This window comes from Zea mays, chromosome 10, assembly GCF_902167145.1.
Source record: "Zea mays cultivar B73 chromosome 10, Zm-B73-REFERENCE-NAM-5.0, whole genome shotgun sequence".
Classification (NCBI taxonomy): domain Eukaryota; kingdom Viridiplantae; phylum Streptophyta; class Magnoliopsida; order Poales; family Poaceae; genus Zea; species Zea mays.
The window spans coordinates 101,481,655-101,553,743 of NC_050105.1; the positions used below are offsets into that span (position 1 = coordinate 101,481,655).

Consider the following 72,089-nt stretch of genomic DNA (forward strand, 5'->3'; position numbering starts at 1 on the left):
AACCTCGGTAAAACAAATCCGTGTGTCAAACTCTTTATTTTGCTTGTGATTTGTTTTGCACCCTCTCTCGCGGACTTGATTATATTTCTAACGCTAACCCAGCTTGTATTTGTGATTAACTTTGTAAATTTCAGTTTCGCCCTATTCACCCCCCCCCCTCTAGGCGACTTTCAATTGGTATCAGAACCCGGTGCTTCATTAGAGCCTAACCGCTCGAAGTGATGTCGGGAGATCACGCCAAGAAGGAGATGGAGACCGGCGACAAGCCCGCTACAAGCCACAGGAAAGTCTCATCGGAAGAGTCCCGCAAAAAGGGGAAGGGGAAGGAGAAGAAAGCCTCTTCCCACAAGTCGCATCGGAGTGGCGACAAGATAAAGAAGATGAGAAAGGTGGTCTACTACGAGACCGACACTTCATCACCTTCCACCTCTGGCTCCGACGCGCCCTCCGTAACTTCTAAGCACCATGAGCGCAAGAAGTTTAGTAAGATCCCCTTACGCTATCCACGCACTCTTAGACATACACCTTTACTTTCCGTCCCATTAGGTAAACCACCAACATTTGATGGTGAAGATTATGCTAGGTGGAGTGATTTAATGCAATTTCATCTAACCTCACTCCATAAAAGTATATGGGATGTCGTTGAGTTTGGTGTACAGGTACCATCCGTAGGGGATGAGGATTATGATGAGGACAAGGCGGCTCAAATCGAGCACTTCAAGTCCCAAGCGACAACTATACTCCTCGCCTCTCTAAGTCGAGAGGAGTATAACAAGGTGCAAGGACTTAAGAGCGCCAAGGAAGTTTGGGACGTCCTCAAGACCGTGCACGAGGGAGATGAGCTAACCAAGATCACCAAGCGAGAGACGATCGAGGGGGAGCTCGGTCGCTTCCGGCTTCGCAAAGGAGAAGAGCCACAAGACATGTACAACCGGCTCAAAACCTTGGTGAACCAAGTGCGCAACATCGGGAGCAAAAAGTGGGATGACCACGAGATGGTTAAGGTTATTCTTAGATCTCTTATTTTCCTTAACCCTACTCAAGTTCAATTAATTCATGGTAATCCTAGATATACACTAATGACTCCCGAGGAAGTAATCGGGAATTTTGTGAGCTTTGAATATATGATCAAGGGCTCAAAGAAAATCAATGAGCTAGATGATCCCTCCACATCCGAGGCACAACCGGTTGCATTCAAGGCAATGGAGGAGAAGAAGGAGGAGTCTACATCGAGTAGACAACCAATCAACACCTCAAAGCTCGACAATGAGGAAATGGCGCTCGTCATCAAGAGCTTCCGCCAAATCCTCAAGCAAAGGAGGGGGAAAGACTACAAGCCTCGCTCCAAGAAGGTTTGCTACAAATGTGGTAAGCCTGGTCACTTTATAGCTAAATGTCCATTATCAAGTGACAGTGATAGGGGCGACGACAAGAAGGGGAGAAGAAAGGAGAAGAAAAGGTACTACAAGAAGAAGGGCGGCGATGTCCATGTTTGTCGCGAGTGGGACTCCGACGAAAGCTCTAGCGACTCCTCCTCCGAAGAGGACGCCGCCAACATCGCCGTCACCAAGGGACTTCTCTTCCCCAACGTCGGCCACAAGTGCCTCATGGCAAAGGACGGCAAAAAGAAGAAGGTTAAATCCAAATCCTCCACTAGATATGAGTCCTCTAGCGATGATAATGCTAGTGATGAGGAAGATAATTTGCGTACTCTTTTTGCCAACTTAAACATGCAACAAAAAGAAAAATTAAATGAATTAATTAGTGCTATCCATGAGAAGGATGATCTCTTGGACTCCCAAGAGGACTTCCTTATTAAAGAAAACAAGAAGCATGTTAAAGTTAAAAATGCTTACGCTCTAGAAGTAGAAAAATGTGAAAAACTGTCTAGTGAGCTAAGCACTTGTCATGAGACTATAGACAACCTTAGAAATGAGAATGCTAATTTGTTAGCAAAGGTTGATTCAAATGTTTGTGATGTTTCTATTCCCAATCTTAGAAATGATAATGATAATTTGCTTACTAAGATTGAAGAATTAAACATTACTCTTGCTAGCCTTAGGATTGAGAATGAAAAATTGCTTGCTAAGGCTAAAGAATTAGATGTTTGCAATGCTTCCATTTCCGACCTTAGAAGTAAAAATGATATATTACATGCTAAAGTTGTAGAATTAAAATCTTGCAAACCCTCTACATCTACCGTTGAACACACTACTATTTGCACTAGATGTAGAGGTGTTAACATTGATGCTATTCATGATCACATGGCTTTAATTAAACAACAAAATGGTCATATAGCAAAATTAGATGCTAAAATTGCCGAGCATGAACTTGAAAATGAAAATTTTAAATTTGCTCGTAGTATGCTTTATAGTGGGAGACACCCTGGCATTAAGGATGGCATTGGCTTCCAAAAGGGGGACAATGTCAAACTTAATTCCCCTCCTAAGAAATTGTCCAATTTTGTTAAGGGCAAGGCTCCCATGCCTCAGGATAACGAGGGTTACATTTTGTACCCTGCCGTTTATCCCGAGAGCAAAATTAGGAGAATTCACTCTAGGAAGTCTCACTCTGGGCCTAACCATGCTTTTATTTATAAGGGTGAAACATCTAGTTCTAGGCAACCAACCCGTGCTAAGGTTCCTAAGAAGAAAACTCCTAGTGCATCAAATGATCATGACATTTCATTTAAAACCTTTGATGCATCTTATGTTTTAACTAACAAATCCGGCAAAGTAGTTGCCAAGTATGTTGGGGGCAAGCACAAGGGGTCAAAGACTTGTGTTTGGGTACCCAAAGTTCTTGTGTCTAATGCCAAAGGACCCAAAACCATTTGGGTACCTAAAGTCAAGAACTAAACTTGTTTTGTAGGTTTATGCATCCGGGGGCTCAAGTTGGATCATCGACAGCGGGTGCACAAACCACATGACAGGGGAGAAGAAAATGTTCTCCTCCTATGAGAAAAACCAGGATCCCCAACGAGCTATCACATTCGGGGATGGAAACTAAGGTTTGGTCAAAGGATTGGTTAAAATTGCTATATCTCCTGACCATTCAATTTCCAATGTTTTTCTTGTAGATTCCCTAGATTATAATTTGCTTTCTGTATCTCAATTATGTCAAATGGGCTACAACTGTCTTTTTACTGATGTAGGTGTCACTGTCTTTAGAAGAAGTGATGATTCAGTAGCATTTAAGGGAGTGTTAGAGGGTCAGCTATACTTGGTAGATTTTGATAGAGCTGAACTCGACACTTGCTTAATTGCTAAGACTAACATGGGTTGGCTATGGCACCGCCGACTAGCCCATGTTGGGATGAAGAATCTTCATAAGCTTCTAAAGGGAGAGCACATTTTAGGATTAACAAATGTTCATTTTGAGAAAGACAGGATTTGTAGCGCATGCCAAGCAGCGAAGCAAGTTGGTGCTTATCATCCACACAAGAACATCATGACGACTGACAGGCCACTGGAACTCCTACACATGGATCTATTCGGCTCGATAGCTTACATAAGCATCGGCGGGAGTAAGTACTGTCTAGTTATTGTGGATGATTATTCTCGCTTCACTTGGGTGTTCTTTTTGCAGGAAAAATCTCATACCCAAGAGACTTTAAAGGGATTCTTGAGACGGGATCAAAATGAGTTCGGCTTAAGGATCAAAAAGATTAGAAGCGACAACAGGACGAAGTTCAAGAACTCTCAAATTGAAGGCTTCCTTGAGGAGGAGGGCATCAAGCATGAGTTCTCTTCTCCCTACACGCCACAACAAAATGGTGTACTGGAGAGGAAGAATAGAACTCTACTGAACATGTCAAGAACCATGCTTGATGAGTACAAGACTTCGGATCAGTTTTGGGCCGAGGCGGTCAACACCGCCTGCTACGCCATCAACCGGTTATATCTACACCGAATCCTCAAGAAGACATCATGCGAACTCCTAACCGGTAAAAAGCCCAACATTTCATATTTTAGAGTCTTTGGTAGCAAATGCTTCATTCTTGTTAAAAGAGGTAGAAAATCTAAATTTGCTCCTAAGACTGTAGAAGGTTTTTACTAGGATATGATTCAAATACAAGGGCATATAGAGTCTTTAACAAGTCCTCCGGACAAGTTGAAGTTTCTTGTGACGTTGTGTTTGATGAGACTAACGGCTCTCAAGTAGAGCAAGTTGATCTTGATGAGATAGGTGATGAAGAGGCTCCGTGCATCGCGCTAAGGAACATGTCCATTGGGGATGTGTGTCCTAAGGAATCCGAAGAGCCTCCAAATGCACAAGATCAACCATCCTCCTCCACGCAAGCATCTCCACCAACTCAAAATGGGGATGAGGCTCAAGTTGATGAAGGAGAAGATCAAACAGATGAGCCACCTCAAGATGACGGCAATGATCAAGGGGGAGATGCAAATGATCAAGACAAGGAGGATGAAGAGCAAAGACTGCCACACCCAAGAGTCCACCAAGCAATCCAACGAGATCACCCCGTCGACACCATCCTCGGCGATATTCATAAGGGGGTAACCACTAGATCTCGTGTTGCACATTTTTGTGAGCATTACTCTTTTGTTTCCTCTATTGAGCCACACAAGATAGAGGAAGCACTACAAGATTCGGATTGGGTGGTGGCAATGCAAGAGGAGCTCAACAACTTCACTAGAAATAAGGTATGACATTTAGTTCCACGTCCTAACCAAAATGTTGTAGGAACCAAGTGGGTCTTCCGCAACAAGCAAGATGAGCATGGTGTGGTGACAAGGAACAAAGATCGACTTGTGGCCAAGGGATACTTCCAAGTCGAAGGTTTGGATTTCGGTGAAACCTATGCACCCGTAGCTAGGCTTGAGTCAATTCGTATATTATTGGCCTATGCTACTTACCATGGCTTCAAGCTTTATCAAATGGACGTGAAGAGTGCCTTGCTCAATGGACCAATCAAGGAAGAGGTCTATGTTGAGCAACCTCCTGGCTTTGAAGATAGTGAGTACCCTAACCATGTGTATAAACTCTCTAAGGCGCTTTATGGGCTCAAGCAAGCCCCAAGAGCATGGTATGAATGCCTTAGAGATTTCCTTATCACTAATGGATTCAAAGTCGGAAAGGCCGATCCTACACTCTTCACTAAAACACTTGAAAATGATTTGTTCGTATGCCAAATTTATGTTGATGATATTATATTTGGGTCTACTAACGAATCTACATGTGAAGAGTTTAGTAGGATCATGACACAAAAGTTCGAGATGTCTATGATGGGGGAGTTGAAGTATTTCTTAGGATTTCAAGTGAAGCAACTCCAAGAGGGCACCTTCATTAGCCAAACAAAGTATACTTAAGACATTTTAACCAAGTTTGGGATGAAGGATGCCAAACCCATCAAGACACCCATGGGAACCAATGGCCATCTCAACCTCGACACGGAAGGTAAGTCCGTGGATCAAAAGGTATACCGGTCGATGATAGGCTCTTTACTTTATTTATGTGCTTCTCGACTGGATATTATGCTTTCCGTATGCATGTGTGCAAGATTTCAAGCCGACCCTAAGGAAGCTCACCTTACGGCCATAAAACAAATCTTGAGATATTTAGTTTATACTCCTAAGTTTGGGCTTTGGTATCCTAGGGGATCCACATTTGATTTGATTGGTTATTCGGATGCCGATTGGGCGGGGTGTAAAATTAATAGAAAGAGCACATCGGGGACTTGCCAGTTCTTGGGAAGATCCTTGGTGTCTTGGGCTTCAAAGAAGCAAAATTCGGTTGCTCTTTCTACCACCGAAGCCGAGTACATTGCCGCAGGCCATTGTTGCGCGCAACTACTTTGGATGAGGCAAACCCTTAGGGACTATGGTTACAAATTAACCAAAGTTCCTCTTCTATGTGATAATGAGAGTGCAATCCGCATGGCGGATAATCCCGTTGAGCATAGCCGCACTAAACACATAGCCATTCGGTATCATTTTCTAAGGGATCACCAACAAAAGGGAGATATCGAGATTTCATATATTAATACTAAAGATCAATTAGCCGATATCTTTACCAAGCCACTAGATGAACAAACTTTTAACAAACTTAGGCATGAGCTAAATATTCTTGATTCTAGGAATTTCTTTTGATGTCTTGCATACATAGCTCATAAATATACCTTTGATCATATCTCTTTCATGTGCTATGACTAATGTGTTTTCAGGTAAATTTCAAACCAAGTCATAGGTATATTTAAAGGGAATTTGAGTCTTCGGCGAAGACAAAGGCTTCCACTACGTAACTCATCCTTCGCCGACACTCCGAGCATCTCTCCGTCTTTGGTATAATCTTCACTCATGTTTTATTTGCCAAAGGGGAGAAAGTAGTTAGGAAAGGGCTCTAATGATTCCGTTTTTGGCGATTTATGCCAAAGGGGGAGAGAGCATGAGCCCAAAGCAAAAGGACCGCACCACCACCAATTTTAAAAAGTATTTCTCAATTGGTTTAAAAAGAATCTCTCAATTGGTATGATTTTCAATTTAGTATCTCATTGTGTTCAAAAGGGGGAGTAAGTAGTATTTTCAAAATTGATATCTTAAAACCCTCTTGAACACTAAGAGGAGAATCTCATTGAGAGGAAGTTTTGTTTAGTCAAAGGAAAAGCATTTGAAACAGGGGGAGAAAATTTCAAATCTTGAAAATGCTTCACGAAATCTTATTTATTTACCTTTGACTATTTGCAAAAGAACTTTGAAAAGAATTTACAAAAGAATTTGCAAAAACAAAACATGTGGTGCAAGCGTGGTCCAAAATGTTAAAAATGAAGAAACAATCCATGCGCATCTTATAAGTATTTATATTGGCTCAATTCTAAGTAACCTTTGCACTTACATTATGCGAGCTAGTTCAATTATGCACTTCTATATTTGCTTTGGTTTGTGTTGGCATCAATCACCAAAAAGGGGGAGATTGAAAGGGAATTAGGGTTACACCTATTCTCTAATTGATTTTGGTGGTTGAATTGCACAACACAAATAATTGGACTAACTAGTTTTGCTCTAGTCTATAAGTTATACAGGTGCCAAAGGTTCACACTTAGCCAATAAAAAGACCAAGAAAAGGGTTCAATCAAAGAGAGCAAGGGATAGCCGAAGGCACCCTGGTCTGGCGCACCGGACTGTCTGGTGTGCCACCGGACAGTGTCCGGTGCACCAGGGACTCCAAGCCAAACTTCGCACCTTCGGGAATTTTCAGAGGCGCTTCGCTATAATTCACCGGACAGTGTCCGGTGCTCCAGGGGAGAGTGACTCTGAACTCGCCAGCTTCGGATTTCCGCTCCGCTATAATTCACCGGACATGTCCGGTGCACACCGGACTGTCCGGTGAGCCAGCGGAGCAACGGCTACTTCGCGCCAACGGTCGACTGCAACGCATTTAATGCGCGCCAGCGTGCGTAGAGGAGCAGAGCACGCGCGGGTGGCACACCGGACAGTCTACAGGACTTGTCCGGTGCACCACCGGACAGCCAGGCGGTCCCACACGTCAGAGCTCCAACGGTTGGAACCCAACGCCCTAGTGACGTGGCTGGCGCACCGGACAGTGTCCGGTGGCGCACCGGACTGTCCGGTGCGCCATGCGACAGCAGCCTCCACCAAACGGCTAGTTTGGTGGTTGGGGCTATAAATACCCCCAACCACCCCACATTCAAGTCATCCAAGTTTTCAACCTTCCAACCACTTACAAGAGCTAGGCATTCAATACAAGACACACCCAAGTGATCAAATCCTCTCCCAATTCCACAAAAGCTTTAGTGTTAAGTGAGAGTGATTTGTTGTGTTCCTTTGAGCTCTTGCGCTTGGATCGCTTTCTTCTTTCTCATTCTTTCTTGTGATCAATACTCAATTGTAACCAAGGCAAGAGACACCAATTGTGTGGTGGTCCTTGCGGGGAAGTTTTGTTCCCGGTTGATTTGAGAAGAGAAAGCTCACTCGGTCTGAGGGACCGTTTGAGAGAGGGAAGGGGTTGAAAAAGACCCGACCTTTGTGGCCTCCTCAACGGGGAGTAGGTTTGCGAGAACCGAACCTCGGTAAAACAAATCCGTGTGTCAAACTCTTTATTTTGCTTGCGATTTGTTTTGCACTCTCTCTCGTGGACTTGATTATATTTCTAACGCTAACCCGGCTTGTAGTTGTGATTAACTTTGTAAATTTCAGTTTCGCCCTATTCACCCCCCTCTAGGCGACTTTCAAGCTCCAACACGATACACGGGCTAACAGCCCAAAAGACGGTGTCGCAGCACTAAAATAGAATCTGATCGTTGAATTGTTTCGATGCTTCCTGTTGACTCCAGATGAATTTTAAGGTGGTTCTAGTTGGGTTAGAAATATTATCTCCTTAACTTTCCATTCATATAAAGCCCAGTCTAATCGGAGTTCATATGCATTATGGGCATCCATTTTAGTGCATACTGGTCCTGGCTCTGAGGTGGAGAGGAAGTTGAGTCAGACTTGGCTTTCTCTTGTTGTGAACGTCCTAGCTTCTCCTCCTTGATATATTGCCATTTCCCAAGTCCTTGATGGTCCTCTCCAAGGTCATCATCAAAACATCAATGGCATAAAGCGTAAGATCTAAAATACAATTGACTAGGTAAGAACAAACCTAGAGATTTTGATGTCGTGCACGTGCTCGTGTCGTCTGTCCATGCATTATTTGTATGGGACTGATGTTCTCATCATCTTACCACGTGAGTCGTACATGAAATGTACAGTAGTAGATCTTCGACCGGGCGATCGAGGGTGGCTCGGTTGGGTGGTTTGAGGACCAGCGGGGTTGTTAGGAATTTCTTGAGTGCTTCAAATGCTTCTTGAGACTCGGTGGTCCACTGAAATTTGTCCACCTTCTTGAGCAGTATGTAAAACGGCATGCCTCTCTCACCGAGTCGTGAGTTGAAGTAACTCAGTGCCACCATGTAACCGGTAAGCTTCAAGACCTTCTTTTGTGACCGTGATGGCTCCATTCTCAGAATGGCTTCGATTTTCTCCAGGTTGGCTTTGACCGCCCAGTGGCTAACGATGAAACTAAGTAGCTTACCGGCTGTTAGGGGCCTTCGTCTTCTGAATGTCCTAAAAAACACGAGTAACCATTTGTTATCAGCATATTACTAAGCATTGCTGGAGCTTCGGAATCAGAATAGCTTCGGCGCAGAACGATGGAAGTGCAACGAAGTCAGCTTCGTCACAACAACACAAGAAAACAATACAAGGAGAAGGTGTTATCCAAGTTGCTAGGGGCAAAAGACAATGTTGTCCCTATGATATTTGTAAACTTCGTGTGTAATCTATGAGGGCATAAATGTAATATAGTACAAAGATGTATGACTCCCTATAAATAGATAAACAGTGTCCTACATAAGGTACCTTTTTGGTGGATTGGGTAATTGATGTGTAATTCTCTCTCTACGACGCCTTCATTGTTATTCCTTCTACAGTGCCGAAGGTACAATTGTAAAATTGATTTATGGAAAGAAGAGTATATTGAGGAGATATCTTTGCTTGAATATTATATTCAAAACTCTTTTATGTTCGTTACATGTTCAAATATCATCATATGGTGGCAACACGGTTGTCATGGCAAAATCCTTCGTCATGGCAGTTAGAAGTGTTGCTCCAACCTGGTATCCTTCTCTCAGTCCAGGAACAATCACATCATGGCAAAAGTTGAAGGATATGTTGGTCACTAGCTGTTGGGGACCTTCGGTGTCCGAAGGTCCTCAAAAACAGGACTTAACAGTATTTCTGCAGTACAATGTGTGAACAGGTATCCTCGGACTAAAGTCGGCATTGCAGTAGACCGGAATAATACGAAGGTTGATACAGAGCCGAAGGTGCGAGCAGGAAAGCTTCGGCGTGACAGCAAAGAGTGGAACCGACTTAAAGATGAAAAGGCTATTCAGACCTCGATAGACTACTATAGAGTTATTATCAAATGTAAAGGGCATGAATGTAATTTTGTAAGGGCTGTGTCCCGTGCCTATAAATAGGTGAACAGTATCCCCGTACTGTTCACGCTGACTTGGCATTCACTTTTTGCGTCACGCTTGTATTGTCATCTCCTCCCGATTGAAGGTACACTTGTAATTCAATAATATTTCTGTTTATGCCTGATAATAATATATAATCATTCATATTGTCTTTTATATCCTTTACATTTTCTCCTTCGTCATTGTTCAATGAGTTCATGAAGGTATGTCCTTCATAACCTTCGTCCGTAAACCATTATATCCTAAGGGAAATAATGCTTCGGAGGACGAAGGACTATAACGATTAACATTTTCTATGTTGCCTTGTTCTTAACTCTTAGCACTTGAGAACAAGTCCCCAACATTGGCGCCCACCTCCGGTGAACTCACTTCCATTTCTTGAGCTTTTCAACACCTTCGGCAAGCATCACCTTCGTCATGCCACCGAAGAAGGCTTCAGCAACAGGGGCTGGCACGCTGCAGCCGCTGGACCCCAATCAAGACGTCCTTTCTCTTAGAGAGGCACGAAGCCAGAAGAGGAAGGCTGCCAGTCCAACACCTCCGGAGGATGATCTGGATCAGGAAATTCAAAATCTGGAAATCCTTCAGTAGCAGGTTCAACGCAAGAAGGAGAAGATGGCCCGTCTAGCTGATCTTCAGAGACAAATAGATGAAGCTTCTGAAGAGGTTCGTCATCTTGTTCAAGATGATCAAAACCGAAGGCCTCCACGCAGAGAGCTTCACCAGGAAGACTTCCGTAATGAGGATGACTGGTATGACGATTTCCATCAAGGAAACTTTGCTTTTGATGATGCTTCTCCTCTCTCAACAGAATTGCAGGCTACACCTTGGCCACAGACTTACAAGCCACCCCAGCTTCCCATATATGACGGTCACTCAGACCCTAAGCAATTCCTAATGAGCTATGAAGCAACTATATCTTCGTACGGTGGCAATACGGCAGTCATGGCAAAATCCTTTGTCATGGCCGTCAGAAGCGTTGCTCAGACTTGGTACTCTTCTCTTCGGCCAGGGACAATCACTTCTTGGCAGAAATTGAAGGATATGCTGATAACTAGCTTTCAAGGGTTTCAGACGAAGCCGGTTACTGCTCAGGCTCTCTTCCAGTGTACCCAGGACCATGAAGAGTACCTTCAGGCGTATGTCCGAAGGTTTCTGCGATTGAGGGCACAGGCGCCAACAGTGCCCAATGAGATTGTCATTGAGGCTATGATCAAGGGGCTTCGGCCAGGGCCGTCAGCACAGTATTTTGCCAGGAAGCCACCACAAACGCTGGAAAAGCTGCTCCAGAAGATGGACGAATACATTCGAGCTGACAATGATTTTCGTCAAAGAAGGGAGGAGGCTTTCAGGTTTTCTGAAATGACCAGGGGCTTCGGAGGAAGGTTTTACCCGAGGCATGTCAGGTCAATTCACAATTCTACTCAAAATGATGATAAAGGGAGTCAGCAGCAAAGGCCACAATACTCCTCACAGGCTTCAGGGCAACAACAAAGCTCTTTCCGACCACCAGCTCCAAGAGGCAGAGGCGCCAAGGGCTTCGGAGGAAGATTTGGCGATCAACCGAGAAGAATCTTTTGCTTATTCTGCGGTGAGAACAAAGGCCATACTACCAGGATGTGCTAGGTTACTATTCAGAAGCAAAAGGAAATAGCTGAAGCAGCAGCACAACAAGCCCAGCCGAAGCAGGTCATGCATATAGCTTCGTATCATTCGCCCTACATCCCAGAATATGTGGGCAACCATCCTGCAGTTTCTGTTGCTTCGGCGAGTCAGCCTCAAGCTTCCTAGCAACAGCCTCCGCCTCCACCTCCGTTACAACAAGGCCAGCAGCCAGAAGGGAGCCAATATGCTCCGCATCAAAGGGACTTCAGAGAACAGTCTGAAGCTCGCACGGTCAACAGCACTGTGCCAGAATCAAAGCACATCTATTGACAAATATCCTACCTTAATAGTAATCTTTTTCATTCAGTTTTATTTTTTGTGTAATAAAGGACATTGTTTAGATTTCATGAAAATAGTTCCCACAAGGAAAATATATTTTCTTCACAGGCTTCAGTTGTTGAAGTTTAAGGATTTGTCATAACAAAGAGGACCTTCGAATTATCGAAAAAATTCTTCGAAGCAACGAAAAGTCGTTCCAAGGAACGCAGAGTAAGTTTGACGAAGTCACAAAAAGTCGTTCCGAAGGGAGCGCAGTGTAAGTTTTCTGCTCCAAAGTCGTTCCAAAAGGAATGCAGAGCATACAGCGAAAAGTCAACGCTGATACCGCCTAAGTAAAAGGCGAAGAAGCTCCAAAGTCGTTCCTAAGGGAATGCAGAGCTTACAGCGAAAAGTCAACGCTGATTCCGCTGAAGTAAAAGGCGAAGAAGCTCCTAAGGGAGGCTTATAGCGAAAAGTCAACGCTGATTCACAAAAAGATTGTGTTTTATCGCGCAGATATGCGTGTACCTTCGGAATATCACCTTACATAGCATAACATCATCACATCATTTTTGCATAACATAAGCATCATACATCATACTGCATGTGGCATAAGAAAGAGATATGATATCAATCTTCGGGAAAACGCTTTGAAAAAGGGGCAAATCATGCCAAGTCACAAGGAGAAACAATATTGATCTCTGAAGTATAACCTTGAAGAATGTTTCTACGGAGCTTCAACACTTTTCAGGATACTTCGGATATTGTTGTGATAAATGGTAATTCTTCTTCACGAAGCATGAAAAGAAGGGAAGGTGTTTTTTCGCCAAAGACTCAAAAACGGTACGTATGTAAAGTTTCATGCATCGTAAAAGAATTGAACCATAAAGAAAAATAAAACAAATATATTACATACAGGATTACAAGATATTACACATGTTACATTTAAAATGTTTTTACAATAGCATTTAGTCTTCCCTAAGCACTACCTCTGCAGCTTCGTTCAACAGTCGATCGACAACTTCATCCATAATTGCTTCAGCCATCTTTTTAATCTCATCGTCACCCCTAGGCCGTGCACCCGGAGATACTTCAGTAGGAGCTGAGGAAGGACAGGACACGGCTACATCGCTATTACAAATCGCAAACAAATCTTAAAGCCTAAGATTACAATACGATAAAAATTATTATTTAATACCTAATTGACCTTCGGCCTCTGCGCTCTTTTCAGCAGCCTCAGCTACCTCTCTAGCATCGTGAATGCCCTTTTCACTTCTTCGAACAATTTCTCCGGCCATTTCTCGGCCACCATTATCCCAGATATCGGTAAAAAAATTTCCACCAATTATACTAGCTTCGGCCGAAGGATCTCTTGCATCTTCAAAAGACAAAGCAGCTTCGGATTGTGCTAAAATTTTTACATGTTCGCAGCCTTTCTTCTCCAAGATGGTGGCAATCCCTCTGGCACCAGAGAAGGCGCATATATCTCCTCGGCTATTTAAAATTTCTTCGAAGGCATCAGCTTCGTGGTCGATCCATTCAATGACACCTTCGGGATTGCCTCTCGAAAAGTTTTCCTCACTTGAGAATGCGCCGACCTTGGCAAAGCTAGCCTTTAGTTTCTTAACACAATCTATAGATTTGTCATAGCATCTCTTTTTGGACGAGCGAAGCTTTTCAACAGTCACTTCTAGGTGATCTGCCCATTGATCGCTGAGTTCACGCTTTGTTTCTTCAAGTATGCGTTCTTCCTTAGCTCTGGCCAGTTGTTTCCGAAGATCTTCAATTTCGCGCTTCTGAGATTCAGCTTGAACTTTAAAAACAGCTTCGTCTTCCTTTATTTTATTTATTAATGAGTGTAATATTTTATCTTTTTCGAGGCCTTCGTTCCTCAGTTCATTTACTTCGGAACGAAGGTTGCTCAGGGCTATAGTACACCCTTCATCTTCAGCATCTTTCTGTGCTCTGAGGGCATTGCTAAGTATCAGGCCCTGCAAAGAGAAATATGTGTGTGTCAATAGGTTTAAACGAACGAAAAATACAAGGATTTCATTGGTTGTACCTTTAAGCTATTGTAAGCCAGGTTGTCGGCCAGATCGTTCTTCGACAGCACCGAGAGCCCGTCTTCTAAAGTTGGGAATCCGAAGCTCTTGCTCATCTCCCGGCAGACAGAAATCTCCTTGCTGTCGGGAAGACAATACAAGAAATCTTCTTCTCCACTGCCATTGAATATTAACGCCCCCTTTGGATATTTCAGTTTTTGGGCATAGTGCTGGGCCTCTTGTTCTTCTTTTTCTGATAATTTTTTCCCCGAAGCATGACGAAAAATATAATCACGAATTTTGGGGGATGCTTCGGGGGCAATAACACCGGTTTCTTCAACAAAAGTTGACTTTGTTATTTTTTCTGCCTCACTTTCCAAGGGTTTTATCTTTGCGGGCTCTGAGGGCCCAGCTTCGGCTTCAATCTCTTGCTCTGGAGCTGTAGAACCAGAAATTTCAGTTGCTGTTTCAGGAATGACAGGAGCCTTCTTCGGAGGTGTGCTTGAAGATTTGATCGTTTCCAGTACATCTAGCACATTGGCCATCCTCTTTCTTTTCGGAGTCATTGCTGGCACTTTTTGATTCTTTACTGTCTCAACGTTTGCTGCAGGACTCAAAACTCCTGATGTTTTGGAGCCCTCAGTTGCTTCTTTTACCTCTTCCATTTTTTCTGTGGACGGCGCTTCGGCTTTCTCTTTTGTTTCTGATAGCAAAATGTTTGATTGTTCCAATTCTATCTTTGTTGGCACTTCGGCCGTTTCCGCGACTTTTGGCAACAAGGCTGGCTCGGTTGGTTTTTCAGCTTCGGTGGCCGAAGAAGTTTCTCCGGTAAACTCGGGCACCGAAGCTGGTTCAATATAGCGCGGCCGATGCGTAAGAACCTTTATCTTCTTTCTTTTCGGTTCTGGCTCGCTAGGAGCAGTTGCAGTTTCTTCTATTGCAGAGGTTGTGTTTTTTCTCTTCTGCCTTCGGATGGGATAGCAGTAGTCAGGGTAGACAAACCCAATTGCATCAAATACCCAATTCAGCCTCTTCTTTTTTCGGCCTCCGAAGGCTGCTGACATTGCAGTGTCTTCGGCCTTCGAATAGGTCCCAAGCAGCTCATCACTTAAATTATCAATGCTTTTTAACCACTCATCATCCGGCTCAATAAATTTATCTCCAAACTTAAAAGTGTACTTAAATCTGATAAGTCCACCTTCGTCGGCCTCTTTTATGGTTTCTTGTGGCATTTCCCATTTCTCCGCAAGCGGCCACACCCTGAAGGCGATATGCTCTTGTACTAAGTCCCTTGTTCCTATAAAAGAGCAGACAACGCCGAAGGCTCTCTGGCATTCTTCGGCAGCTTCATTCATTTCAACCTTCGGCCTGCGAAGGCCGAAGCTTTGCCAAATAGGACGCATAATTATACCTTTGATGTCTTCTCGTGCTTTCAGATCATTTTTTACATAGAACCATTCTGTCATCCAGCCGCTGGGCCATCTCTTCCGAAAAGTTGGCACGGGGCAGCTTGACCCAGACCGAGAAACAAAATTGTAGCAGCCAAAGTTATTGTGATATTGTTCCTTACCCCAAGGTATTGTCTCGTATGATAATTCGTGCATATTGCAAAAACTTTTTGCATCAGGCTTCAGACCTTGGCTTCGCACGGCCCACACGAAGATGTTCAGCCTTATGATTGCCTCGGGGGTAAGTTGGTGAAGGTAGACTTCGAAAATTTTCAGCACCTCCACGACGAAGCTGCTCAAGGGAAATCGCAGCCCAGCCTTCAAAAAGCTTCGGAACACTACGACTTCATTCTCTTCAGGATGTGGACAAGTCTTCTCCCCTTCGTCGGCCCTCACAACGGACAAATCCCGGAAATACCTTCCTCTCATGTTAACAAGATGATTCTCTTTGATAGTTGATTTACCATAAACTGAATGGCTTGGTCGCCAGGGATGATCTTCGGAGTCTTCGCCACCGCTGTCCACATCATAACTTTCACTGTCACCAGTATCTTCAGACAGACCTTCCAGAATCTCCTTGGTGATTTTTTCTGTGTTGGTCTTCGACATCGCTATAAGAAACCCTAAGTTCTTCTCTTCATCAAGACTCAGCTTCATCTCAGCAGCAGCCTTCTTAGCAGCTTCAGACATCTTCGGAAACACTAAAAAACTGTTTTCAAAGCCGAAGCTTCAAAACTAAAAGCTTAGCAAATCACAGTGCACAAGAGCTAAAAATTGAGTGAGCGGGAGTGGTTGGCCAGAAAGCGTGCTAAATGAGTTTGCGGTATGGCCGTATTTATACGCTCGGTGCGTTGAAAGCTGAAAGACCCCACTTGTCATTGAATGTTGCTATTCTAGCAAAGGGAAGGTGTTTTTTCGGACCTTCGGCGTAAAGCCTTCGTCCATATCGCAATATAAATTTATTATTTCGAACAAATTAATATTGCGAGGGGCTACTGTTGGGGACCTTCGGCGTCCGAAGGTCCTCAAAAATAGGACTTAACAGTATTTCTGCAGTACAATGTGTGAACAGGTATCCTCGGACTAAAGTCGGCATTGCAGTAGACCGGAATAATACGAAGGTTGATACAGAGCCGAAGGTGCGAGCAGGAAAGCTTCGGCGTGACAGCAAAGAGTGGAACCGACTTAAAGATGAAAAGGCTATTCAGACCTCGATAGACTACTATAGAGTTATTATCAAATGTAAAGGGCATGAATGTAATTTTGTAAGGGCTGTGTCCCGTGCCTATAAATAGGTGAACAGTATCCCCGTACTGTTCACGCTGACTTGGCATTCACTTTTTGCGTCACGCTTGTATTGTCATCTCCTCCCGATTGAAGGTACACTTGTAATTCAATAATATTTCTGTTTATGCCTGATAATAATATATAATCATTCATATTGTCTTTTATATCCTTTACATTTTCTCCTTCGTCATTGTTCAATGAGTTCATGAAGGTATGTCCTTCATAACCTTCGTCCGTAAACCATTATATCCTAAGGGAAATAATGCTTCGGAGGACGAAGGACTATACGATTAACATTTTCTATGTTGCCTTGTTCTTAACTCTTAGCACTTGAGAACAAGTCCCCAACACTAGCTTTCAGGAATTTCGGACGAAGTTAGTGACCGCTCAAGCTTTATTCTAGTGCACACAGGATCATGAGGAGTATCTGCAGGCATACGTTTGAAGGTTCTTGGGCCTTAGAGCTCAGGTGCCAATAGTGCCAAATGATATCGTTATTGAGGCCATGATCAAGGGACTTTGCCCAGGCCCAATGGCACAATATTTTGCCAGAAAGCCCCCCCCCCCAAACCCTAGAGAAGCTTCTCCAAAATATGCACAAATACATCAGCCAACAATGATTTCCAACAAATAAGGGAGGAAGCCCACAGATATTCTTAGATGACCAGGGGCTTCGGAGGAAGGCTTCATCCAAGGCATGTAAGGACAATACACAATCCCAGTCAAAGTGAGGACACGAACAATCATAATCAAGGGCACCGGCATAGTTCCCAGTCAACAGGGGCCCAACAAAGCTCCTTTAGACCGTCGGCCCCAAGAGCCAGAGGAGGACGTAGCTTCGGAAGGAGATTCAACTCTCAACCAAGAAGACTGTTTTGCTTATTCTGCGGAGAAGACAAGGGGCACACAACAAGAACTTGCCAAGTTACGATACAAAAACAGAAGGAGATAGCTGAGACTGAAGCACGTCAAAACCAACTGAAGCAAGTTCTACATACTGCTTCGTGTTACTACTCATACATCCCAGAGTATGTGGGTAACCAACAGTCATTCTCACAACCTACAGTTTCGGTGGCTTCGGCAAGTCATTTTCCAGCTGCGTGGGCCTTACCACAATCACCTGCACTGGCTCCAACTTCATCCCATAATCAGCAATCTCAGGGGCAGTGCCAAGTTCAATAGCAGCATGATGAGTTTGAAGCTCAAACAGTTAACAGTACTGTTCCAGATTCTAGGCATATTTACTGAAGTAATAGAGGGGCTGGACCAAGAACTTGATACACATCTTTTTGTAAGTTTTGTTTCTTTTGCATTATAATCTTGTCTCAGAAACAATTTGGGAAGGTGCAACCTTTGACACATTGTAATAAACCTGTGGTTACACCATCGAGTGTAACAACAAAGGTGAAGAAGCTCCAAAGTCATTCCTAAGGGGATGCAGAGCTAAAAATACCACCTAAGTAAAGGTGAAGACGCTCCAAAGTCGTTCCTAAGGGGATGCAGAGCTAAAATACCACATAAGTAAAGGTGAAGAAGCTCCAAAGTCATTCCTAAGGGGATGCAGAGCTAAGCTCCAAAGTCGTTCCTATGAGGATGCAGAGCTAAAACACCACCTAGTAAAGGTGAAGAGACTCCAAAGTCATTCCTAAAGGGATGCAGAGTCTTATTATGAAATGTTTTCTATCATCATTTTTTCTCAAACGTCTTTTGCATCATATCATTGCATCATCCTGCATCATAGCATCATGCATCATTTAGCATCATCCATAAAGGGAGAAGAAGGGAAATTGCTCCTTCACCCGCAAATGCGGTTGATCTACGAAGCTAAATATGTGTTTGCTGAGAAATTATGGAATAAAGCAAGGCAAAGGGATATTGTATCTCTAACTGTTGTCCTCAAACAAGACGGAGAAGGGGCCAATGCTGTTACTTCGGCAACAGTATTCACAAGACATTCGGTAAAAAAGGGATTTTCTTTATGAAGCATGAAAAGAAGGGAAGATGTTTTTCGCCTTCGGCTCAAAAACGGTACGTACGATAATTTCACGCTACACAAAGAAATATATTACATGATGAATCACACACAATTTAAAATTGTTTTTTTGCATAAAAGCAACACACAAATTAGTCATCTTCCTTCAGAACTTTTTCTTCAGCTTCGTTTAGAAGTCTATCAACAACTTCATCTATTGATGCGTTTACTATCTTGAATTCATTAAGGATCCCCTTTAGAGCTGGATCAGCGTCAGGATCATATGGTTCCAGTGGGAAGAAAGTTTCGCTGCATAAAAATGTAGTTTTGTTAGACACGAAACTAAATCACTTACGGAGCTAAAATGTGACAAGCATACCTATACGCCTTTCACGCTCTGCAGTTTCTTCAGCTTTTCTTGCTTCCTCTGAAGCTAGATGGGATTCTTCTTCACTTTGTTTGATAGCTTCATTTGTTATTTCCCTTCCGCCGTTCATCCACACTTCAGAGTAAAATTTCCCGCAAAGGGCGGTAGCTTTAGCTGAAGGTTCTCTAATATCATTCGCTGAAACTGAGAATTCTGGCTGGATTACAGCCTTCGCATGTTCACAACCAGCTTTTCGAGCAATGACATGGCCCCTCGAGCACCTACGCAGGCACAAAAGTCCCCTCTGCCAGTTAAGACTTCTTCAAAAGCTTCAATCTCACCTTCAATCAATTTAAACACACCTTCTTGATCTCCACGGATAAAATTCTACTTAGTTGAGAATGCGCCAACTTTAGCAAAAGCGTTTTCAATTTGTCAGAACATTGCATAGCAACAGAGAAGCATTCTTCCTTTGCTTGTCGAAGCTCTTCAACATTTTTTTGCACTCTCGATCGTTCTGTGTCAGATATTTCATGCTTCGCCTATTCAACATTAAAGTTCTCAGTGACTTCGTCAAGCTTCTTCTCCAGCCTTGTCACTTTAGATTTGTGCAGTTCTACTTGACCAGATAAAGCATATTCTAAGTCGGCTATGCGTCTTGCATCAACTTCTTTTTCCTTTTCAAGCTTCAAATTTTTTTGATCTGCCTCAGAGAAACATTTTTGATTCGTTCTCGCAAGAACGAAATGGATGGTGCTTCAGGTAGCTTGACTCGTCTTTAGCTTCTCGATTAAAGAAAGAAGAATCTTGTCTTTCTCAAGGGCCTCGTTTCAAAGAGTTATAACTTCTGAGCGCAGATTTTTGAAGGCTATTTGAGTGCTTTCATCTTCGCGTTCCTTCTGCGCTTTCAAAGCTTTGCTCAAAATAAGTCCCAAATGGAGACAAAAAGAAAACAAGTAAATGCTTTATCTAAAATAATTATCAAAGGCCAGAAGAGAAAAGTAAACACAAAACTTTAAGCTATTGTATGCCAAGCAATCTGCTAGATGGCCTTTTGGCATTAAGGATAGCCAAAGCTCAAGCTTCAGGTAACCCATGTTGTCCATCATTTCTCGGCACACATCAATCTCTTTGTTATCAGGAAGGCAGTATAGGAAATCATCTTCGTTGTTGCCTCCATAAACTAAGGACCCTCGAGGATACCTCAGATCTCTGGCATAATGTTGAACTTCGACAATTTGTTCCTTCGTTAGTTGCTTTCCCGAAGCATGGCGGATAATGAAGTCAAGATTTCCAAGGAATGGCATTGAAGAATGGCATTGTCACTTTCTCTAGGAGGCTCTTGGATTTTCCTTTGATTGAGTGGGCTCTGAAGGTCCAGCCTTGTCTAAATCAGGAGAAGTATCTACAATACTGGCCATCGGTTCATCGGCCTTGTCCTTGGAAACCTTCGGCGGTGCAGGTGTCGCCATCTTCGAAGGCCTCAAAACAGATTCAAGCACATTGGCCATTCTCTTTCCTTTCCTAGGAGTTCTTGCTGGAGCGATTGCTATCTGTGATAGCGCTTGCGCCTTCAATAGTTCTTGAACCTTCGATTGTTCTTGTCCATGGCTCTTTTCTGAAGCTAATCCCAAATGAATGAGGGATGGGGCACTCAGTGCAGTTGCCTCGATTCCTTTCATCTCCTGCTTAAAAATTCCAAAAGTAATATTACACCAGAAGTATTTTGAGGCAAATCAAAGAAAAAGAAAAAGTATTACCTCCGAAGCCAGGAGGGCCCCTTCAACTGCTTCGACAACTTCTGTCTTTGAAGTCCCTACAATAGGCAATTTTGCCGCCTTCCTTTGTAACCCCCTCTTTCGAGCAGGGAGGAGTAATCAAGGTAAATGAATCCAATAGCATCAAAAAACATGTTCAATCTTCGTCTTCCTCAGGCACCGAAGGCAACATTCATGGCTTCGTCCCCAGCCTTCGTATAGGTCCCTAACAGTTCATCACTTGTTGCTTCGATGGCGTCAAGCCACTCATCGTTTGGCTCACCAAATTGATTCCTGTATCGATAAGTATACTTCAGATGAACCAGACTGTTTTTTTCCGGCATTTGCATCAGCTTCAGCATCCTTCGGCATTTCCCATTCGGCAGCCAGGGGCCATACCTTGAAGGCTATGTGCTCCTGCACCAAGTCCCTAGTGCTGATGTAGTTGCACACAACATTAAACGCTGCCAGACAGCCTTGAGATATTTCTGTATTCCTGATAGCAGGCCTCCTCAATCCGAAGCAGGATCGGATATGCCACTGGATTACATCCTTAATATCGCTTCTTTGACTCAGGACATTCTTCACATAAAACCACTGCTTCATCCATGAACCCGACCACTTTTCCAAAAGGTTGGCACGTGATGCCCAACATCTGACTGGTACATGAAGGTATGACATCCAAAGTTATTATGATATTGTTTTTTTCCAGTGGCCTTCGTCTGGTAGGACAACTCATGAATATTGCAAAAGCAATCAGCATCTGGTTCCATTCCTTGGCTCCTTATTTCCCAAATGAAGATCCCAACCTTAATCAATGTGTTAGGAGTAAGCTGATGAAGAAAGATTTCAAACTTTTTTAAGACTTCAACCAACATCATGTGTAATGGGAACCGTAGCCCAATTTTTCATGAAGCTTCGAAAAACCACTACCTCATCTTTCCCAGGAAGAGGAACAATATTCTCACCACTGATTCTCACTATAGATACATCATGAAAATATCTACCCTTCATAGCCTCAACATGCCCTTTCTTCATGGTTGATTTTCTGAAGACCACGTGACTCGGCCTCCATGGCCGATCTTTGGCATCATCATTACCACTATCAATATCAAAATCCTCGTTGTCTCCAAAATCTTCAGACAGCCCAACTAAAATCTCATCGATTATTTTTTCAACAGTAGTCCTCTCCATAGCTTTGTAAAACCCAACCAGTGCGGGGTCCTCACTCCTCTTGTCTTCAGGCATCTCAGCTTTGGTTAAAGCAAAAGCCCGAAGCTCAAAAATAGTCGCGGTTATAGTAGCAGCTAGCTAAACAACAAAGCCAACAGAAACTTAATAACACGAAAATTTATTTTATCACAACCCTCATATGTGCAAAACACTACTGCATAGTGGTCCCCACAATTCAGAAGATTTTGCTATTCTAGCAAAGGGAAGGTGTTTTTTTGACCTTCGGCTAAAGGCCTTCGTTCGTTTTGCAGTCTGAGTTTGTTACAAAGAAACAAACTAATACTGCGAGGGGCTACTGTTGGGGGCCTTTGTCTTCCGAAGGTCCTCAAAAACACGACTAACCATTTATTTGTTATCAGCATATTACTAAGCGTTGCAGGAGCTTCGGAATCATAATAGCTTCAACACAAAACAATGGAAGTGCAACGAAGTCAGCTTCGTCACAATAACAGAGGAAAACAATACAAGGAGAAGGTGTTATCCAAGTTGGTAGGGCAAAAGACAAAGTTATCCCTGTGATATTTGTAAGCTTTGTGTGTAATCTATGAGGTCATGAATGTAATATCGTACGAAGCTGTACGACTCCCTGTAAATAGATGAACAATGCCCTGCATAAGGTACCTTTTTGGTGGATTGGGTAATTGTTGTGTAATTCTCTCTCTACAACGCCTTCATTGTTATTCCCTCTACAGTGCCAAAGGTACAATTGTAAAGTTGATCTATGGAAAGAAGAGTATATTGAGGAGATATCTTTACTGGAATATTATATTCAAAACTCTTTTATGTTCGTTACATGTTCAACTATGTATATGACGTTTGACCTTCGTCTTCGAAGGAGTTATGTTGAAGGATAACTTCTTCAAGACGAAGGTTATTTACTCTTTTAACACTGTGTTGACTTGTTTTTTGATTGTGTATAGTGATCGAAAACAAGTGACCAACACCGGCCGGTACCCCGAACACACATTTGTCCGGATTAAGCTTCCAACGGTAGCGTCTCAGGCTATTGAAGACTTGCTGGAGGTCGTCAATGAAGTTTTCTAGGTTTGTGGTCTTGATCACCACATCATCGACGTAGGCCTCCACCTGCTTGCCCCAGTGGTCGGCTAAACATGTTTGGATGGCCCGCTGGTAGGTTGCTCTAGCGTTTTTTGAGGCCGAATGGAATAGAGATATAGCAGAAGGCCCTAAAGGGCGTAATGAACACTGTTTTCTCCTAGTCCTCCTCCGCTAGATTGATCTGGTGATATCCCGAGTAACAATCTAGAAAGGAGAACACGGAGCAACCCGCGGTGGAGTCGACTACTTGATCTATCCTAGGGAGCCCAAAGGGGTCCTTAGGAGTGTTTGTTGAGATCGATATAGTCGACACACATACGCCAATCAAATTTATTCTTTTTGAGTATAAGAACGGGGTTCACAAGCCACTTGGGATGCGTTACTTCTCTAATAAAACCTGCTGCTAATAGACGAGATAACTCGGCCCGTATGGCCTCTCTTTTGTCGGGCATAAAATGATGTAGTTTTTGCCGGATCGGTGATCATCGCACTCAAATCACCATCGATCACCAAGCATAACAAGCACTAGACTTTCACTTGACCAAGACAAGCCTAATGTGGGTGGTGGATGCACACAAGTTTCTCTCTATGCACTAATGAGGTTGTCAATCACAAGACCGATCATGTCTCTAATCTCCTGACAATGCAAAGGGTCTTTGATTCTTTCAAGATGTTGTTTCAGCTATTAGAAGGGGCAAGACACCTCGAAAACCTAGTATGTGGAGGCAGGCTATAAATAGACACAAGGGATCAAACTAGCCATTGACCTCACACCTCACTCAGTAATTTCTGGTGCACCGGACTTGTTGGTGCCATATTTCCCACTGCACCGGACACACCAGTGTTTTCTTATGACCAATTCTAAAACTAAGTCATTACTGTGCCAGGTATCTAGTGCCAACACTAGTGTAACGTCGAACATGTTCAACGAGCACAACCGAGTTTTAGATAACAAACATGCTCATTGAGTATCCTGTCCGATACCACATCCGGTGGCACACCGAACAATGTCCCTGTTTGTTTCGGCTTTTCGCAGCTTCTGGCCACCAAAAGCTGTTGCGGACTGCCAAACACTCAGCTTTTCAGCCAGCTTCTATAAAATTCGTTTGGGTAAAAACCATTCAAAATCAACATAAACATATAATCGATTGAGTCGTCGCAATAGTAGTAATCCGTCACTTTATAGATCCGGAGCTCCATGGACAACTTTATCTTCCTCCGCACGTAATCCTAATGATACTTAGATTCTCTACACAGCCAGATTTTCCCCACAGATAGATTCTCGAAAAAGCTGGTCAGAAAAAAGCTGAACCAAACAGGCCTATAGGAGGTGAGTACTGTGAGCAAATACACAATTTCCATGCTTTTTAGGTGTCCTGTTAGGTGCCATGTTCGGTTGAGCACTGGACATGCTACTGGGTGTATACAAACTTGGTAGTACAAAGTTTGAAGTTTTTTTTTTTTTTTTGGAAAATGGAAGTTTGAAGTGTTCCTTTCCAAACGATGGAAAACAGCCGATTACCACGACGACAATTCACACCAGTAGAAACTCAAACAGAGGAGCAGTCCCAACAGGGGTCTCACCGGCCACCGGCAGCCATGCCCACGGTAGCCGCCAAGAGGCGAAAGAGACGCACAGCTCTTTGCGTTTTTGACCCAAGCAGCGGCCAACGAAGCGGCACAAGGCATCCTCGTCGTATTTTTATTTCGCCCAGCGCCGCAGCCCGTCTCTCATCGCGGCTGCCCCTCGGCGATCTCAAGAGCCTCGGTCGCCTCTCTTCCTCAGCCCGCTCGCCCCCTCTTCGATACCCCCGATAAAACCCCCGACCCGCCCCGTCTCCAGCTGGCCACCCCATCCTCGTCTTCTCCAATTCCAAAGTAAGAAAGCCACACGCGAGGCCGACCGAGGAAGTCCAATCTCATGGCGCTCTCCTGCATGAGGTGCCCCGCGGGCGCCGGCGCCGCCTCCGCCCGACGCGCCGCAGCGCAGCCGTTGGCCGCGGAGGCTGCGGTCTCCTTCGCCAGATGCCGCGGCTTCGGGAGGTCCGCCACCGCTGCGACTGCCGCCTGGTTTTGGCGCAACCATGCCGTTGCCTCACAGGGAGGTGGGTCTCCTCTTAGTTCGTTCTGCCCCTCTAATTTTGTTGTGTCAGGAATGGATGTTATAGCTCAGGCCACATAAGTTATGTACGAACTGCTTGCATGAACGAGTAACCAGGTGATGAAGCCAATCGACACGGATGATATGCCAATCTTCTGTTTTCGTGTGTGGAACTTGTCTGCATTTTGTGTATTCAAATTTCATATTCGCAAGTGATTAATACGGTAATGTCCTTTTATGACTGAATTGGGGCTAATTCCTTTTGAATCTATGCACAGTCGAGCTCCACTGCATCACTCTGATAGCATGCATCATTTCTCTTGTTACAGTTGGCACAACCCAGAGTAGGAATTTAGTTTATTTTAACAGCAGCGACCAGGCCTTATTTGGGTTAGGCTACATATCAAACCCGACAAGAGCCACAAACAAAGACAATCAAAATGTATCAAGGTTATAATAATAATGAAAAAGTACGCTATTTCATGGTTCTAACTTTGGTTGCTAAAGGCATATATGTTTTTAAACTGCCTAAAATGTTCAGTGCATAGTGAATGTTTCATATCATCATGGATTATGATACAACTTTTTTCATCTGACTCTTATCTTTAATCATTAGTGAAAGCTCCCATGGATGCTGATGTCAAGAATGCTGTCATACCTCCTACCTCACCAAAGGTGGAAAGTGGCTCTCCTTCAGAAATCACTCTGGATGAATTTGAAGACTTGAGCGCTCTATGCAAGAATGATGATTCTACTGTTAGCATCACAGTAGTTGGAGCATCTGGTGACCTTGCCAAGAAGAAGATATTTCCTGCCCTTTTTGCTCTCTACTATGAAGATTGCCTTCCCAAGGCATGTGTATATATATCACCATTTGATTATGACGTTTGCATCTATTTTCCTTAAATCTAAATTACAGTGTTTTGTCCTCTAGCATTTCACCATCTTTGGCTATGCACGGAGCAAGATGACAGATGCTGAACTGAGGAACATGGTTAGCAAAACACTGACTTGCAGAATAGATAAAAGGTACTGGAGAAGATTTGCAACCTTATGACTATTCTTTAGAAAATAAGGTTTTCACTAGACGTGAATGCACATTGTTCAGTGGTCCTCATAATCTGTTGTCTTTTTCCAGGGAAAATTGTAGCGAGAAAATGGAAGAGTTCCTCAAAAGATGCTTCTATCATTCAGGCCAATATGATTCAGAAGAGCATTTCATAGATCTAGACAAGAAGCTAAAGCAACATGAGGTTTGTGCATTTTTCTCTTCAAGTCAAATTGCGAAGCCACCGTTGGTTTTATTTGTTAAGCTTAGTGTTGTTCTGCTTCTAATCGTTTGCATGATTTTTTCATTGAATTACATATCCTTTAATACTTATTTGTTGACCATCCTTGTTCATTTTACATTTCGTTTTCTGATGGAGTCTCATTCTCTCTAAATGATATTGCCAAAAAAATGTGGTTTCTTGTTTGTTTCCATCTTACTTAATTTGTAGCCTCTTTAATGTGGATGTACATTCTTTGAGGGAATGTATGTACCAGTAAACTTATGACACATTGAATTTACAGAGTGATAGAAAAGTCATTTCTGTTAAAGAAGCTAATATGATATACAAACTTTTGTTTCAAATCCATCCTTATCCACAAAAAAAGTGTACATTCCTTGAGGGAATGCCTGTACCAGATAACTTATGGCACATAGAATTTACAGAGCATAATTGAAAAACTCTCTTAAAAAAATAACTGCAAAAAGATTCTTTATTTGGAAAAATGTTTGGATTGTATTAATTGTCAGGAAGCTTACATCCTACAAATAGAACAAGGCCCCTAATAGTGACAAAAATTACATTGAATAATACACTAGGACCTCCATTACAACTTCACCTTCTCTGGAAAATTGAGCCACTTGATAGACAGGCTTAATGATGCTCGTCAGAGAAGATTACCAAAGCCAGAAATGAAATCTCCTGCCCAATACAGCAAAGAAGCTTCAATATTTGGGTGACCACAAGAGCCAATTCCATGAACTGCCCCAGAAGTGCATATTTTTTTAGATAATGGAAACAAAATGTTCCAGCCTTTTATAGTGTCCTGCATACGGCCTTACAGATTGGAAAAAAGAAAAAAACATCCAACATAAAACAGGGGAAGCATCCTTAGAAAGAACATGCCAATGAATCATGCGCACTCCAATCTAGCATTGGTCCTCCATCCATTTCTTGCAAAAATCTCCGTGACCACCACTTTTACAGATCGACATACGGCAAGGACCTCTTGGTGATCTTCTCAGAAGTGCATATAGACCTTTGAAGGATCTGTCACCAATTTTTGCTGGAGTAGGAGCAGATCTGATGCCTCCAATTATGGATTCACTACAGCAAGAGGCTCAGAAGATGGATCCACATGTACCCACATAAGGGGATGATAAACATCCATCCCCACGGCAATAGGGTTAGATAAGCTGAAGCATACGTCTGCTGAAGAAGGCGCTGTCACTGGAGTAAACCAAGAGCAACAATGCCTGCATGGAACCATCACTGTAGTCATGATTCCAGCAGAAACCATAGGACCTAGTTGGCTACGGGGCCCTATTCTGGTGACTTATCTATCTACAAAGCTGGCCATCGGGATGCCAACTCTCCTCCCCCTCCTGAAACTGCAGTCACCTGAGAGCCACCCCTGTAGCCCTGTGTTGTGGAAGAGATGGTTTCTATTTTTACTTTATTCTGCGCATAATTTTTTATGTTTCAAAATCCATTCCCATTGAAAAGAATATACAATTGTGATATGACGTTCTAAGTAAAGCCTTGTTCTGTTGCTGCAGGGTTCCAGAGTTTCTAACCGCCTTTTCTACTTGTCAATACCTCCTAATATATTCTTGGATGTTGTAAAATGTGCAAGCAAATCAGCATCTTCGGTGAATGGTTGGACACGAGTAATTGTTGAGAAGCCCTTCGGCCGAGACTCAGAATCCTCTGCTGCATTAACAAGCGGTCTGAAGCAGTACCTTGTAGAGGACCAAATTTTCAGGTGAAGCATATGAAGGATTTGTAACATATTTTTGGTATAGACTTGGCATTTTGTTACCATCCCAATTCTCTGCAAATATCAAAGCAACATGCCAAAGGAAAAGAAAACAGGGAATTTGAAGACTGTTAATTACTTGTGAAAAGCTGATAGATTTTATGTTCTTTATTCAGGATTGACCATTATTTGGGAAAAGAACTGGTGGAGAATTTGTCTGTCCTGCGCTTCTCAAATCTCGTTTTTGAGCCTCTCTGGTCAAGACAATATATAAGAAATGTGCAACTTATATTCTCAGAAGACTTTGGTACTGAAGGACGTGGAGGGTATGGTTTTTATGGTTACTTAATTTTACTGTGATAGTTACATATGATTGTATCTTATTTTATTGTTTCAATTTGCAGATACTTTGATGGCTACGGTATTATTCGAGACATAATGCAGAATCATCTCATTCAGATACTAGCTTTATTTGCTATGGAAACTCCTATTAGTTTGGAAGCAGAGGATATAAGAAATGAGAAGGTTTGTGCCATGCTCCCACAATAATCGTTGGCATGGAACATCAATAGTTATTGCACTTAAGAAATATAGTTCTGAACTTAAAATATAGCTGTTATGGACATGCAAATAGAGAGATCTAGCTAGGCAGGCATGGACTCTTTTTTCTTCCATTCAAAATGACTTTTGACTATAATTCAAGCAGAATATACTGATATTATTGTCTATGTTATTCATTCACATGTGTTAACCATGCATTTATGTGATCATTCAATCAAGGGTCATGTTACATTAGTTCTTATTTTCTGCCAGGTTAAAGTTCTTCGTTCCATGAAGCCGTTGCAGCTGGAAGATGTGGTCGTAGGACAGTATAAAAGTCACACAAAAGGTGGTACCACATACCCTGGCTATACCGATGATAAGACAGTGCCCAAGGATAGTGTGACTCCAACGTTTGCTGCTGCGGCGCTTTTCATAAATAATGCCAGATGGGATGGAGTTCCCTTTCTTATGAAAGCTGGGAAAGCTTTGCACACAAAACGGTATGTTTCATGTATTTACCTTAACATATGATGCCAGAATATTGTATTTACATGGTAAAGCAGGTTCTGTGTATACATATAACACGTACGACTTAATTCTGAGATGAAAACATTAGACAAGATTGTTCATATTTTCCAATATTATCTTTCTATCTGCAACAAAAAATTGCTTCATAATTTTTTTTTCATGTCAAATGAAGGGGGGACAACCTCTCATGTTATGATATTTTGCATGCCAAAGATTCTTACATGAAAAATGAACAAATTGCAGAGCTGAGATTAGGGTACAGTTCCGACATGTTCCTGGAAATCTCTACAAGGGGAGTTTTGGCACAGATCTTGATAGGGCCACTAATGAGCTTGTGATACGTGTGCAACCGGATGAAGCAATTTACCTAAAGATTAACAACAAGATTCCTGGTCTCGGTATGCGACTAGATAGGAGTAACTTGAATCTCCATTATGCCGCAAGGTAAGATTAATTTAGCACAATTACATTTGTAAACCTGGATTACTGTTTTAAAGTATAACCAAAGTAATTCCCTATTCACAGCTGCACCACAAGTCCACAATGAAAAAACAGCACAATTGTTACCCTAGTGTCAGTTCTTCCTCTGGTTTATTTCAATACCCTCGTTCACTCCAGTTTTCAGTCTATTTTCACTCCTTTGTCTAGTCTAGTTCTGTCACTCCTTTTTCCAGTCTATTTCATGGTTGCTCCTTTCTTTTGTGGAATGTATTTGGGTGATGCTTCCATTTTTAGTATGCTTTTGTGGTTTATGAATAATAGTACTGTATGAGTTATGTGCATGCAATGTAATATGTACGGTAGTTCTCTCTCCCTCTCTCTGCGGTGGTTTTATTTTTTTTTCTGTCTTTTTAAGAATTTTCAGTTATGCTTGGTTGTTATTAGAAACTCTCACTAGCGTCTATTTGTGTAACACGTAGTATAAGTTTCAGCGTATCAGAAGGGGGGGGGGATTGAAATTGGACGCCTTTCTGGGAAATAAAAAAACCTCTAGTAGGACTTCCCTCTTGCAGTTTCACAAACCTTGCTGCAGACATGATGTATTTGCTTTTGAGACATCGATCCATGCTTTGTATTCGTCGCTCCTTGTCAGAAGGGCTTATTTTCTCGTCACGTTACCCTAGAGTTGCCTATTAAATGTTGTATGCCATGTCTTAGGTACTCAAAGGAGATACCTGATGCTTACGAGAGACTCCTGCTTGATGCCATCGAAGGAGAGCGCAGGCTTTTCATCCGCTCAGATGAGTTGGATGCTGCATGGTCACTCTTCACACCCCTCCTGAAGGAGCTGGAAGAGAAGCGGATAGCTCCTGAGCTCTACCCATATGGAAGCCGTGGACCTGTCGGGGCCCACTATCTCGCCGCCAAGTACAACGTAAGATGGGGTGACTTGAGTGCGGAGCACTACAAGGCATGAAACGAAGATGGCTATATCTTTGTGATATTCTTGCTTTTCCATTTCTGTAAGTTTGCACGCCCTCGCAGTGAGATAGATTTAAGAGAGAAAAAAGATGAGAATAAGGCGGGCAGTTAACTAGGTTGGAAGGCATGTATCCATTACTAGACTGAATAGCTTTGTTGGCATAATTGCAGCTGTTAGGGCTAGTTTGCAACCTCATGTTTCCAAGGAATTTTCATTTTCCCAAAGAAAATTAGTTTATTTTTCCTTTGGAAAATGAGAATCTCTTGGGAAAATTTAGTTGCCAAACTAGCCCTTAAAAATATGTTGTCAAGGAATCAGTTCATTTTTCACAGGAACAGTAAAGGAAACGGAAAAAAATTGCCGCATTTCAAGGCCTCGGAAGTGACCATTGATGAGTGCAAGAAACGGTTGACATGTTTCAACTAGTTAACATTTGTTGGTCTCATTTGTTGGCTACTTCACATGTGTAGACGTTCAGGTTGGCAAGTCGGTTAGGTTCCGCTTCAACTAGTTAACATTTGTACTGAACTAAATGAACACGCTGAGAACAACTATCTCGTGGGATTTGATTAATCGTTCTGTTTGTAGGCTACTCTAACATGTAAAGACGACCTTAGTGAAGAGTTGAGACACGTTACAAGGAAACAATAACTGTAGGCTTTCTGTTTTGTGCGAGTATGGTTTCAGATGAGTTGATTCGCTAAACGACCACGCGCTCGGCCAGGATCCGCTGGTGGCCGGAGCCCCTCGCCCCCTCCCAGCATTTCACGCACATGACGGCCTGTCGCGTGCCGACACGTTGCACCTTCTTCGGACTTGACGTCCATGCCTTCTGGACGCACGGCCGCGCTTCGCGCTCACGAGTCACGAGTACGCTACTGGCGACGCCAAGCCCTCGTGAGGCCCTCCACAAACGCCCACGTAGCCTCGTCCGCGCTCTCCGTTGGGTCTCACGATACAGCGGTGCTCCAGTTCTTCCTCGCCTGCTGCTGGGATGGGAGCAGTGGCCGTTCTCACCGAGCCGACGCGACACGTATTGTGAGGGACCCGGCCCATTTAGGGGGTGTTTGGTTACCCCAAACTAAACTTTAGCCCCTATCACATCGAATGTTTGAACCTCCGTTCCGGGTATTAAATGTAGTCGGATTATAAAACTAATTTGTCAGCCGAAGATTAAAAGACGAGACGAATCTAGTCCAGTTGGTTGGGTCTATATTTCATACTCCTATTTGAAAGTCAAACGCTTGATGTGACCCGGGCTAAATTTTAGCAGAGGCAACCAAACACCGCCTTAGTATACGTCGGCCCAACTAGCTGAGGGGATATATAATGAGCAACAACAATTGAAGAGGGGGATATCCAGAAACAAATGAAATATGTTCTTCTTCCTTATCCACCTATCTTAGTTCTATACTGTCTTTCTCTATTTCTTCTCTGTAATTGCTACTAGTTCTTCTACCTCCTGCTGTAATCGCTACCAGTTCTGAGTTGAAGCAATCCATATCGCCAGCAGGTTGCTGACAATTGGTATCAAAGCTGTTGATCTCTGGACAATCTCGCTACGCTACCCACCTTCCGTCGAGCCGTGCGACCATGACGGGTGCGACCGATTCCAGTCTGGCAGGGGCGATGGAGGCGCAGTCGCAGGCGATGGAGGCGCAGGCGCAGGCGTTGGCGACTCAAGCCGCTTGCTTCAACAGATCTGTGATCTCCTTGATGCTCAGGATAGCCATTGGGGAGTGCTCGAACGGACGGTGTCCAGTAACGCCACCTCCATCGACCCCGACGAGGTGCTCGACAACCACTGCGTCGGCGAGCCCATCGCCACCTTCGCATCTGCGGCCGATGCTACCTTCTCCAGCACTGCCGGCGTCGAGTGTGGCACGATCCATAGCTACGCGGCTACTAACACCGAGATCACCGACAACTGGGGCAGCGACTTCAACGAAGGAGAAGACCTATTCGAGCCGAACAGACTGCGGCAACACGCGATGCTCGACGCCGTCACCGCGGACGTGCTTGAGGACTCCTCGCTCTCTGATACAAAGACCATGATCGGCAACCGCGGCCCCAACTTCCCTAACCTCGTCATCGCAGACCTCTTCACTGCTAGCATCAAAGGTACACCTCCCAAATGTTTGGTGAAATGCTTGAACGTCTTCTCAAGCAGCGACGGGCACCACGCGCGCGACGACGGACCTGTCTTCGACACACTGGGCAACGACGACATGGATGACCGCCACCACCTCCTCGGGCGGCGGAAACAGACTGCAGTAGCGGGCGACGTCGACGTCCGCCCTGGCCCTGCAGAGCGAGCAGCTGGCGTTGCCCTGGAGCCAGGCGTCGAAGCAGCCGACGCGGAAGACGTGGAGGAGCCGGGCGTCGAAGCAGCCGACGCGGAAGACGTGGAGGAGCCGCACCCCAACGTCACCGCGTTGCATGACGTGTACGAGGACGCGTGCGGCGTGCACCCGGTCCTAGAGCTCTGCTCATGCGGCGAGCTGTTCGATCGAATCAAGCACCTTGCCTCCGACCTCCATGTGCCTTCGATCCCGCCCATTCCCACCGCTGCCTTGTCGGTGCCCAAAGCGGCCGAGCTTGAGCTCTACGGCATCACCGACGACCTCCGTGAGTTCGTCAAGAGCATGACCATAAGCACGGTGGGACGACATGACCTGAGCTCGAAGGAGCTCGACAACCTGCGGATTCACTTTGCACGGATATGCACCAACGGCGAGAATGCGACGCTGGCGAAGTTCGAGCAGGTGCTGAAAGCGATGAAGCTAGAGGCGCTGAGCCCACTGGCGCCGCGCGTGTTCGACCTGTTCGACAATGCCACGTCCATGTCTGGAAGCAGAGCAACACATGCCAGATAGGCCATCACATGTGACCAGTTCAGCAATGAAAAGGGCTACACTATCAGCGGCTTGGGGGCAAGCCGCCATTTAAGGAGGGGGGAATGTGAGGGACCCGGCCCATTTAGTATACGTCGGCCCAACTAGCTGAGGGGATATATAATGAGCAACAACAATTGAAGAGGGGGATATCCAGAAACAAATGAAATATGTTCTTCATCCTTATCCACCTATCTTAGTTCTATACTGTCTTTCTCTATTTCTTCTCTGTAATTGCTACTAGTTCTTCTACCTCCTGCTGTAATCGCTACCAGTTCTGAGTTGAAGCAATCCATATCGCCAGCAGGTTGCTGACACGTATCCACAGTGTCCACATGCCCCCGGCATGGTCATAGGCGTGGTGGTCGTCTCTCCCGTTCCCCCTCCCCTCCATTTAAAGGCTACAGAAGCCATCTGCACGCTGCAACAACAGCCTCTACGCTACGGTTCCTTCTATCCTGAAGGGGCACGCTACTCCCATTCCGCCGCGCCCGTAGTCGCCGGTCCTCTTGCTGCTTCGTGCTCCCGCGCAATCAGTGAATACCTCCACGCGCAACGCCGCCCGTCGACTCCTCCATGGAAGCTGATCCGTCGCCGCCGTCGGCGTGCGCGCTGACTGAGTAGCTCGTGGAGAAGGTCGTGCTGCGCACCCCATCTGCTGACCCGGCGATCCTCGTCCATGCTGCACTCGTCTGCGCACGCTGGCGCATCGTGAAGGGCCCGCGGTTGCGCCGATGCTGCCGCAACCTTCACCGCGAGTGCGAGGGTCGCAGCCCCCGATGCTTGGCTTCCTCCCCAGCGCCGGCGCGGGGATTCGCTTCGTGCTCACGTCCACCTTCGGCCCCGCACGCTGGTGGATGGCGCGTGCTGGTCACCCTCCACGGCTGCGCCCTCCTGTGCAGTAACACCGGCCTCCACGCGTCCGTCGACTGTGAGCTTGTTGTTTGGGATCCCGGCCGCCGGACATAATGTTGTGGGACCCACAGGCTGGCCGGTAAAACGGTTGGCCTTTATTACTTCCGACGGGCCGAGGCGGCCGTCAGAGATAGGTTATTTCCGACGGCATAAAACCGTCGGACATAGGTTATCTCCGACGGTTCAATCCTTATGTCCGACGGCTTTGGCCGTCGGAAATTGTTCCTTTTACTGTAGTGCATATACTCGTCGGAGGAGGGCGTATCACTTTTTCTGGTCAGCAGTGGCATTCCGAATTTTAAGCCAATAATATTGAAACTAAAGATAATGGTGCATATAGCATCAAATATGCCCAAGTGGTCAAATCTGCAATTCTGATTTCTGAATGTGAACTCTATTTTGCTAGAAACCTCAGATTCTGAAGTTGATAAACTGTCCTTGGGGTATTCGAATTTGTTGTTGCAGTTAACTCTGAATACCGCACAGCAGCTAAGGTTATAACTTAGAACTCAAGCTGATAGCTGGACGCCAACTTATCATCCTTGTTTTGTACTTCAGTAAGTTCATCTATCCATTGCAAAATTTCTCACACTAATTTTGGTTAGTGCAGCTGATTGATGCAGTTAAAGAGCTGGACGAATAGATGAGATGGATAAGAAGCAGGTCTCTTCTTTACACACTATAAGTTCATCAAAACATTTGCATCTATTATACTGAACCATGCAATCTTAAGTTTATGGAAAGGCTATATGAAGAAAAAAAACAGAAATTGTACTGAACCATGCATCTATTGTTTTATCAGGTTGAACTTCCTCTGAAGCAACTGGAAACCATCTTGACATAATAAAACCAAGCTCTAATATCATTGTAAGAATCTATGGTAGGTTTTGTTAGTTTTACTGATAATGTTTTTCCTCTCATTTATTGCTAATGAATGGTCAATGAAAAACCAAAATTTTCCATACAAGAAATTGTTTTAGTATACAGTCTGGACTTATTCTTTTTCGAATGCAGACTGACTTTATTGCTCTCCTGAATTCAAATGGTTGATTTACTAGAAGACCCAAACCTTATTTTTGCTAACTGATACCAATGTAATAGACGATTTCCATGTTGTTAAAACTTTTTCTAAATAGAGTAAATACAGAGGCTTGAGTAAATTATGTTTGAAGTTATGCGTGCTAATTGTGGGACTGGTCGATATGTTTTTACTTTTTAGCAGCCTTTAAAAGGAAAGTTTATGGTTAGTTACATAATATTTATAGTACTGAAAAATAGCCAAGGAATCTGACTTGAGTAATTAATTAGGAAACTATGAGAAATTTATTTTGTATCATCTGACTTCCTTTATTCCCACGTCCGAAGATGACCTTCGGTATTGCACCTGTATTACTTAAAAGCAGACTAGAGAATAACTTTTAAGTTGGTATTTTGAGGACCTTCGGAAGAAGAAGCCTCCAAACACGTCCGATGAGTTCCACATCACCTAGCCATTGGAAATAGTCGTTATCGACCATTGAGGCCTCTGGGTATCCAGTGTGCCACCGGTGTTAACACTAGACTTGTCCGGTGCATCATACCTGACTCAGTTGCATTTGCATCCCTTATAGAGTGCCGTATCTGGTGCACCACCAGACATGTTCGATGCCCTGTAACTCCTTGGGTCACTCTGCAGAGCTCTCTGGGTAACCTGTCTAGTGCATTGTATCTGATGCACACTAAGACAATTGTGCACTTTGTCTTCAGCTCTTTTCTTATCCAGCCACAGTTGTCATTCGCGCGTGACACGTCCAGTGCCTTTTTGGTGTGCTGATTTTTTTGTTTCTTCGTGTTTCTTTGTTTGGGATTCTCTTATCTTGTGTATTAGGCTCTTGCATGATCTTGATAAATCTTCTATGAGTCTTCTAATGTCTTGCTTTGATGTACTGATATTCCGGATCTCGTTACCTTTGTCCAAGTTCATGCTACATCATTTGAACTATAAACAAAAATACTAGCAAACATATTATTTCAAATGGTTATGTTGCCCATCAAAATCCAAAAAATTTCAATCAAATGGTCGAGGTGCATTTTCCTTATAAGTAAAGGCACCTGCTGAACGATCATTATCTCTTATGCTCCGTTTAGATGTTGATATTAAAGAGCATGGAATTGAATTGAGTTCAATACCAAATCAACCATGATATTGAAATGAGATATAATTCCAATTATATTGTTTGGATGTCGCTGAATTGGAATTTGGAATTGTGCGGTCTAATTCCACGCAATACAGAGGGGTGACGCTTTGTATTGGGAGAGTGAGTTTCTAGTTAGTGTGCATCAGTGAACCTTCGACTAATAGTTTCTGTAGAATGAGAAAATATGTGTTTTGCTTGCCGAAATGACTGAGGTGCACCACACGTCCATAAAAACATGCCAAGTGCTTCAATTGAACACATCTCATTTGATGATCGTAAACCATAACTGTTAACTAAAATGTCATGCAAACTATAGAACACTGACCTTCTCATTCTAAACATATCATAACAACTCTCTGGATAACTGAGATGCCTCTGAACCCACTGATAACCAGTCTCCTGCACTTATTTTTTGCTTCTTTCCAGATGATGTACCGCAATCGAGCATTGCATAAGCTGCAATTGCAGCAGCTTCACACATCCAGTCACTTGAGTCACTTGAGTCACTTGAATTACTTGTTATGTCAGCTTCATTTGATTCACTTGAGGTGAAAGCCATCTGTCAACCATACAACATGAATAATATAACTCAACCATACAACATGAATAAATAGCAATACTAATCAAGCTCAAGATACAACATGAACAAATAGCATTACTAATCAAGTTCAAGATACAGCATGAATACATATAACTAGCTTATGTTTTTTCCTCTCCTCCCAAGTTCTCTTGAGCCATGCAAGCTTCCCTTCTGGAATCTTTAGTGTGAGAAACACATCTCGATACTCCTTCTTGATGAGAAGTTGAGTGGCATAGAAATGTCATCACTTCCTTCAACTATCCCAGCTGAGATAACTGATTCCATCATTTCTGTTATCTCTTGCCTAACATGATCATTAGGCGAAGATGTTGCGGAAGACTTGCTTGAACTAGCTTTTTCCACAAATGAATCCACAAAACGCTTGAACTGCATATCTCTAAAATTCTTCTTTGATTTTTTAATTGGGGATTTGTGATCAACACCTCTTTTTCTAGCTTGCTTGTCCTCAACACTTGGAGACACCTCCTCCACATCATCACTATCATTGGCAGGCAATCCTTCTTTTGCCCCTGGAGCCATAGCATATGCATTAGTGCAGGACACCCCATTAAACATTATTTCAAGATCTTCATTCTCCAATGCTGCAAGCCTAAACTTTTTGCATGCTGGCATGGCCTGAAACACAACAACTCTAATAGTTATAACAAGCAACATAACCATTTCATACAATAGAAACAAAGCCAAGGTTGCATACCTCTATCTTTTCTTCCCACCATTCGTCACTAGCTGTAATAGAACCAATCCTTGGATCTCTTCCTAACCCAGACACACTAAGGAGTAGTGTTTTCCATGTTGTAAAGTCAGATTTCAGTGCATCCCAACGGGTTTTCATTTGAACACGGGTGTAATTTCTGCCTGACCATTCATTAAACTTGGCTACAAGATTGGCGTACCCTTTGTTGTTCAAACAACCTTGTGGTCTATTATTTGTCAATACTTATTCCACACATATCTCATTAAAAATTCTAGCAGCACTGAGATCCCATTGAGCATTTGGTTTCCTGTTCTTTGGCATGTTATCCATCTATGCATGATAGGTTGAACTAATTATTCTTGGCTGTTCAGTGACAGAAAAATTGGAGACTTCCAACCTTCTAAATTGCAACTACTTCTTTGACAAAAAAATTACCAGTCACAATGTTCAGATTACCACAAAAGAAAGCACTGAACTAATTACCTTAGCGTCGATCTGGGACAAGCAGCTCGATCTGGAGCAGTTGGGCGTCGATCTGGAGCAGCAGCTCGACCTGGAGCGGTAGGGCGTCGATCTGGGAGCGGCAGGGCAGGGGCACAGAGGACGGAGGCCGGATTTGATCTGGAGCAGGCGTCGTCGATCTGGAGCAGGCGGACAAAGGACGGAGGACGACAACGTCGATCTGGAGCAGGCGGCGTCGAACTGGCGGCGGAGCAGGGGCACAGAGGTTCGCCGGAGAGGGCCAAGCAGGGTCCCGGAGACGAGCGGAGACAGGGGCTACGACGGTGCCCGGTTTCGGCGTCCAAGAAGAGGAGCTGCGCCGTTGCGGCTTGGAGACACGAGCGGGGAGAGGGGCTGAGGCTTGGGGAAAGTCGTGGCTAGGGTCTGGTGCCGTGGTGCGGGAGGGATGAGAGAAATCAGACCTTTTTATACTATGGAAAATGTGGGTAAATATGTATGAACTTTAGGGGTACTTGGACCGCATAAGCGGTGGAAAGCAGGGTGCCCCCCCCCCCCCCCCCCCCCCCCCCCGCTTGTGCTGCCCGCGGGTTTTACGAAGAAAAATTGCGCGCTGGTTTGCTCCACAGTTGGAGAATCTGGATGTTTGGCACACTAAGCGCTGGTTGAGAAGCGGAGCCAAACATGGCCATAGTCCAATTTCAGGGAATTGAGCCTCTGATTCCATATTCCAATTCCGTGTGCAACCAAACAACAGAATTTTGGAAAGTTGATTCTAATTCTCAATTTTGAGCTTCAATATCGACATCCGAACGGGATATTAGGCTATTGAATTTATGAGCATAAATTTTTCATTTTTGTGAGATTTTTTAGGAATTATCTTTTTTTCCCTAGTCGACTAACGTACGTGGAGACTTCAGCAGTCTACAATTAGATATTTCATTTCATGCATAATATAGACTCTCCGTTTCGTTTTAGTTGTCGCTGGATAGTGCAAAATTGAACTATCTAGTGACAACTAAAAAGAAACGGAGAGAGTATGTAGTATATTTCGGATTTCACCGTTATATATTCCATCATCCTAACGTCCTTATGATGTCATCAGCTGTGCCGGCCGGCCCAGGATCAATCAGGATACACACGCCCTGACGCCCATGAAGTCGTTGAGAGGTAGCCGTCAGCACCCACTTCACTTTCGGCGAATTGTCTACCGTGCAAGTGCAACTGCGGCACTCGTTCTGTGCCTGATGATGCTCTAGCCTCCGGAGATTCGATCGTATATATTCTCCTCCCTGGCCGTGTCCAACGAGTAGTAATTAGTTTGTTCCCGTGTCCGTGTTTTGGTTGAATAATAAATTGACGAAAGAGGGCCACGTATAGCTTAGAGAGAAGCTAGCTAGCTGAAATGGAGGCTAGCAGCCGCCGCCGCGTCTCACTTGTGCCACTGCTGCTGGTGATCATCGGGTGCTGTGCCTGCCGCGCCCAGATCCCGATCCCGGCGAGGACGGACGGGTTCGTGTACGGCGGGAAGCCGCCGGCGTGGGGCGAGACGGTGGTGGTAGAGGCGTTCTTGGACCCAGTGTGCCCCGACAGCCGCGACGCGTGGCCGGCGCTCAAGAAGGTCGTCGAGCACTATAGCTCACGCGTGTCCATCGTCGTTCACCTCTTCCCGCTGCCGTGAGTGCAACTTATTCCCTGTTTAGGTTATGCCTTATTTTTAGAATCTTATTATTAACCAAATAGCACTTAAATTCAAACCTGGTTAATAAAATTCTAGAACTTTACTTAAGAAAACAAAGATGATATAGTTATTACAGAGGATCGAGGCAATAGATATTGTATTCATATTCTGCTAATAAAAATAGTAGTTAAAACAGAAAAAAAAAAGTCAGAAATAATACAGAGTCAATGCTGTTGAGTATTTATGGCTGAAAGCCTGAATAAAAGTAATTTGAACAGTATATGGAGCCATTCATTATAGATAATAACTTTGCGACTTATCTTTTGTAGCCATTTGTCTTGCCTCAGTTATTCAGAGTTAGGCGTTCCCTTGTTTGGAGGTCGTTCACGTCCGCTCCGCTCTCATGATTTCGATCAATGGTCAACGCATATTTGACTCCTCACAACATGTAGTTTCTCTAACAAACTAAGGATTTGGTAGCTGGCCGAGATGGATGATTCAACATCTAAACATATTTTTTTTCTTTTTAGAGTCACCAACAATCCAAACAACTATAAATTAAGAGCGAAACAACTCCGTCTTACCATACTTCGAAACCAAATATTACCTAAATGATCTAATTGCCCTCGGTCTGGTGACAGTTGAATTGACCTGTGCATGCATGCCCGTGGATCGACTTTTTTTTTATAATGATATATGTCTTTTTAAAATAAACCAACAAATTAACTGTCTTATCTATGTATTTTTTGAGCCAAGTCTATTCTATATATTAATAGATAGTGTGAAATAAAAAACGTATATGACACATCAAACACAACAACCAGTTCACGTACTGACAGCAACCAAAGGAACCCAACTAGCTTTCCACTCTCCAAAGAAAAGGGTCACTCCACACGATGTAGCAACCGTCAAGAGATTTCTCCAAAGCGATATTTGCCGGTAAAGAAGGTACATGCACCTATTCCTAATCCTACCTAAGAATTAATAAAAAAAGCAAAGAAAAAAATATGAGATCCATCTAATCCCATTTATCAAACAGCAAAGTTTGCAGTTAGGTGCAACTTTGGCGATAGGAATTTGAAAAATAAATATCCCATGACATAATGTGCTTTGGGGCTTCTTGGTATGCATGAGTTACTTCACCAGGCCTAATTTGGCCCACTCATTTTTATAGGCACAAAGAAAAAGAGAGAGTAAGTGACCTTGCTTTTGGTGAATAGACCATGCCTGATTAAAAAAAAAACAAAGACAAAGCATCATTCACCTAACAAGAGATTCCAAGATTTGTTTATCTTACATTCATTTCTTGGCCACCACAAAAACCATAATCACCCCCAACTAATAATGTTGCTGCTCTTTTTTTCACGTTTTCATTTGAAATCCAAACAGAATACGTTTTCATTTGGTCCCTCTCTAGTGCTAGCAAGCAAATACCACAATTATGTTTTATTTGTCCCAACAGACCGAGATGGGAGGAATAAAAAATAAACATATATTAGACGAGCTTAAATAATGCAAAATACTATAATAGACGTTGCTTTTAAATTTTGAGTGTTGAGCTATGCAAAAAAGAAAAGGCTAAAAAAATTGACGATGTGAAATGTGCAGTTACCACAGCTATGCCTTCATTGCGTGCCGGTCAATTCATGCGGTGAACAAACTAAATCCGTCGTTCGTGTACCGTCTGTTGGAGAAGTTCTTCAAGGATCAGGTTCTATCTCTCTAGCCGTTGATGAATGAACACATAATAATATATAACTTCTACTATCCTGTTTTAAATTTTTCATCATGTTGATTTTATCAGGTTTATAGATCTTAGGGAATATATTAGGTGCAACCATGACATGAGGATAAAATGAAAAAATATTTTTAAAAAATATTCTTTTATTTAAAACACCCTCCTACCTCTGTCTAAATATTTTAGAAAATATCTTCCTATCTCCATTATTATGTCTTATTTGCATAGTTATAGCAATGAATACAGTTACACTTGGTATGTTTCTATTATTATGAGAATAACATAGATATCAGTACATAGGCGTGCATAGAAAAAGCTATAGTTATAGAGATGCAAAAAGATGATCAAATGAGAAATTTAAATTTACACCCCTAGTTTAGCACCACTGCTGTTTTACCCTTGTTTAGTTGTAAAAACGACCCATCCATTACTACTAGAGAAAGATAAAATTGAGCAGTATGCTAAACTAGAGACACAAATTTAAAAATCCCCTTTTACATCTAGAGAGGGATAAAACTGAGCGATAGTGTTGAACTAAGGGAACATATTTAAAAATTCCCCAAAACAATCCTTGTAGACTATAGCATGTATCACCATGCAACCTTTTGAACAAAATATCTATAAAAAATAGCAAATAATGTTACTCAAAATAATTTTATTAATCATGAAACACCAAAAATCAATTATCAAATAAGTCTCGGTCTATTTTTCTTACACCTAACATTAAAATTTGCTGCTGTATTTTTAATCCTACACAATCCTTGATGGAATAACAATTGTATCATTACAATCAATTTGCATGCAGGAACGTTACTATAATCAGCCAACATACGAAAAATCAAGAGCTACAGTGGTACGGTTGATGAAATAACCAAGAACCTTGTTGTGCCCATCATCGGTGAAACTAATTTGGCGGCATTCAGAGCAGGTTTTAACGATTCACATTCTGATCAGGCTACAAGGATATCTTTCAAGGTGAGAATTAATTACGACTACCATCGCTGTGTCAGTTTGTGCAAGGCTAATCTGTGGCTGGTCATAGACTAATAATATATTATATAGCTATCTTAATTTACAATAATATTTGTACTAGTTTATGATAAGGTTAATATACTTTATATTGATATTTATATAATGTGTTATACTAAATCAGTTATTATTTTCTCTCCTTTTATTCTTATAGAACGGCTGTGCACGAGGTGTGACCGGGACACCCTACTTCTTTGTGAATGGCATACCCATCAACGATTCAGGTTCTCCTCTGGAATACAAGGACTGGATTTCTATCCTGGGTCCCTTGGTTGGAAAGATGTAGCGCGGTTGCTAGTTTGTTCATCAATAAAGTCCTAGTAGAGAGTAAACAGACAAAAGCTGAATAATAAATAACATTAATCAGCATCGTCATTCTCAGAATAAAAAGAGTGCTAACTCTCATCGGATTCAAATTGTGTACAAGCAACAGTTCATTCTTTCAGGCAACATATCATGCGTGTGCAACTCTCCCGGATTCAAATTGTGGTTCACTTCATATTCGTTCTAAGTCAAACCACTGGAAATGTGATCAAGTTTATAGAAAAATATTAACATATAAAAGTTTAAACAAATATATTATCAAAATATATTATTTTATAGAGAGTTTAATAACTAAGTTTAGTTTAAAATAGAACCAAAACAAACTACAATTTGGAATAGGTGGAGTAAGAATTTAATGTTTTCCAGCTTTTTCATTGAAAACTATTTTTGAGGGTTTGAAAAATTATTAGTGGTCCCTAAAACCATAAATTTGAATAATAAGCATATTTCGAACTGGATCGGGAAGAAGCCCATTTGTTTCATTAAGTGCGTGTGCATACCGTGAAGCTGAGGATCGATCCATCCTAGTCGAGCGCTCGAGCGGTCTGATACATATATCGCGTGGGTCTGATACATATATCGCGTGATTGGTTGCACCGACTAATGCATCTAGGCCCATTGTGTTCCGTTGACCATGCTCGAGTTGGTGAATGGTTTCCTGCATGCACTCCGTGCATGCTTCTACGCGCAGATACAATCCAGGCAAAAAACACATATCCGTCTGCACACGTAGAGATATGGAGACAGAGCTTGAGTAGCCGCTTAGGCCGCCGTGAGCCAGGCGCTCTCTAGCTCAGAAACCAATCACGCGGATAACAATCCTAAAGCCCAGAAGAGCTGATCTCGCAAATAACATTGGTCTTATCTTTCTGTCATCGAACCTGGCCATGAAAGCAAACACATGTACAACTATTTATAAAGGAAAAAGTATATTTGACCATATTTAATTAAAAAGGCCGATTTGACTCTTCTAACTAGAAAACAGGAATTTACGTGTTTAGTTTGAAGAATCAATCCATTTTAGATAAAGTGGTGCATCATGAGTTTATTCTATAAATTTGGTGAAATAGACACATTTCTATATTATTACTAATTATTAGCCTGTGAGGAATGAAATGGTGATTGATCAATTCATTCCATTTCACAAACAAAACAAGAAAGTGAAGAGTGAAAAGATGATGGACTAGCTCATTACTCAAACCAAACATGTTGTTAATTTCTAAAACCGCCTGTTAACTTCTTGGGTGGTTTTTAAAGCGTTTTTTGTTCAATCACAAAAAAATCATCTATACCACTATAAAGTCCATCAATTTAAACTTCGCAAAACTCATCTAACCAAATCACCCCATATCCATAACCTCCACTAAATTATCACACCTGGTTTTGGGGGCATGTGTGCCAGGATCCATTTTCCACACATATGTTGACGTCACAAGTGTAATATATCAAAAGACAATGCAATAAAGACGTAAAAGAAAGTATAGTAACTTTATTACATCATCCAGACTTATAAGTCTCAAATAGTATCAGCATCAAAGTACAACAGATATAACATGGGCAATCTTCCACAGGAAGATGACTGGCGCATCGCTAGACTTAGTACTCATTGTCACCATCATCACAGTCTTCCTCATCAGCTTCTGATAAAAAATTTAGCAAGGGGTGAGCTCACTTATGGTGGGGGCCTCAGTAAGTGGGAGGAGTAATGCAAGGTTAACAAGGTAGGCTATGGTTAAGCGGTAAGCATTTTAGTTGGTCAATATTTTATTAACAACACCTAACTTACTAATTGTAAGTGTATCCCAAAATTCTCAACTAATCATAAGCATATGATTATATCAAAAACACTTAAGTGAAACCACTTAAGCAAACCATTTATAAATCATCAGATCACGATTTATTCTCCATCTTTAAGTTCAATTATCATGTGAGGGTCCAGGTTGCTCTTAACCGTGAGCACGACTGACATATCAGTTTTACACTCTGCAGAGGTGGTACAACTTTACCTGTAAGCCATGTATCCCATATAGCCTAGGTTGTACGGACCCGTAAACACCGCCGAGGTGAATGGATATGGATCCATTATGAGGCTTTCACAAAATATCCTTATTACAAAGCCACCCGCTAAGGTTTCCACGTTAGTATTGGTGACCCTTTGGGGCAAGTAACTTAGCCAAGACTACCACCCCATGTTAACATGAGCTGCCACCAAACCACTGCCACCCCCTCTTGCCCATCTTTCAGGTAGGGTTGCTAAGCACTAAGTCTATAAAGCTATTTACCAAAGCCAGGGCCATGATAGCACTCGTGGTTGCACTGTTTTCCTAGGTGATCACTCCATGTTCCGTTTAATACAACATGATCTTGTTTAACCATCGAGTTAACATCATAATATAAATTCCATTTCTGGAACAAGAGTATCATTAAAGAGTGACATCATAATGATCAAGTTGAGTAGTAGCACATTTACTAAGCATAGTGTTTATCCTAGGGTAATCAAGGAATAGGGTTGATATTTCTAGGTAATCCTATTTAGGCAAATCTCATCAAATTTATGTAGATATCCAAAAGTAAACATTATTATATGCATTATTTGGGTACAAACAGAAATGCAGAGGGATAATCCACTTGCCTTGCTCAAAGGTGTCCTGCGGATCGTCTTCAAACGTATTTTGGTCTTCTACCCTGAAATCAGCTTTTAATATAGATTCGCATATCGTACATACAAAAGAAAACATTCACCAAATAAATAAACATACACCATTACATGAATAACATTCACCATACAACCCATACTTAAAAACAATGTCTAAAATAAAACCTGGTTCGTAATCATATCATTAGTCTACACGTATTGACATCCATTTGCTACTATATAAAATATAAACTCTACCTTTTAGATTGCCACTAGTAAAAGCTATATGGAAATTCAACTTCAAAAGTGCTCTACATAACATAGTGAAAGTCGCCTAGAGGGGGGGTGGATAGGCGAAACCTAAAAATTATAACTTTACACACCAACTAGATCCCTTGATTAGTGGTTAGAACAAGATTCACAATTATCGGAGTATAAAACTAAGTCCTTTGCTTGCAACGAGTATTGATTTCAAAGAGTGCGGAATTTAATCAATAGCAATACTACTAGAAATGAGTGGAGAATAATGCAAGGAGGCTTAGATAAGAAGAGGATAAATACAAGTTCTTTCTTGCAAGGAGTTGCTTCTCTAAATGAGAATTTAACTTGAAGCAACACAAAATAATATTAGCAAAGAGTAGCGCAAGAGAACTTAGAAAGGAAGAGAACAAACAAATCACAATCAATAAATACACGAGACACGGGTGATTTGTTTTACCGAGATTCGGCCCTCGAAGGCCTAGTCCCCGTTGAGGAGTCCACTAAGGACGGGTCTCTTTCAACCCTTTCCCTCTCTCAACCGATCCCCAAGATCGGCAAGCTCTTCTTCTTCTCAAGGATCACTTAAGACCCCGCAAGGATCACCACACACTTAGGTGTCTCTTGCTAGCTTTAAAAGCCTCCAAAACTTTGGAGTAAGTTCAATGGGAGTCAAAACTCCACGCACAAATGAACACAAGACGTAGCACACACTATCTCTCAATGAATCTCACAAGGCACTAGAGCTAAACTCACACGAGAGGCTTTCTTTTGCTTGCTCTCTCTTTTGTGGCACTTGTGTGGGTTGTAGTGATCTAAATCTTGTGTATAGGATGGATCAATGAATAGAAGAGGTTGGAAGGGCTTGGATATGTCAACTATGTGACTTGGAATGTTGCTTGGGCTCCCACACCTTGAAGTGGCCGGTTGGGCTGGTATTTATAGCCACCAACCAAATTGTAGCCGTTGGAGAAGGCTGCTGGCAAAGGGCGCACCGGACAGTCCGGTGCGCTGCCACGTCACCTTGTCGTTAGGGCCTGGAGCTGGTCGACCGTTGGAGGCTTTGTCCTTATGTGGCACCGGACAGTCCGGTGCCCCTCTGACCTGTTGCTCTGACTTCTGCCGTGGAACTGTGCTGCACTGTTCATCCGTCAGAGTCGACCGTTGCGCGCAGATAGTCGTTGCTCCGCTGGTGCACCGGACAGTCCGGTGAATTATAGCGGAGCTGCGCCTGGGAAATCTGAAGCTGAGGAGTTTGAGTTGGTTCACCCTGGTGCACCAGACACTGTCCGGTGGCACACCGGACAGTCCGGTGCGCCAGACCAGGGCACACTTCGGTTTCCTTTTTGCTCCTTTCTTTGAAGCCTAACTTGCTCTTTTTATTGGTTTGTGTTGAACCTTTAGCACCTGTAGAATGTATAATCTAGAGCAAACTAGTTAGTCCAATTATTTGTGTTGGGCAATTCAACCACCAAAATCATTTAGGAAAAGGTTTGACCCTATTCCCTTTCAATCTCCCTCTTTTTGGTGATTGATGCCAACACAAACCAAAGCAAATATATAAATGCAGAATTGAACTAGTTTGCATAAGGTAAGTGCAAAGGTTACTTGGAATTAAACCAATTTACATTTCATAAGTTATGCATGGATGCTTTCTTCTAATTTTAACGTTTTGGACCACGCTTGCACCACATGTTTTGTTTTTGCAAAATCTTTTGGAAATTATTTTCAAAGTCTTTTTGCAGAATAGTCAAAGGTAAATGAATAAGATTTTGAGAAGCATTTTCAAGATTTGAAATTTTCTCCCCCTGTTTCAAATGATTTTCCTTTGACTAAACAAAACTCCCCCTCAATGAAATTCTCCTCTTAGTGTTCAAGAGGGTTTTAGATATTATTTTTGAAAGGGGTCATACCAATTTGAGATTATATCAAAAATAAGATACCAATCGAAAAACTTCTTTAAATTCCAATTGAAAGACTACATTTTGGAAATTGGTGGTGGTGCGGTCCTTTTGCTTTGGGCTAATACTTTCTCCCCCTTTGGCTTGAATCGCCAAAAATGGATACTTGTGAGTGAAATATAAGCCCTTTTTACATTCTCTCCCCCTTTGGCGAACAAAATATGAGTGAAGATTATACCAAATTGGAGAGCTGGCGGAATACTGGCAAGGAAGGATAATACCGAAGATGTAGAGTGGAAGCGATGTCTTTGCCGAATACTCCATTTCCCTTTCAATCTAAGACTTAATACACGAGATGCTCATAGAAACATATTAGTCTTAGCCTTGGCACAATAGAGATAGGAAATATGCAAATGCACCAAAGGAAAGAGACATGATTAAAAGGATATGTCAATTAAGCTTAAATAGTTCTATATAATATAGATTAATCCCCCTAAATATGTGCCTTGAGAGGAATACAGATTTGGCCTTAAATGCCAAGTGCACATAATTAGGTTAATGAGAACATATCTTTATAATAGAAACTGTGAAGTGCAATGTGTCATAATAAAAGCGTGATGCTCATGACAGACTATGCACTTATGAAAGCATGTTGGAATCATTTTAAACATTTATCCTTAAGGATTTCAAAGAGACTTAAGGACCCTCCACCTTTGAAACGAAGGTAGCTTATCCTCGTTACAAAGTTAAGCTTTAAGCTCTTTGACAATAAAATCACTTCACCTAGTTGCAACAAAAGTGCATTAATGCAAGAATGAAAATTTTTGAGAGGTTGAACTAGGATTGAAGCAGGAATATACATATACATGCTTTCTCTTCCTTTTATACAAGATATGCAAGGAATGTAGAAGTTTTAGGTACATGTGTAAATGAGAGGAAGTGGTTTTACCCTTTTGTACCTTCACATAGAGATGCTCTCTTCATTATGCTTAGACCTTAGTCTTAGGTATTTAAGACCTATATTCAAGACAGTGTATGGAAATATTTTGCAGAAGAGAGGGTTCTACAACTAGTGATCCTTCTTAAGTCATTATTATTATATATCAAGTAGATTACAAATTGCATAAATATATCATGAATTCTCCTTTTAACTTAGTGCATATCAAGAGAGATAATGATTGAAATTATATGAGGCACTAAGAAACATAATCGTTAATTGAAGTTATTCAATGATCAAACAAACAACATATGCGATCAAAAGAATAACATAGGCATTAGATCATTAAAGAAGCTTAAAACAGGAGAATCCAGTAAATATGCTACTTTAACAATGAAAGCTACAATCCTTGATAAAGGAGACATTACTTTACCAAGATGGATTGATATGTAGTAGCATACTTCATGAGAAAATTGTTCTTATACATGAGACTATATGAGATTACTAAGATAAAATGTTAGTCTCAATATAATCAAGATATAGAAATAGGCTCCCCCTAAAGATATGCATCAAGAAATTGAATGAATTGGATAGATGAACTCTCTTTTAAAGACAAATAGGGAGAAACATTATTCATCTTAATCAAGGCTTATAAAATTTGCAATAAATAATTTATGCCTAGTATTCTCACAATGAAAAAAGATTTAGAATGCTTACAACCACACCATTGATTGTTTTGAAGATCTCATTATCCAAGTAGGTGTTGTTGCTCTTGATGTCTTCCTTTCATTTAAGTGTCCTCCCTTTATAGTTGACTCTTTTTCCTTCCAAACTTATTGAAAATACTCAAGAGAGATGTTAATAGCACAAGGGAGTATATGATGAAGAATGATTTCTTTTAGATAAGGAATATAAACAATTCATCATTCACAAGTCACACAGACATGAAGTAAAATCCTTAACATTAGTGCACATTATTAGAAAAGAGGAATAAGCACCTTTTAAATATCTTAATCAATCATAAGAATTTTACTTCTTCATATTGAATTTATTATCATGACTTAAAAGCATATCAATATGAGAACAGATATAGCAAAGACATGAATGAGATTCTATTGGATAAGTGCATTTTATGAGAATGAGATTGAATGCACATCTGGCTGGCTTAAGTCCAATAAAAAAAATCTATTCTTCACATAGGTAGAATTTAGAGTGAATAACCATTGATGGGAACTATATTTGATTAAGAAGATGAGTTTCCATACCTTTGCTTTTACCTTTCTTCCTTTGGGTGAAGAGTAACCCTTGAGGCTTGCGGCTTGCACTTACTCTCTTGTAGATTTTCATAAGTAAGCTCAAGAGATATGTCATTAGTAACACAAGCACTAGTTTCCCTTTGAGTAATCATTTCGATAAGGAATGGAAAATAGATTTGTCGGGGACCATAATTAGGGGTACCCCAAGACTCTTAAACTCGGCTGGTAAACACCATCAGCACAAAGCTGCAAAGGCCTGATGGGCGCAACACAGGACAAAGCTCTGTCCGCTCAAGGGACACGATCTCGCCTCGCCCGAGCCCAGCCTCGGGCAGGAACAGCACACCCAGGCAGATTCACGCCTCGCCCGAGGGCCTCCTCAAGCAACGGGCGCACCTCCGACTCGCCCGAGGCCCAGCTCGGGCAGGCTTCGCGGAGAAGCAACCTTGGCCAAGATCGCCTCGCCAGCCGATCGGATCGCATGAGCATTCACTGCAAGGATCGCCTGACACCTTATCCTGACGCATACTCTTCAGTCGACAGAGCCGAAGTGACCGCAGTCACTTCGCCCCTCCACTGGCTGACTTGACAGGAAAACAGCGCCGCCTGCGCTGCTCCGACTGCTGTGCCACCCATCAGGGTGAGGCTGACAGCCGCCAAGTCCGGCCTCAGGCGCCATAGGAAACTCCGCCTCGCCCGACCCCAGGACTCGGACTCAACCTCGACCTCGGACGACGGTCTCCGCCTCGTCCGACCCCAGGGCTCGGACTCAACCTCGACCTTGGATGACGGTCTTCGTCTCGCCCGACCCCAGGGCTCGGACTCAACCTCGACCTCGGACGACGGTCTCCGCCTCGCCCGACCCTAGGGCTCGGACTCAACCTCGACCTCGGACGACGGTTTCCGCCTCGTCCGACCCCAGGGCTCGGACTCAGCCTCGACCTCGGAGGAGCCTCCGCCTCGCCCGACCTTGGGCTTGGACCGACCACGTCGTAGGGGGTACATCATTACCCTACCCCTAGCTAGCTCAGGCTACGGTGAACAAGACCGACGTCCCATCTGGCTCGCCCCGGTAAAACAAGTAATGATGACACCCCGCGTGCTCCATGACAACGGCGGTTCTCAGCCCCTACGGAAGCAAGGAGACGTCAGCAAGGTCCCGACAGCCCCGACAGTTGTGCTTCTACAGGGTTTAAGCGCTCCTCCGACGACCACGACATCACATGAACAGGGCATCAACACCTCTCCGACAGCCACGTCGGCATGTACATAGGACTCTGGCTCCTCTCTGCCGGACACGTTAGCACACTGCTACACCCCCCATTGTACACCTGGGCCCTCTCCTTACGTCTATAAAAGGAAGGTCTAGGGCCCTCGTACGAGAAGGTGGCCGCGCGAGAGAACAGGCTGACGGATAGGCTCACTCTCTCCCTCGCGAACGCTTGTAACACCCTACTGCAAGCGCATCCGTCCTGGGTGCAGGACAACACGAGCCGCGGTTCCCCTTAGCGTTCCCCCTTGTGTTCCGTCTCGCGCCGACCCATCTGGGCTGGGACACGCAGTGACAATTTACTCGTCGATCCAGGGACCCCCCCGAGGTCGAAACGCCGACAATTGGTGCGCCAGGTAGGGGCCTGCTGCGTGTTGACGAACAACTTCCCGTCAAGCTCCAGATGGGTAGTCTCCATCAACCTCTCCAACCCGGGACGCTGCTCCGTTTCGGGAGTCTCGAGTTCATGTGCCTCGACGGCAGCTACGACATGGTACTCCTTCCTCCGCCGCGCGACAACGACAATGGCGGCCTTCAGCCTGCCCGACGGCGGTGGAATCGACGACGTCTTTCCTGCATGGCGGAAGAGCAGCATCCGGGTCTGTCCCATCACCTTCCCCGTCGACGGAGGAGGAGGCGGGGCAACCATGGCCAAGCAGGAGGCGGCACCTCGTTGGCTGTCGAGCGAGTCGACGACGCCGGCGCCCCAGCGGGGGACACATCGGGCGTCGACCTCGCGTCTGAGATGAAGACGTGCATCGTTTCCTCGCAACACACCAACCCCAAGCGGACGGATGATGCCAGCACGCTCGCGAAGGACTTGCTGGGCGTTAGCCTCGAACCCGAGATAACGGTGCAGTCCGTCCCCGACGCGACTTCGTCACCATCCGTCGATCAAGAGGTACCGTCCGTTTTCCATCCTGTGCCTTTTAGATTCAGCTTTGACCCACCAAGCGACCCCGCTTCGGTGGACGCTTTCATAAAGGCATACCCAAACCTTCCGGGGTACCATATGTGGTCAACCTGGGACCGACTGACGGCCGTCTCGACCTATGGGCCCCCCGGGTTCCGAGGAAGAAGACGAGCCCGACTATGGTTGGGATTTCTCCAGGCTCGGTAACCCCAGTGCCATGCGGGACTTCATGACCGCATGTGACTACTGCCTCTCCGATTGCTCCAATGGTAGCCACAGCCTCGGCGACGAAGACTGTGGCCCAAGTCGCGAATGTTTCCACATCGATCTAGGGGGTCTCGACGAAGGCAACCACCTTGGTATGCCGGAGGACGACGATCCCCCTAGGCCTACGCCTCGTGTTGACATCCTTCGGGAGCTAGCTGTGGTCCCAGTCCCTGCAGGGGGTCAGGACGCACAGCTTGAGCAAATCCGTGAGATCCAGGCCAAGCTCGACGAGGAAGCAGGACAACTTGTATAGCTCCGGCAGAACATCGGGCAGGAGTGGGCAGGCCGAGCTCCGGCCGGAGAAGCGCGTCATCTGGCCCAGGACGTCCAGCACCGCATCACCGACGATGCCAGGGCAAGGCTGCCCTCGGCTTCCAGTGGGGTCGGCCAGAACCTGGCTGCAGCAGCAATACTACTCCGAGCGATGCCGGAACAATCCACCACCGAGGGCGACGTATCTTGGAAGAGCTCAAGAATCTCCTGGAGGATGCCGCGGTCCGACGGGCCGAAAGCTCTGCCTCCCGAAGGCAGGGGTACCCCCCGGAGCATCGCGCCGCGACTTCCCGATTCATGCGGGAAGCCTCGGTCCACACCGGGCGCACGCGGGACACAGCGCCTACAGACCCGGGTCGCCTCGGCAACGAGCACCACCGCCGCAACCGTCGAGCCCACCTCGACGAGAAGGTGCGCCGAGGCTACCACCTTAGGCGTGGGGGACGCTACAACAGCGGGGAGGATCGGAGCCCTTCGCCCGAACCACCCGGTCCGCAGGCTTTCAGCCGAGCCATACGACGGTCGCCGTTCCCGACCCAGTTCCGAAACCCGACTACCATCACCAAGTACTCGGGGGAGACAAGGCCGGAACTGTGGCTCGCGGACTACCGGCTGGCCTGCCAGCTAGGTGGAACAGACGATGACAACCTCATCATCCGCAACCTCCCCCTGTTCCTCTCCGACGCCGCCCGAGCCTGGCTGGAGCATCTGCCTCCTGCGCAGATCTCCAACTGGGACGACCTGGTCAAAGCCTTCACCGGCAACTTCCAGGGCACATATGTGTGCCCTGGGAACTCCTGGGATCTCCGAAGCTGCCACCAGCAGCCGGGAGAATCCCTGCGGGACTACATCCAGCGATTTTCGAAGCAGCGCACCGAGCTGCCCAACATCACCGACTCAGATGTCATCGACGTGTTCCTCGCCGGTACCACTTGCCGCGACCTGGTGAGCAAACTGGGTCGCAAGACTCCCACCAGGGCGAGTGAGCTGATGGACATCGCCACCAAGTTCGCCTCTAGTCAGGAGGCGGTCGAGGCCATCTTCCGGAAGGACAAGCAGCCTCAGGGGCGCCAGCCAAAAGACGTCCCCGAGGCGTCCGCTCAGCGCGGCACCAAGAAGAAGGGCAAGAAGAAGTCGCAAGCGAAACGCGACGCCGCCGACGCAGACCTTGTCGTCGCCACCGAGCACAGGAACCCTCGGAAGCCTCCTGGAGGCGCTGTTGGGGACTTGTTCTCAAATGCTATGAGTTAAGAACAAGGCAACACAGAAAATGTTAATCGATAAAGTCCTTCGTCCTTCGAAGCATTATTTCCCTTAGGATATAATGATTTTCGGACGAAGGTTATGAAGGACGTACCTTCATAAACACAGCATACAATGATGTAGAATGAAACACAAGAAATATGAGGGATAACATAGATAATTATATATTATTATCAACTTATTATTATTGCGAAGAAACAGTAATGACATCGAATTACAAATGTACCTTTCAGCTTGAAGGGAGATGAAAGTACAGGTGTGACACAAAAGCAAATGCCAAAATCCGCGTGAATAGTACGGGGGTACTGTTCACCTATTTATAGACACGGGACACAGCCCATACAAAATTACATTCATGCCCTTTACATTTGGTAATAATTCTATAGTGTTCCACCGAGGTCTGAATAGCCTTTTCATCTTTAAGTCGGTTTCATTTTCTGCTAGCACGCCGAAGCTTTCCCGCTCACACCTTCGGCGCTGTATCAACCTTCGTATTATTTTAGGCTTCTCCTACTGTGATTCCGACTCGAGTCCGAAGGTACCTGTTCACACATTATGCTCCAGAAATACTGTTAAATCCTGTTTTTGAGGACCTTCGTAAGCCGAAGGCCCCCAACAGTAGCCCCTCGCAATATTAATTTGTTTTCTTTAAAATAATAAATTCAGATTGCGACATGGACGAAGGTTTTAAGCCGAAGGTCCGAAAAAACACCTTCCCTTTGCTAGAATAGCAACATTCACTGACAGGCGGGGTCTCTCAATTTTCAACGCACTGGGCGTATAAATAAGATCATACCGCAAGCTCATTTGGCACGCTCTCTTGCCATCTGCTCCCGCTCACTCAATTTTTAGCTCTTGCGCACCAAGATTTGCTTAGCTTTTAAGTTTTGAAGCTTCAACATTGAAAACAGTTTTTTAGTGCTTCCGAAGATGTCTGAAGATAAGAAGGCTGCTGCCGAGATGAAGCTGAGTCTCGATGAAGAGAAGAATCTGGGGTTTCTTATAGCAATGTCGAAGACCAATACAGAAAAAATTACCAAAGAGATTTTAGAAGGTTTGTCTGAAGATACTGATGACAGCGACAGTTATGATGTGGATAGTGGTGGTGAAGACTCCGAAGATCGCCCTTGGCGACCAAGCCACGCGGTTTTCGGCAAATCAAGCATCAAGGAAAATCATATTGTCAACATGAGAGGAAGGTATTTCCGGGACTTGTCCGTTGTTAGGGCCGACGAAGGAGAAAAGACTTGTCCGAACCCTGAAGAAAATGAAGTTGTAGTGTACCGAAGCTTTTTGAAAGCTGGACTTAGATTTCCCCTGAGCAACTTTGTCGTAGAGGTGCTGAAAATATTCGAAGTCTATCTTCACCAACTTACCCCCGAAGCAATCATAAGGCTGAATATCTTCGTATGGGCCGTGAGAAGCCAAGGTTTGGAGCCTGATGCGAAAAGTTTCTGCAATATACACGAATTATCATACGAGACAAAACCTTGGGGTAAGGAACAGTATCACAATAATTTTGGCTGCTACAGTTTCGTTTCTCGGTCTGGGTCAAGCTGTCCCGTGCCAACCTTTCAGAAGAGATGGCCCGACGACTGGATGACAGAATGGTTTTATGTGAAGAATGACCTGACAGTACGAGAAGATATCAAAGGTATAATTATGCGCCCTATTTGGCAAAGCTTCGGCCTGCGGAGGCCGAAGGTTGAAATGAATGAAGCTGCCGAAGAATGCCAGAGAGCCTTCGGTGTTATTTGTTCTTTTATTGGAACGAGAGATTTGGTACAAGAGCATATTGCCTTCAGAGTATGGCCGCTCGCGGAGAAATGGGAAATGCCGCAAGAAACCATAAAGGAGGCTGACGAAGGTGGACTTATCAGGCTGAAATACACTTTCAAGTTCGGAGATAAATTCGTTGAGCCAGATGATGACTGGCTGAAAAGCATTGAAAATTTAAGTGATGAACTGCTTGGGGCTTACTCGAAGGCCGAAGATACTGCATTGTCAGCAGCCTTCGGAGGCCGAAAAAAGAAAAGACTTAACCGGGTGTTTGACGCAATCGGGTTTGTCTACCCTGATTATCGTTATCCCATTCGAGGGCAGAAAAGAAAAAGCACAACCTCTGCGAAAGAAGAAGCTGCAACTGCTTCTAGTGAGCCAGCACCGAAAAGGAAAAAGATAAAGGTCCTCACACATCGACCACGCTATATTGAAACAGCCTCGGTGCCTGAGTTTGCCGGAGAGACCTCTTCGGCCACCGAAGCTGAAAAACCAATCAAGCCAACCTTGCTGCCAGAAGTCGCAGAAATGGTCGAAGAGCCAACAAAAACAGAATTGGAAAAACCAAAGATTTTGTTATCAGAGACCAAAGAGATGGCCGAAGCGCCATCGTCAGAAAAAATGAAAGAAGCAAAAGGATCAACTGAAGGATCAAAAATATCAGAAATTTTAAGTCCTTCAGCAAATGTTGAGATAACAAAAATCCAAAAGGGGCCAGCGGTGACTCCGAAAAGGAAGAGAATGGTCAATGTGTTAGATGTCCTGGAAACAATTAAGTCTTTAAGCACAACTCCGAAGAAGACTGTTGCAACTTCCGAAGCAAAATCTGAAATTTCTGATACTAAGGCTCTAGAGCAAGAAACTGAAGCTGAAGCTGAGCCCTCAGAGCCCACGAAAGTAAAATCCTTGGAAACCGAGGAAGAAAGAATAACGGAGCCAATTTTTGCTGAAGAAATCAGTGCTGTTGCCCCCGAAGCATCCCCCAAAGTCCCTGATTATATCGTTCGTCATGCTTCGGGGAAAAAATTATCAGAAAAAGAAAAGCAAGAGGCCCAGCTTTACGCCCAAAAACTGAAGTATCCGAAGGGGGCGTTAATATTCAACGGCAGTGGAGAAGAGGACTTTTTGTATTGTCTCCCTGACAGCAAGGAGATTTCTGTCTGTCGGGAGATGAGCAAGAGCTTCGGATTCCCAACACTAGAAGATGGGCTCTCTGTGCTGTCGAAAAATGATCTGGCCGACAGCCTGGCATACAATAGCTTAAAGGTACAAAAAATAAGATCTTTGTACTTTTTCTTGAGATCAAATTTTTTCGTTTGCTTAAACCTATTGACGCACACACATTCTTCCTTGCAGGGCCTTATACTTAGCAATGCCCTCAGGGCCCAAAAAGATGCCGAAGGATGCGCTATTGCCCTGAGCAACCTTCGTTCCGAAGTAATTGAACTAAGGAACGAAGGTCTCGAAAAAGATAAAATATTACATTCATTGATAAATAGAATAAAAGAAGATGAGGCTACTTTTAAAGGTCAAGCTGAGGCTCAGAAGCATGAAATTGAAGATCTTCGAAGACAACTGGCCAGAGCCAAAGAGGAACGCATTCTTGAAGAAACGAAGCGAGAACTTAGCGACCAATGGGCAAATCATTTAGAGGGAACTGTTGAAGAGCTTCGTTCGTCCAAGAAAAGATGCTACAACAAATCTATGGAGTGTGTCAAGAAGTTGAAAGCTAGCTTCGCCAGCGTCGGCGCATTCTCAAGCGAAGAAAACTTTACAAGAGGCAACCCCGAAGGTCCCATCGAATGGATCGATCACGAAGCTGAGGCCTTCGAGGAAATTTTAAATAGCTGCGGAGACATATGTGCTTTCTCGGGTGCCAGGGGAATTGCCACCATTTTGGAGAAAAAGGGCTGCGAGCATGTAAAAATTTTAGCGCAATCCAAAGCTGCCTTGTCCTTCGAAGATGCAAGAGATCCTTCGGCCGAAGCTAGCATGGTTGGTGGAAAATTTTTCACCGATGTCTGGGATAATGGTGGCCGAGAAATGGCCCGAGAAATTATTCGAAAAAGCGAAAAGGGCATTCACGATGCTAGAGAAGTAGCTGAGGCTGCTGAAAAAAGCGCAGAGCCCGAAGGGCAAATAGGTATCTACTAATGGTTTTTATTGTGTTGTAATTTTCGATTTTAAACTTCGTTCGCAATTTGTAATAGCAATGTAGCCGTATCCTGTCCTCCTTCAGATCCTACTAAAGCGTCTCCAGGCCCTCACCCAAAAGCAGACGACGAAATTAAAAAGATGGCTGAAGCTATCATGGATGAAGTTGTTAATCGGCTCCTGAACGAGGCTGCAGAAGTTGTTTTGAGAGAGGATTAAGTACTATTGTGAAAACTTCTGAAATGTAATATGTGTAACATTTTGTAACCCTGAATGTAATATACCTGTTTTTATTTTTAATTCTTTACGATGCATGAAATGTTACACACGTACTGTTTTTGAGTCTTTGACGAAAAAACACCTTCCCTTCTTTTCATGCTTCGTGAAGAAGAATTTTTATTTGTCACAACAATATCCGCAGTGTCCTGATGAATAATATCCAAGCTTCGTGAAGATATTTTCCGAAGCTACACTTCCGAAGATCAATAGTTTATCTCCTTGTGTCTTAGCATGATTTTCCCCTTTTTCAAAACATTCTTCTGAAAATCGATATTGTGTCCGTCTCTTGTGCCATATGCAGCATGATGTATGATGCTTATGCTATGCGAAATGATGTGATGATGTTATGTTATGTAAGGTGATGTTGATTCCGAAGATACACACACATCCTTGCGATAAAACACATAATCTTTTTGAATCCGCGTTGTCTTTTTGCTATAAGCCTCCCTTAGGAGTTTCTTCGCCTTTTACTTCAGCGGAATCAGCGTTTATTTTTCGCTGTAAGCCTCCCTTAGGAGCTTCTTCGCCTTTTACTTTCAGCGGTATTCGCGTTGACTTTTCGCGCTTCGCCTTTTACTTAGGCGGTATCAGCGTTGACTTTTCGCTGTAAGCTCTGCATTCCCTTTGGAACGACTTTGGAGCAAAAAACTTACACTACGCTCCTTTTGGAACGGCTTTTTGTGACTTCGGCAAACTTACTCTGCGTTCCTTAGAACGACTTTTTGTTGCTTCGAAGAAATTTTTGACAATTCGAAGGTCCTCCTTGTTATCACAAATCTTTAAGCTTCAACGACTTAAGCCTGTGAAGAAAATATATTTTCCTTGTGGCCAAGAACGAAACTATTACATGAAATTTGAAAAATGTCCCTTATTACACGGAAAATAAAACTGAACGAAAAAGACTGCTATTAAGGTAGGATATTTGTCAATAGATGTGCTTCGACTCTGGCACAGTGCTGTTGACTGTGCGAGCTTCGGACTGTTCCCTGAAGTCCCTTTGGTGTGGACCATATTGGCTCCCTTCTGGCTGTTGTCCTTGTTGCAGCGGTGGTGGAGGCGGAGGTTGTTGCCAAGAAGCTTGAGGTTGACTCGCCGAAGCAACAGAAACTGCAGGGTGGTTGCCTACATATTCTGGAATGTAAGGCGAATGATACGAAGCAGTGTGCATGACCTGCTTCGGCTGAGCCTGTTGTGCTGCAGCTTCGACTATTTCCTTTTGCTTCTGGATGGTGACATGGCACATCCTGGTGGTATGGCCCTTGTTCTCACCACAGAATAAGCAAAAAATTCTTCTTGGTTGATCTCCAAATCTTCCGCCGAAGCCCCTGGCGCCTCTGCCTCTTGGAGCTGGTGGTCGGAAGGAGCCTTGCTGTTGCCCCGAAGCTTGTGAGGAGCACTGTGGCCTTTGCTGCTAGCTTCCCCTATCATCATTTTGAGTAGAGTTATGGATTGACCTAACATGCCTCGGATAGAATCTTCCTCCGAAGCCCCTGGTCATTTCAGAAAACCTGAAAGCCTCCTCCCTTCTTTGGCGAAAATCATTATCGGCCCGAATGTACTCGTCCATCTTCTGGAGCAGCTTCTCCAAAGTTTGAGGAGGCTTCCTAGCGAAGTACTGAGCTGAAGGTCCTGGCCGAAGTCCCTTGATCATGGCCTCAATGACAATTTCGTTGGGCACTGTTGGTGCCTGTGCCCTCAAACGCAAGAACCTCCGGACGTACGCCTGAAGGTACTCTTCGTGATCCTGGGTACACTGGAATAGAGCTTGAGCAGTGACCGGCTTCGTCTGAAACCCTTGGAAGCTGGTTAACAACAAGTCCTTCAGCTTTTGCCATGAAGTGATCGTTCCTGGTCGAAGGGAGGAGTACCAGGTTTGAGCAACACTCCTGACAGCCATAACAAAAGATTTGGCCATGACTGCAGCATTGCCACCATACGAAGATACTGTTGCTTCGTAGCTCATCAAAAACTGCTTCGGGTCTGAGTGGCCATCAAATATGGGAAGCTGAGGCGGCTTGTAGGACGGAGGCCAAGGTGTAGCCTGCAGCTCAGCGGACAGAGGAGAAGCATCATCAAAAACAAAATTCCCATGATGGAAATTGTCATACCAGTCATCTTCATTAAGGAAACCCTCCTGATGAAGGTCTTGGTGCTGAGGCCTTCGGTGTTGCTCATCCTGAGTAAGATGACGAACTTCTTCAGAGGCTTCGTCTATCTGCCTTTGCAGTTCAGCTAGCCTGGCCATCTTTTCCTTCTTCCTCTGCACCTGTTGATGAAGCATCTCCATGTCTCTGATTTCTTGGTCTATCTCATCCTCTGGCGGTGTCGGGCTAAAGCCTTCCTTTTCTGGCTTCGGGCCTCCCGAAGGGAGACAGTCTCCTGATTGTGGTCCAGCGGTTGGAGAGCTGCAGTCCCAGTTGCTGAAGCTTTCTTCGGCGCCATAGCGAAGGTTTATGATCGCCGAAGGTGTTCAAAAACTCAAAGAGTGGAAGTGAGTTCACCGGAGGTGGGCGCCAATGTTGGGGACTTGTTCTCAAATGCTATGAGTTAAGAACAAGACAACACAGAAAATGTTAATCGATAAAGTCCTTCATCCTTCGAAGCATTATTTCCCTTAGGATATAATGATTTTCGGACGAAGGTTATGAAGGACGTACCTTCATAAACACAACATACAATGATGTAGAATGAAACACAAGAAATATGAGGGATAACATAGATAATTATATATTATTATCAACTTATTATTATTGCGAAGAAACAGTAATGACATCGAATTACAAATGTACCTTTCAGCTTGAAGGGAGATGAAAGTACAGGTGTGACGCAAAAGCAAATGCCAAAATCCGCGTGAACAGTACGGGGGTACTGTTCACCTATTTATAGACACGGGACACAACCCATACAAAATTACATTCATGCCCTTTACATTTGGTAATAATTCTATAGTGTTCCACCGAGGTCTGAATAGCCTTTTCATCTTTAAGTCGGTTTCATTTTCTGCTAGCACGCCGAAGCTTTCCCGCTCACACCTTCGGCGCTGTATCAACCTTCGTATTATTTTAGGCTTCTCCTACTGTGATTCCGACTCGAGTCCGAAGGTACCTGTTCACACATTATGCTCCAGAAATACTGTTAAATCCTGTTTTTGAGGACCTTCGTAAGCCGAAGGCCCCCAACAGGCGCCAACCTGTTCGACAAGATGCTCAAGGAGTTGTGCCCCTATCATCAGGGTCCCGTCAAGCACACTCTTGAGGAGTGTGTCATGCTTCGGCGCTACTTCCACAAGGCCGGGCCACCGGCGGAAGGTGGCAAAGCCCACGACAACGACAAGAAGGAGGGCCACAAGGCAGAAGAGTTCCTCGAGGTCCATGACGGCTTCATGATCTACGGTGGCAGGTGGCGAACGCCTCGGCTCGGCACCGCAAGCAGGAGCACCGGGAGGTCTGCTCGGTGAAGGTGGCGGCGCCAGTCTACCTAGACTGGTCCAACAAGCCCATCACCTTCGATCAAGGCAACCACCCTGACCGCGTGCCGAGCCCGGGGAAGTACCCGCTCGTTGTCGATCCCTTCATCGGCAACGTCAGGCTTACCAAGGTCCTCATGGACGGAGGCAACAGCCTCAACATCATCTACGCCGAGACCCTCGGGCTCTTGCAGATCGATCTGTCCGCGATCCGGGCCGGCGCGGCGCCCTTTCACGGGATCATCCCCGGGAAGCGCGTCCAACCCCTTGGGCAACTAGATCTGCCCGTCTGCTTCGAGACCCCTCCAACTTCCGAAAGGAAACCCTCACGTTCGAGGTGGTCGGGTTCCGAGGAACCTACCACACAGTGCTGGGGAGACCATGCTACGCCAAGTTCATGGCCGTCCCCAACTACACCTACCTCAAAGTCAAGATGCCGGGCCCCAACGGGGTCATCACCGTCGGATCCACATACTGACACGCGTACGAATGCGACGTGGAGTGTGTGGAGTACGCTGAGGCCCTCGCCGAGTCTGAGGCCCTCATCGCCGACCTGGAGAGCCTCTCCAAGGAGGTGCCAGATGCGAAGCGCCACGCCGGCAACTTCGAACTAGCAGAAGCGGTTAAGACCGTCCCTCTCGACCCCAGCAACGACGCCTCCAAGCAAGTCCGGATCGGCTTCGAGCTCGACCCCAAATAGGAAGCAATGCTCGTCGACTTTCTCCCCGCAAACGCCGAGGTTTTTGCGTGGAGTCCCTCGGACATGCCTGGCATACCGAGGGATGTCGCTGAGCACTCGCTGGATATCCGAGCTGGAGCCCGACCTTGAAGCAGCCTCTGCGTCGATTCGACGAAGAAAAGCGCAGGGCCATAGGCGAGGAGATCCACAAGCTGATGGCTGCAGGGTTCATCAAAGAGGTATTCCATCCCAAATGGCTAGCCAACCCTGTGCTAGTGAAAAAGAAAGGTGGGAAATGGCGGATGTGTGTAGACTACACTGGTCTAAACAAAGCATGTCCGAAGGTTCCCTACCCTCTGCCTCGCATCGATCAAATCGTGGATTCCACAGCTGGGTGCGAAACCCTATCATTCCTTGATGCCTACTCGGGGTATCACCAAATCAGGATGAAAGAGTCCGACCAGCTCGTGACTTCTTTCATCACACCCTTTGGCATGTACTTCTATATTACTATGCCATTCGGTTTAAGGAATGTAGGCGCGACATACCAAAGGTGCATGAACCACGTGTTTGGGCAGCACATTGGCCGAACGGTCGAGGCTTACGTCGATGACATCGTAGTCAAGACGAGGAAAGCCTCCGACCTCCTCACTGACCTTGAAACGACATTCAAGTGTCTCAAGGCGAAAGGCGTAAAACTTAATCCTGAGAAGTGTGTCTTCGGAGTCCCCCGAGGCATGCTCCTGGGGTTCATCGTCTCCGAGCGGGGCATCGAGGCCAACCCGGAGAAAATCGCGACCATCACCAACATGGGGCCTATCAAGGACTTGAAAGGAGTACATAGGGTCATGGGATGCCTTGCGGCTCTGAGCCGCTTCATCTCGCGCCTCGGCGAAAGAGGCCTACCCCTGTACCGCCTCTTAAGGAAGACCGAGCGCTTCACTTGGACCCCCGAGGCCGAGGAAGCCCTCGGGAACTTAAAGGCGCTCCTTACAAGCGCGCCCATCCTGGTGCCCCCCGCTGTGGGAGAAGCCCTCTTGATCTACGTAGCCGCAACCACTCAGGTGGTCAGCGCCGCGATCGTAGTCGAGAGACGAGAAGAAGGGAATGCATTGCTCGTCCAGAGGCCGGTCTACTTCATCAGTGAGGTACTGTCCGAGACCACCGCTACCCGCAAATTCAGAAGCTACTGTACGCGGTAATTCTGACGCGGCAAAAGTTGCGACACTACTTCGAGTCTCATCCGGTGACTGTGGTGTCATCCTTCCCCCTGGGGGAGATCATCCAGTGCCGAGAGGCCTCGGGTAGGATTGCAAAGTGGGCGGTGGAGATCATGGGCGAGACAATCTCGTTCGCCCCTCGGAAGGCCATCAAGTCCCAAGTCTTGGTGGACTTTGTGGCTGAATGGGTCGACACCCAGCTTCCAGCAGCTTCGATCCAACCGGAACTCTGGACCATGTTTTTCGACGGGTCGCTGATGAAAACAGGAGCAGGCACGGGCCTGCTCTTCATCTCACCCCTCGGGAAGCACCTCCGCTACGTGCTGCGCCTCCATTTCCCGGTGTCCAACAACGTGGCCGAGTACGAGGCCCTGGTTAACGGGTTGCGCATCGCCATCGAGCTAGGGGTTCGGTGCCTCGACGCTCGTGGCGACTTGCAGCTTGTCATCGACCAAGTCATGAAGAACTCCCACTGCCGCGACCCGAAGATGGAAGCCTACTGCGACGAGGTTCGACGCCTGGAAGACAAGTTCTACAGGCTCGAGCTCAACCACGTCGCCCGACGGTACAACGAGACTGCGGACGAGCTGGCTAAAATAGTCTTAGGGCGGACAACGGCCCCCCCGGACGTCTTCTCCTGAGACCTACATCAACCCTCCGTCAAGACCGACGACACGCCCAAGCCCGAGAAGGCCTCGGCCCAGCCCGAGGCACCCTCGGCCGCCGAGGGTGAGGCACTGCGCGTCGAGGAAGAGCGGAATGGGGTCCTGCCTAATCGAAACTGGCAGACCCCGTACCTACAATATCTCCACCGAGAAGAGCTACCCCTCGACAGAACCAAGGCTCGGCGATTGGCACGGCGCGCCAAGTCGTTCGTCTTGCTGGGGGACGGAAAGGAGCTCTACCACCGCAGCCCCTCAGGCATCCTCCAGCGATGCATAGGGCTGGATGAATAACTCGTAGCTCGTTAACTCGCTCGACTCGACTCAATAGTGGCTCGACTCGACTCGACTCGTTTATAATTTGTAACAAGTTGAGCTTGTATTTCAACTCGTTATGATAACGAGCCAGCTCGAGCTGGCTCGCGAGCTAACTCGCGAGCCAAACGAGTTGGAGTAATTAGTCAAATTACAATAATCTCCAATCTAAAATAGTTAATCTTGTACTCTACTATAGTTAATCTTGTTCTTTGTTGAGTGTGAAATCTTAAGTTGCAAACTCCATTTTTTTCTACATAGATCTCTTTCTTTTCTTTTGCTACATGTTTTTATATACGTTTGTAGACACTAGACATGGTATTATCGAGCTGGCTCGCGAGCTAAACGAGCCAGCTCGAGTTGCCAAACGAGTCGAGCCGAGTTGGATCTTCAGCTCGTTAACATAACGAGTCGAGCCGAGCCAGCTCGTTATCTTAACGAGCCAGCTCGAGTCGAGTCGAGCCGAGTCGAGCCAGCTCGATATCCACCCCTAGCGATGCATATCCATCGCCGAAGGTCAGGGATTATTGCAAGAAATACACTCGGGGGCTTGCGGTCACCACGCAGCGCCTCGAGCCCTTGTTGGAAACGCCTTCCGACAAGGTTTCTACTGGCCAACCGCGGTGGCCGACGCCACTAGGATTGTACGCACCTGCCAAGGGTGTCAATTCTACGTAAGGTAGACTCACCTGCCCGCTCAGGCTCTGCAAACAATACCCATCACTTGGCCGTTTGCTGTGTGGGGTCTAGACCTCGTCGGTCCCTTGCAGAAGGCACCCGGGGGCTTCACGCACCTGCTGGTCGCTATCGACAAATTCTCCAAGTGGATTGAGGTTCGACCCCTAAACAGCATCAGGTCCAAACAGGCGGTGGCGTTCTTCACCAACATCATCCATCGCTTTGGAGTCCCAAACTCCATCATCACCGACAACGGCACCCAGTTCACTGGCAGGAAGTTCCTAGACTTCTGCGAGGACCACCACATCCGGGTGGACTGGGCCACCGTAGCTCACCCCATGACGAATGGGCAGGTAGAGCGTGCCAACGACATGATTCTACAGGGACTCAAGCCGAGGTTCTACAACGACCTCAACAAGTTCGGCAGACGATGGATGAAGGAACTCCCCTCGGTGGTCTGGAGTGTGAGGACGACGCCAAGGCGAGCCATGGGCTTCACGTTGTTTTTTCTAGTCTATGGGGCCGAGGCTATCTTGCCCACAGACTTAGAATACGGCTCCCCGAGGACGAGGGCATACGACGCCCAAAGCAACCAGACCAGCCGAGAAGACTCACTGGACCAGCTGGAAGAGGCTCGAGACATGGCCTTACTACACTCGGCGCGGTATCAGCAGTCCCTGCGACGCTACCACACCCGAGGGGTTCGGTCCTGAGACCTCTAGGTGGGTGACCTAGTGCTTCGGCTACGACAAGACGCCCGAGGGCTCCACAAGCTCACACCTCCTTAGGAAGGGCCGTTCATCATCGCCAAGATTTTGATGCCCGGAACATACAAGTTAGCCAACAGTCAAGGCGAGGTCTACAGCAACGCTTGGAACATCCGACAGCTACGTCGCTTCTACCCTTAAGATGTTTTTCAAGTCGTTCATATACCTCGTTTACATACACAAGTAAAGTCTAACCATCAAGGAAGGGTCAGCCTTGCCTTGGCAAAGCTCGACCCTCCCTCAGGGGCTAGAAGGGGGGAACCCCTATGCGTCAAAATTTTCCTCGGAAAAAGTCTTTCTGTCAAAACATCTTTCGCGCTTTTCGACTACTTCGATAGTGGGATCCTAAAAACGACGGAGTACACGTAAGCAGCAAGGCCGACCGAGCCGAGGGACTCCTACGCCTCCGGGATACGGATACCTCACTCATCACCTTCTGCGATAAGTAACTCACGCTCGGATGAGCGATTCCGCTGACCGGACAAGTCTTAACGCTCGAAAACTTTTCTGCCGAAACGATTTTTCGTGCCTTCTCGACTATATCGATAACAGAATCCTGCGGACGAGTAAGAGTACACGTAAGCGGCAAGGCCGACCGAGCCGAGGAACTCCTACGCCTCCGGGATACGGATACCTCACTCATCACCTTCCGTGAAAAGTAACTCTCACTCGCACAAGTAATTCTGCTACCGACAAACAAGTCCTGATACTCGAAACAAGGGGAAAAGAAACGCAGCTTTACAACACGACAATGACATGCTTGGGCCTCGGCGGCCGCAAAAAAAACATACGCACACTACATAAACCGTTCCTGCAGGTTCAGACATCAGTGAGGGGAGCAACAGCACCCTCGGCATCGTCTCCACCTTCGGCGGAATCTGACTCGGCCTCGGACGGCAACACGGGCGAAGGATCTCCACCTCAAAGGAAGATGTCAGCACTGTGCCTGGGCCATCGCCGCCAGGGTCTCCTCCAAGAACTCGGCCCGAGCAGACGGCTTGTCCGGCCGATCCGTGGCCTCAGCCAGCTGTCCCCCGAGGACACCAGCCCGACTCATGGCCTCGGCAGCCCAACTCCGGGGTTGGTCCCGCCAGTGGATGACCCGGACAGGCTCCGGCCATCGCTGCTACGCCTCCTTGGCCTAGGCCGATGAAGCCTCCTTTTCGAGCCAACTCCTCCTGTGTCCATGCTGACACCGCTGCCTCCGGCTCTGGCTCATCGCAGAGCGGCCGAGGGTTCTCTTTAACTGAGCAAGAGAAGCCTTGAGTGGCAAGGCCGACCGAGCCGAGGGACTCCTACGCCTCCGGGATACGGATACCTCACTCGTCACCTTCCACGTAGGGCAACTCACACTTGGTTAAGCGGTTCAGCTAGCCGACAGGCGAGACCTGGTGCTCGAAATCCTTGAAGCCAAGCGATGGCTGGAAGGTACTAACCTCCACGAGGTTGCGCTCCTCCAATAGCGAGACGAAAGCAACGTGGGCGCTCCCCATCCGGGGGCTCGGAAGGCGGAAGGGCGCGATGCATGAGGAGAGTGCGAAGGCATGGCTGCCACCCAGGGGGACAATCCCTTTTTAAAGGTGACTCACCCCACTCGCGTCCTTAGGCGTCACGGGCTAAGTCTTCACCAACGCGCTCAAAGGTCCTCCCCCTACGACACGGGGGTTGGGTCCCACACGACATGCAAGCTGGCCCAGGGCAGAAGAAGCCAAACCGTCGCGCGCGGAGCGTGTAACCGCCCAGCGGTTACAAGCACTCCTCCGTCTTCGCCTAAACCAGCGGGTGAAAGGGCGGACCGCCATGCAGGCGGCATGCAACCGCACCACGGGGATGCGCCCTTTCGACTTTGATGCGTCCAGCATGGAGTCCCAGGCCCACACGTCATGTAACCAGCGCCGGTTACTACGTGCGAAAAACTGCACCGCCACTTGCGCTAGTGCCGCGCCTTCTCGACTGCGGAACCGGTGCCGCGATTCGAGGCAACCCTGTGCATGGACCAACAGTGCCAGCCAAGCACGCCGGTCACGGGTCAGTCAGCCGCGGGAGAAGGCACGACAGTCGATATGGCCAGAAGTGGGCCGACAGTAATGGCGGCAGCAGGCGAGCGAAAGCGGTGGTCAAACCGTATGCACGCTCACGTCCCCTCCTGGAGCAGCAGGAGAGCCCTCTCCCACGGCGTGAAGACGACGCGCCCGTGTTCTGTTCCTCGAACGGCTGCCCCGCGAACCACTCGTCCCGTCGCATTAACTCCGCGGTAGGGCAGGCGACACCTTTGGCAGGCGAAGCGGGCGACGCTTCACCTTCGCCATAATAACCGCGTCAAAAAAGGTGCGCCACATCGTTCAATTTCGTATCCTTTTCCTCTTCCCCTTTCCCTCTCTTGCTACAGGGACCGGGAAAGGGGAGACTCCGAAAGGGATCCTTCTCTACGAAGGAAGCGGGCCCCGAGCCCCCCTACTGATCAGAGGTTCGAAGGCTGGCCCCTCGGAAGGGTTCGACACCCGCCTCAGAGCACTCGGGCTCCGAGCCCTCCTACTGATCAGAGGTTCGAAGGCTGGCCCCTCAAAAGGGTTCGACAGCCGCCTCAGGCCACTCGGGCTCCGCGCCCACTACTGATCAGGGGTTCGAAGGCTGGCCCCCGAAGGGTTCGACAGCCGCCTCAGAACACGCAGAGCGAGGGATGACCCTAGGTACGTCCGATACATTGCCGAGGCTCGGGCTACGCTCCCGAGGTACCCTAGGACATTTCCGAGACCAGCAGGAGCGATTCTGTAACGGAATCCCATCAGAGGGAGGCATCGAGCCCTCGGACCCTATCAAACGGGACTGGGTCCGGCAAATCACCTGCATGTACTTTTGGAGCGCGCCCCTGGGCCACTAGCCGACCCTTATGGAACAAGGCACGGGCGTCCACTCGGATCACCCGTTAGCAACTCACTGGAGACACCATGTTTGGCGCCCTCCGAGGGCAAAATGGCACTTTCCCCCCTCCTCCTTGCGGAAAGGCGACGAAGGGGCGTATGAAAAAAGCCGAGTCAGTCCTTGACCGTCCTCTTGCTCTGTGCGGAGGCTCGGGGGCTGCTCTCGCAAACCCAGCTCCGGCCAAACCGTTGACAGCGTCAACATACCAGCCCTAGAACTCGGAACCTGACTATGCACCCGGGCTACGACCAGTTCGCATGAGGGAACAATCAGACCGGCTGAGGCATCATGAGAGGCATTAAGACCTCGAAGGAGTCAAACCACTCCTTCGAGGCCTCGGGGGCTACACCCGGCGGGTGCGCTCGCGCGCACCCACCGGAACAAAATGCAACCGAGAAAGGCCGGTCCCCTTGCAAAAAAGTGCGACAAAGCCTCCAAGCGAGTACCCACACTCCCTTTGAAGCTCTGGGGCTACTGTCAGGGACCATAATTAGGGGTACCCCCAAGACTCTTAAACTCGGCTGGTAAACACCATCAGCACAAAGCTGCAAAGGCCTGATGGGCGCAACACAGGACAAAGCTCTGTCCGCTCAAGGGACACGATCTCGCCTCGCCCGAGCCCAGCCTCGAGCGGGAACAACAGACCCAGGCAGATTCACGCCTCGCCCGAGGGCCTCCTCAAGCAACGGGCGCACCTCCGACTCGCCCGAGGCCCAGCTCGGGCAGGCTTCACGGAGAAGCAACCTTGGCCAAGATCGCCTCGCCAGCCGACCGGATCGCAGGAGCATTCAATGCAAGGATTGCCTAACACCTTATCCTGACGCACGCTCTTCAGTCGACAGAGCCGAAGTGACCGCAGTCACTTTGCCCCTTCACTGGCTGACCTGACAGGAAAATAGCGCCGCCTGCACTGCTCCAACTGCTGTGCCACCCGTCAGGGTGAGGCTGACAGCCGCCAAGTCCGGCCTCAGGCGCCATAGGAAACTCCGCCTCGCTCGACCCCAGGGCTCGGACTCAACCTCGACCTCAGACGACGGTCTCCACCTCGTCCGACCCCAGGGCTCGGACTCAACCTCGACCTCGGACGATAGACTCCGCCTCGCCCGACCCCAGGGCTCAGACTCAACCTCGACCTCGGACGATGGACTCCACCTCGCCCGACCCCAGGGCTTGGACTCAACCTCGACCTCGGACGACGATCTCCGCCTCGCCCGACCCCAGGGCTCGGACTCAACCTCGACCTCGAACGACAGTCTCCGCCTCGCCCGACCCCAGGGCTCGGACTCAGCCTCGACCTCGGAGGAGCCTCCGCCTCGCCCGACCTTGGGCTCGGACCGACCATGTCGCAGGGGGGTACATCATTACCCTACCCCTAGCTAGCTCAGGCTACGGGCAACAAGACCGGCGTCCCATCTGGCTCGCCCCGGTAAAACAAGTAATGATGACACCCCACGTGCTCCATGACGACGGCGGTTCTTAGCCCCCTACGGAAGCAAGGAGACGTCAGCAAGGTCCCAACAGCCCCGACAGCTGTGCTTCTACAGGGTTTAAGCGCTCCTCCGACGGCCACGACATCACATGAACAGGGCATCAACACCTCTCCGACAGCCACGTCGGCATGTACATAGGACTCTGGCTCCTCTCTGCCGGACACGTTAGCACACTACTACACCCCCCATTGTACACCTGGGCCCTCTCCTTACGTCTATAAAAGGAAGGTCCAGGGCCCTCGTACGAGATGGTGGCCACGCGGGAGAACGGGCTGACAGATAGGCTCTCACTCTCTCCCTCGCGAACGCTTGTAACCCCCTACTGCAAGCGCATCCACCCTGGGCGCAGGACAACACGAGCCGCGGTTCCCCTTATCGTTCCCCCTTGTGTTCCGTCTCGCGCCGACCCATCTGGGCTGGTACACGCAACGACAATTTACTCGTCGGTCCAGGGACCCCCCGGGGTCGAAACGCCGACAAGATTACTAAAGCATGGAAACTTTATAATATGAACTAGGTTATTCCATGATGTATGCTTAATTTTTCTTACAAAACAAGCATAGATAATTCTTTAAGATTTTAGGAATAAATCTAATTCATAACATGGAGAGCGATAAATATAGAAGAATCATATCCAACTTAAGCAAGAAGAAATACAACATAAATCATTGGATTGATTTTTCTTTTCATGTTTGATTACGCATTTCCATAGAGAAACCCTTATTCTCTACTTGTGAGATTACTTAGGTTATTTAGACAAAACATTAGTCTCACGATTTCTAGATATAAAGAGAGATTCCCTTTATAAGTGTCCTAAGGAATTGAATTCCTTACGTGACACCTTATTCTTTTTAGAACATGGAATATCTCTCTATATCTAGAACATGGCAATAATAGGATGATTAGTGTAAAGCATGTCATGAGATACTTCCAACAATTTAAAGCATGTAGATTGCCATGGTATAGAAATGATGAATATACAATCTACCATATGAGAGGAATTTCTTCAAAGAATGGTGACATAATTTAAAAGCATTTGAAGTGCTTTTCTTTTTCTATGTGACTACACAAGACACATAAGAAATGATAATTTAAGATACTTGCACTTAAAAGCATAATTGATACCATCCTTTGGTTTTCCTCCATGTTGTAGGCCTTGACTTTTTGGCATAGGATTAATTCTTTATTTCCTACAACATCAATATCTTCCCCGATATGATATGAGTTTTAGATATAACAATTCAAAATAACTTTGGGTCAATCTTGGATATAGATCATTGAAGATTGATAGCTTGAGTTAATAAAAATTGAATTGACTCTCTCAAGCACCCCAAAGCTTCATACCATCTCCTTTGCCTGCAAAGCTTGTCAAGCATATTTTGGTACCCATCGGTTGATGGGTCCATTAAGGTTAGTCAACAAAGATCTAGGAACCCAAAAGTCCTTTGTGTTAGCGCTTGGTAAATTTATTACCTTTCTAGCA

General features: G+C 45.6%; 3 protein-coding genes across 4 annotated transcripts; 2 read left to right on the forward strand and 1 right to left on the reverse strand.

The window, feature by feature from the left end:
• Positions 1-24,816: 24,816 nt before the first annotated feature.
• On the forward strand, positions 24,817-30,874 carry LOC100279290 (uncharacterized). The gene is made up of 10 exons (NM_001366063.1): positions 24,817-25,193; positions 25,806-26,041; positions 26,124-26,218; positions 26,328-26,442; positions 28,017-28,222; positions 28,393-28,542; positions 28,621-28,741; positions 29,030-29,259; positions 29,531-29,731; positions 30,446-30,874. Exons 1-10 carry the CDS (start codon positions 25,010-25,012, stop codon positions 30,702-30,704), a joined length of 1,797 nt encoding a protein of 598 aa, NP_001352992.1. The 5' UTR covers positions 24,817-25,009; the 3' UTR covers positions 30,705-30,874.
• Positions 30,875-36,925: 6,051 nt separating this feature from the next.
• LOC100383578 (uncharacterized) lies at positions 36,926-38,996 on the reverse strand. Of its 2 annotated transcripts, NM_001357163.1 has the most exons (3): positions 38,475-38,877; positions 37,992-38,321; positions 36,926-37,912 (listed from the first exon to the last, which is right to left on the reverse strand). In NM_001357163.1, exons 2-3 carry the CDS (start codon positions 38,127-38,129, stop codon positions 37,457-37,459), a joined length of 594 nt encoding a protein of 197 aa, NP_001344092.1. In that variant the 5' UTR covers positions 38,130-38,321; positions 38,475-38,877; the 3' UTR covers positions 36,926-37,456. The 2 variants fall into 2 exon arrangements, with proteins under 2 accessions (NP_001344092.1, XP_035819048.1); XM_035963155.1 differs by having other exon boundaries at positions 36,934-37,912; positions 37,992-38,996.
• A 651-nt stretch (positions 38,997-39,647) lies between these two features.
• Positions 39,648-43,304, forward strand: LOC113604965 (uncharacterized). Its single transcript, NM_001158198.2, is given in 5 exon segments — positions 39,648-40,127; positions 41,740-41,842; positions 42,675-42,727; positions 42,730-42,844; positions 43,053-43,304. Coding segments are annotated over 5 exon segments (675 nt in total). The 5' UTR covers positions 39,648-39,855; the 3' UTR covers positions 43,185-43,304.
• Positions 43,305-72,089: the final 28,785 nt, after the last annotated feature.

Bases quoted from the DNA above. Each gene is read 5' to 3' on its own strand.
- LOC100279290 (NM_001366063.1), top strand. From the start codon at position 25,010: ATGGCGCTCTCCTGCATGAGGTGCCCCGCGGGCGCCGGCGCCGCCTCC. The intron at 28,223-28,392 runs GTGAAGCATATG...TTCTTTATTCAG, and splicing joins GTAGAGGACCAAATTTTCAG to GATTGACCATTATTTGGGAA. The intron at 29,260-29,530 runs GTATGTTTCATG...AACAAATTGCAG, and splicing joins AAAGCTTTGCACACAAAACG to AGCTGAGATTAGGGTACAGT.
- LOC100383578 (NM_001357163.1), bottom strand. From the start codon at position 38,129: ATGAAAACCCGTTGGGATGCACTGAAATCTGACTTTACAACATGGAAA. The intron at 37,913-37,991 runs GTATGCAACCTT...GTTGTGTTTCAG, and splicing joins GGTGGGAAGAAAAGATAGAG to GCCATGCCAGCATGCAAAAA.